The sequence below is a fragment of the Pristis pectinata genome, chromosome 9, assembly GCF_009764475.1.
Source record: "Pristis pectinata isolate sPriPec2 chromosome 9, sPriPec2.1.pri, whole genome shotgun sequence".
Classification (NCBI taxonomy): domain Eukaryota; kingdom Metazoa; phylum Chordata; class Chondrichthyes; order Rhinopristiformes; family Pristidae; genus Pristis; species Pristis pectinata.
The window spans coordinates 74,714,185-74,786,273 of record NC_067413.1 but is presented as its reverse complement, the minus strand read 5'-3'; the positions used below and the strand labels follow the sequence as shown (position 1 = coordinate 74,786,273).

Sequence of the window (72,089 nt, the reverse complement as noted above, 5' to 3'; positions counted from 1 at the left end):
CCCCTCTTATATTTACAACACAAGAATAAGATGTTTGCCTATCAAACTCACCACTCCTTTAATCTTGCACATGAAAATAAGTTGTATTTTGATCTTTGTGCTTTTACATTTTCTGAATTATTACATTTTTTAAAATATGTGATATGTTTAGGTTAGCGTAATCAGAATTTAGCACTGGGGAAAGCAGAACAGAACAGTCCAAGATGTTCTTATGGTATTAAACCCAACACTCATATATTGACCTCCATGGAAGTGACACTACATCTAAAAATTCATGAAAAATTACAATTAGCTTCCTCAAAGCTAGAGATAGGTCATTTCTGATTGGTGGGGAGAATTGTACCATTATAATAATAGTTTGTCCTTTGGCCATAATGAGCAAAGCTTACACTTTTACATGAAGTGGTTTAGAATAGTTCATTTTTAAGTACAGCAGGCTTGGATCAAAGATAGCATGAAGCAAAATAGACTTCCATTGATTTTGTTCTGTTTTGCATTGACTTTTTTTTGTAGTTGAAAAGCAAAAATGAGAAGAATATAGAGGGAAGTATAGCAGGGAGTTTTGGTACCGAGATTCTGCTGTTCAATCACTGTCAATTCTCCAAAATCTTTTAACTTCTGTCATTACAGCATTTTTGGGCCACATTCATTATAGGAGATGTAGCATTTCAAGACAAAGTTCCACCACCACCTTCCCAAGGAAACTAGTGATGGGCAATAGATATTGGGCTTATGAAAGGCACCCAAGAATGAAAAGTTGGAAGTTGAGTTTGATATAAACAACTTCCAAAAAACAGAGACAAGGTGGGTGTGATTGGTGTGGCTGTGTCCCCAATTTCAGCTGAGCTCCAGGCAGCATTTAGAATAAGTGTTGCTGCTCAAAAAAAAAGCCAGATAAGTGGACATCTAGTTGAATACAAAAATTCTAGTTAATTAATACTTGATGTCCTTTCTTGTCTTGTAATTTGCATGAGAAGTAAAATTACAATTTTGGCATTTTTAAGAAGTAAATTCTGCAATAAAAGTGAACTTATAGTACCAGAAAGAAAATATATTTTTTATTGTGATTGAATTGTCATCAAATTTGAAATGTGGGCTCGAGTTAGAGCTAATTTTTTTTATGAGGCAATATGGTTCAAATTTTCTGAATAAAGACCAGAATTAGGCAAACAGGTTTGCCGCTGAGTCACATCACAAACAATTCTTCATTTCTGTTTATTTTCTCATATGGTCAGATGGCGCTTAGGGTGCTCATTGCACAAACCACAATACTTGGAAAATTTGGCTTCTAAATGAAACCAAACATGGATATAATGAAACAAGCTTAAGCCAAGACTGTTTACTGTGTCTGGGACTAAAACAGAAGTGCTTTATTATAGAGCTCAACTGCTATTACTGAATCTTGTGTAAATTTATTAAAAGTGGTCATTGAAAACATCGATCTTCTTGTAAGAGTAGAAATCATAAGTACCACAGGAAATATGCCTATGGGGACAATAGCTATGCAGACTATACACCTTAAAGCTTTAATCTGGTATGGTAAGTCCTTTATAGGACATGTCCAAACACTCTCAGTCCACGTGGGAATTAATCATGTGATGCACTTCAGACACTATCTTTCACAAATAGTGCATTTAAAAGAGTATTATTCATTGATATGCCACTTTCATTGTTGTTTGTAAAAGGAGATTAATCGAAATATATCAGGAAAATTGTTCTATGTAAGAAAGGATGTGTATTAATTGAATGTATTATAACGACTCACAGAAACATTTAACTATTGTAATAATGTAATAATAAATAATTTCCACTTAAAGTGGAAAAGGCAACAAGCTTATGAACAGCAAAATCCTTCAAAACAATAATAAAACATATGGTCATTTAATCTCTCTTCAGATCTTCCTCACATTTAAAGGTACTTTATAGATGTATGTTGCTATTGTTTTGGTGGAATGGAATGTAGCCTGGAAGGTGACAGTATTTTTTGTTTGGCTTGAAGTGGTGCTGCATTTTAACACAAATGAGAGATTGGTTTAACACTTTATTTCAATCTTCTCGAAAATGAAACTCATCACCACATAGATGTATCGACATATCCAACTTGATAACTTGCTCAAGTTCTGGATTGGGCCCTGAACATACCAGGTAACAAAGTTGATAGTAAAACAGAAACACAGGAAGTTGGACCATATCTGTGGAAAGAGAAACAGAGCTGATGTTTCAGGTTAAAGACCCTATATCAGAACTGCAGGCTAGGTGAGGAAAGGGAGGTGTCTCTGAGAGGAACATACCCCCTCCCCTCCCCTCCTCTCCCCTCCCTGCAGAACAACCTTCTTTTGCCTCCTTCCCAGTTCTGACAAAGGGTCTTTGACCTAAATGTTAGCTTTGTTTCTCTTTCTGCAGATGTGCCCTGACCTGCTAAATGTTTCCAGTGTTTTCTGTTTTTGTCTCAGATTTCGAGCATATGCAGGTTTTTTGATTTTCGCAACGAAGTGCAGGGATTGCAAAGTGTGATGGTTTGCAATGTTGACAGCACATCAACTTAGTGCAAAGACAGCTTGTTGCCACATTTTTCTGCAAATTTCAGTACATAAATGGACTTATAGCATCTCGCAGCAATCCAGTTACACGTGCTCCAATAGGCTACTGAGATTGTTCAGACAGCACATGGGGAAGTGGCACTGGAGTATGAACTTGCTGTCCCCTCTCTGGAAGAGGGCAATTGTCCTCTCACTCTTACCATTATGCCAGTACCTTTGCTAATCTCAACTGCAATGACTTATGCTGAGATGGCACAGTGGGCAGCCGGACCTTCTAGGCACAGAACTGCTTTAAGTTTGCTCTCCATTGCATGCTGTGGCCATTAGGGGAGTATCATGAGGGTGCTCTAGGATAGTCAAAGGCATGTGTGAGACAGGCTGAGATTTATTAAGAGTGATTAATTGAATTTTTAAATGCAATTTGGTATAATTTCATTTATAAATGTATATTTTGTGGGGCCATCCTTCATGGTGAGCTAGCACAATGGGTAACAGACCATTCATTCACATTTGCTATAGTACAGGAGGTCACTTGGCCTATGACATCTTTACCATCCCGTAGCAGAGTGATCCCATCAGTCCCATTATCCCCATACTCTCCGCATTGCACTACAAATTATTTTCCCTCATGCCTATCCAATCCTCTTTTGAAAGTCCTGATTCACTCTGTTACCATCACCTTTACAGCATTGAACTCAGGATCATAACTGTTCTCTGCATAAAGTAGTTTTCTTCACATTCCCCTTCTGTCTTTTGCCAAAAACTTTAAATATGTGTCATCTGGTCCTTGAACCATCTGCTAATTGTTACAGCTTCTACTTACTTAACCCATCTAAGTTTGTTACAATTGTGTATGCCTTTTTCAAATCTCCTTCTAAACTTCTTTGTCCAAAGTGACCAACTTCAGCTCCTCTGATCTACCCCAAACTGAAATCCCTCATTACTCCTTGGATGTTTGCAGTATGTGCACCAATTCCCACATTATTGTGGTTTCTATGATGATTTGCTCCATGAATGGGTATCTACGCTGAGAATGCACTTTTGGAGATCTAAACCATAGAATGGGTGCTCAGGAGCCTAGTTTTCCACATTTCATGTATGATTGCATATGATCTGTTTTTTAAACACTTAATGTGCAAAAAAAGTGCTCTAAACTACCGTAAGTGATACTGTTATAAACAATTTGGATCAGATCAAAGCAGATATTTTATTTTGCTTTTCCAGATTGCATTATATAAGAAATATCATTTTTATGGTGAGTAGATTTCCACTAAAATGTGTTTTTCAAGCTTACTTAAAGTATCCAAAAGAATTTTTAAATAGTTTTGATTTTCCTCTTTCTGGTGTGTAAAATTATAATTCATGCTTTGTATCTGATATGTGTTAAATATTTAATTCAGCAGCCAAATTATAGAGTTTTGAACAACATAGAGCCTGAAAATCTGTGGAATTTACTGAAATGTATAGTGCTAAATCACAGCAACATCCCTTTGGTTCCCTCCAGATGGATTTTGCTGGGATTAACTTTGGTCATGGGAGAAAACTGCACACACCAGTCAATTGAATAGTTCCAGAGGCCCAAATGCTGACCAAATTCACCTCGTGTAAAACAAATAAGATTAAGATTGTAGCGGTTGCTACCGCGGAATAAAACAAGACTCTACTCGGAGGATTGCCAAACAGAACTGGTTTATTTTCCCGCCTTGTGTGGGCCCTTTAAGGGAGAAAAACTCCCGCCCAAAAAAACCGGCAATGACGTAAGTCCTACGTCATCAGGACTTTCCCGCGCGCGGGTTCTCCCCGTCGCTCGGAAAGACGAGGCCCGCCGCCATCTTGGGCCTCGTCGCTCCGACGCCGCGCGACCCGACTGCCGAGCCGGTTCGCCCGACTAGACGGTGAGTCGCCACAAGATCTTTATTAGTCACATGTACATCGAAACACACAGTGAAATACATGTTTTGTGTAGTGATTTTGGGGGGCAGCTCGCAAGTGTCGCCATGCTTCTGGAGCCAACATAGCATGCCCAAAACTTCCTAACCCGTATGTCTTTGGAATGTGGGAGGAAACCGGAGCACCCGGAAGAAACCCACGCAGACACAGGGAGAACATATAAACTCCTTACAGACAGCAGCCAGAATTGAACCCGGGTCACTGGCACTGTGAAGCGTTATGCCAACAGCTACACTACCTGGCCTTATTAAGTGGGCATTAATGCAATGCCAAGCATGTTCTCTTATTGCTAATCTTCCCTTCAACCAATTTATACCTCCAGTAATAAGCAAAGGAACATATGTAAGACCCTCACCATACTTAATTGCAAATAACTGTAAACTTAAGTGGTTCACAAATGTTAAAATAAAAGGTTATCCTTTATTTTTAAATGGAATTTTAAAAGTGGAGCACTAATGTGCTGACATCAACCTATGCCTTGGTCAATTTTAAGATATTTACTGCAATGATATGGGGTTCTGGTGAGACTGCACCATTAATTTTAGGTCAAGTCTCCCTACCCAAAGAAGGATATATTTACAAAAGGAGTGCTATGAAAGTTCAACAGATTTATTATTGGGATGTGTTGGGGCCATTGAAGAGAAATCAGGCAAATCAGGCCTATTATCTCTACCGTTTAGAAGAATGAGAAGTGGCCTCATTGCAATATACAACAATAATTAGGGGCTTGAGAGGATAGATGCAGGGATGATGTTTCCCTGCTTGGGGGGTCTCCGATTAAGGATCCAGTCTTAAATTAAGGGGTCAGCTATTCAGGACTGAGATAAGAATAAATTTCTTCAGCAGATGGTAGTGTTTTGGAATTTTCTATCAAGAGGGTAGTGGAGGTTCAGTTCAAATTCAAAGTCGAAAAGTCAAAGTCAAGTTTATTGTCATATGCACAAGAACATGTGTAATGAAAAACTTACTTGCAGCAGCATCACAGGCACATAGCATCATATAAGCAGTGTTTCACAAGAAAAACATTAACATGTTATACACAATTTTTACAAGAAAGACTACAAATAGAACAAAAAAAGGTCTATTCTAGTTCTAGGTATATGCAATTCAGAGCTTGAGAGGTTCTTGAATAATAAAGGAATTGAGGGTAGTACAGGAAAGTTATTCTGAGGTAAAAGATATACCATGAACTCATTGAATGGCTGATCAGGCTGAATTGTGTATTCCTGCTTCTATTTACTTCTGGTGTTTTGTTCTGAAACGATGATGTTACATTAAAATTCAAAATCATTCATTGATTTATTTCACTTCCATTGCTGCCGACCAATCATACTTGGATAATGAAACCTTTGTTGGAATTAAATAAGAATATTGTACTTTGAAATTGAAATTGGATTATGTAATTAATCGGTTAAACTGAATTTACAGTTGTGGAATTTGTATGGGAGATTTAAATCTTTTTTTGTCACAAATTATTATGTGCAGTTCATTTACGACTAGCTCATCTATGACTCTACTTGATAAAAGTCAGTAGTCTTTTGATTTGTAGAGAGATACACATATGTTATTTATGTATAATTAAAATAGGTAAACCAAATATAATAAGCATTGCCAATATTTCCAATATTCAAAATCATTGCACATTTTGGAAGCAGAATTTTGGGAGTCCTGATTGAAATGCCTTGCCTTAATGTTTGGGCGATTGTCCTTCAGCTCTTACAGCTGAATGTTATTCTTGTTACATAAGCAGAAGTTTACATTCGCATCCAAAATCTGGATACAATGGTGCCAGACAAGTTTCACGCTGCTTGCAAAATACAACTCCTACAGATATCTTCTGCCCTCTGGAGGTAACAAAAGAAGTCAACAGGATTTCCAGCTCGTTATGTTCGGAGCTACTTCCACAGAAACAATCAGTTGACTTTTCATAGATCACAAGTGAGTAATTCATCCATCTGGAAGGTCACTAAAGTCTCCATTCTGAGAAACTTAATTGATTTTTAAATGAGACCAAATCTTGCAACACCTCTGTACTGTGTCACCATCCATTCCAAGTACTGATAATTCATTTTTTGTGAAAGAATTTTCCTATTAGGTCTACTTTGTAAAAAAACAATGTCAATCCTCAAGCAATGCTGTTTTGACATCAGTTCTGTTAGACTGGGTTATGCATAGTTTTGACATCGGTTCTGTTAGATTGGGTTATACCAGGGAACCTGGTATTCAGCTCCTGGTAGACCCTCCCATCTCACCTGTGCTATTCAAAGTGATTATCAGTGAATTGAGGATCTATTGATGAATGAGTAGGAGGCCGGGGTGACTGATAGAACTTGGTGAAGCAAACATAGAACGTAGAGCACTACAGCAGAGGAACAGGCCCTTCGGCTCATCTTGTCTGCGCCAACCATGATGCCAATCTAAGTTGACCCCATCTGCCTGCACGTGGTCCATATTCCTCTATTTCCTGCCTATTCATGTATCTGTCTTAAACCTTCCTCACTCTCCACAGTTTCACAAATTTCATGTCATCTGCAAACTTACTAACCAGATCACCTACGTTTTCATCCAAATCACTAATATATTACATACCAACAGAGGTGCCAGCACTGATCCTTGCAAAATATTGTTGGTCACAGACCTCCAGTCAGAGAAACACCCCTCTAGCACTACCCTCTGTCTTTTATGACTAAGCCACTTTTGGAACCAATTTACCAACTCACCATGAATCCCATGTGATTTAATCTTCTGGACCAACCTACCGTGAGGGATCTTGTCAAATGCTTTACTGAAGTCATTGCAGACAACATCCAATGCTCTATTCTGATCAATCATCTTTGTCACTTCCTCAATTTGCACCTCTCAGATGAGCAATGCTTCAGCCACTCAGATTGCCCATATGTTTGGTGACTGGGCTGAGGGTGACTTACTCTTATTATGGCTCTCGATATTGTGCTTGGTCTTATTCAAGGCCAAACCCGCAGACCTTAATAAAAGTTCCCAGCAATTTGGCCATCCCTGGAACCATGAGGACACAAAGGCCCCCTGCTCAAGGAGAAGCAAATTTATTGGAAATCTTTGGGTAGAGAACTGCGAGCACATGGTCTCTTTGATAAGAAGTGCCCCAGTGGTGTAGGGGGTGATAGATTGCACTCACCTCACCTCATATTGAAGTGTCAATCAAATAATTCTGAACTTTACCACAATCGCAGAGGGTTTTCAAAAAGGTCTAAGCAATTGATTTATGTGGGACCAAATGATTCTAATGGTGAACGCGAAACCCAGGAAACCCATAGGATTCATTTCTATATGGCACTCAATTTGGCAGCCATATTCTAACCATTATGTGGCTGTTTAGGAACATTGAGGATCCCTTTATTATCATGTCCTCATTCCAGTTAGTGTAGGAAGAACAAGAGAGAATGCTCTTTTCATTTTAAAAATAAACTTTATTCATAATTTTATATTAGTGCAAAACTCTACATTCTTCATGTTATTTGGTCAATACATTCAGCAGCATTATCACATTTTTAAAAAATATAGCCCCATTGCCACTCATGCGGCAAAACTTGTCTTGCATATCAATCATACAGGTCAATTCATTACACAGTGCAGTTACATTGGGCTAGTGTTTAGATGCCTAGACCACTTTAGAGTGCAATATAGAAGTGAAGACAGGGCCTTTATATTTATGGTGACTTGCTGACAAATCAATGACTTTAATACTCTCCTGGTTGCTTCCTAATTATTGCAACTTCTCCAAATCTCTGTAGTCCAAGTGATAATGAAGTTGGTAATGAATTTCCTTGTTCCCCATCCACCACTAATGCCCATATTCATTCAACTTTACTGGCTTCTTATCAGTTGATTGGCTTCAAAAACATTTGGCTGAGTTCTAAGATTATGATAGGGTGGAACTGGCCAAGCATTGCCACTGGTAATATACAGGAAACCAAGTCAGTACTGCTTATCTGTCAGCCGTTTATTTTTTAATTCAGCCCTTCCATGCTTCTAGACCACTTGGTATCAGCGAGCTCCATGATGAGAAGCATAACTCAATTTCCAATATTTAAAGGAACTTACGTTTGCAGTTTGAACAGGTTCACACACTCATGGAGTGATTAAGGCTGGCACTGTGGTGCAGCAGGAAGTAGTAGTGCCTCACGGCTCCAGGGACCCAGGTTTTATCCTGATCTCAAGTGCTGTCAATGTGGAGTTTGTATGTTCTTCTTGTATCATGTGGGTTTCTGCTGGGTTCTCCAGTTTTCTCCATATCCCAAAGCATGTGGGTTAATTGACTACTGTATATTACTCAGTAGTGTGGGTACCAAAGGGGAGTTGATTGGGAACATGAGACAGAAAAAGGCTGTAGGGAAAGAAGCTAGAGGGTGGGGGGAGATGGGACTGCTGAGTATGGGCATGTCCCTGATAGGCTGAATGGCCTCCTTCTGCATAGAGGTAAGTGAATATTGTAATTAAGGCACCCAGATGTCACTCAGAGATTTTGTGAACAGCAAAGGCTTCTACACGATCACTGTGCAGCGGCGAACAACCACAAAAAGATGTTTGTGCAAATGTATACAAAATTCCCAGGCACCTATTTTCTGTTCTGCAGCAGTCTGCATTCTCAAACATTTATGCCTGGGAGTAGAATTGCTGGCTGACTGCTCAAAGATAATGTAACCGACTTAAAACATGGTGGATGGCGCCTTTCTGAAACCCGAACAATGAGGTACAGGAAAAATCCATGAGTACCACATGACCACCAGCCATGTCACTGAACAAGCCTTCAGCAGGCTGAAGGTCCACTTCAGATGCTTGGATAAATCGGCAAATGTCCTTCAGTACCAACAACTGGCATCTATAGATGGGTATCATCTGCAAAACAGTGAAATTAGACCTGTAGGAATAACAAGGCACTGTGCTTCCTCAGAGCAGAGGAATGACTGGGGAGACTACCTGGGAAGGTTGGGGGGAAGGTGTGGTTGGTGGGAAGTTGGTAATGTGGGCAGTACATCACCAGCTGTGTTATACCTTGATTCCCTCAATAGCACAACTATAAGTGACCCATTAACCAATTGTGATTGGCAATGCCTGAACTGCTCCAATTAAACATGGAACATCTGGAGCACTTATATTTTGCAAGGGTGACATCCAAAGTCAAGTACTCACCCTCATTACATTTTTCCCCTATGTTCACTCACAACCTCTTCATGGCCTCCTGTCTCTCCACCTCTACATTTCACTCAGCTTCAATGTTTTCCTGTAATTCTGAACCTCCTATCACTTACATCCATAGAACATAGAACAGTACAGCACAGAAACAGGCCCTTTGGCCCATAATGTCTGTGCCAAACAAGATGCCAAATTAAATGAAATCTCTTCAGCCTGCACAGGATCCATATCCCTCCATTTCTTGCATATTCATGTATCTATTTCAAAGCCTCTTAAATGCCACTATCCTATCTCCTTCCACCACTGCCCCTAGCAGGCCATTCTAGGCACCTCTGTGTAAAAAAAAACTTGCCCTGCACGTCCCCTTTGAACTTTCTCCCTCTCACCTTAAATACATGTCCTCTAGTACATAGAGCATAGAGAACATAGAACTTTACTTTCTGCACTACTTTTACCTGTAGAGCCTCTAACCATTTAAGTTCCATGCTTTGCAACATTTTCTGTCAAATACTTCAACTTACTACCTCTCCATCCCCTTCAAAACTCTGATTAAACTTACCCAGTCTGCTCATTTATGAGTATGATGTCAAGCGCCTCACTTAATTTCTCAATTATGAACATTTATATCCCTGGGTTCACCTTGAAATGCTATATTGATGACACCAGTAAATACAAGTTGTTGTTGTGAATGTTAGACAATCCACATTGGTCTCAGTCAGAAGGGACATAATGCTGTAATCAGCCTAATACAATGAGCAGGGTGGAAAATAGAGATGCTGACATAAAATTTTGGAAATGGAGGTGAAGGAAATTAAAAACAAAAGACCTTAGAGATGGAAAGTAAGTTAGTAAATGAAATTAATGATCTTTTTAAAGAATAGTCTTTCTGAGGTGTAGAAAGACCATGATTCCAATTTTGAAAGACTGAACAATAGACACTTTAACTTTGTTTGCAGGCACAATATAAATAAGTGGTGAGAGAGAGGAGAGGTAAATGCAAAACTGGATTTTGTGGAAGAAGGGAGATTAAGCATGATAGAAAGGATATGAAAAATAAAAGAAATTGTGATGGGGATTAGACGTGCGTTGAGGTTAATAGGGCATCAGGGGGCCCATTGACTGACGAGGTCATGAGTTTGCATTAACACAAATCTCCCATTTGTTCTAATTAATCCCCTCATGTTCCGCATATTACAGAGCTAAAATTCCCATGTTATGGGAAGGAATCTGGTATAATTCTTTTCTTTTTAACAGGCTGGTTTCCATGTGAATGGAAGAGTGGAACATTTTATAGGAGGCAGAGTAATGTGATGGTCTCTCACTGTGTTGTATGTATAATGCTTCTTCGGCCACCTTCTTCAGCTGTCATGTTTTTGACTTCAGACTTAACAACATTTGGATGCATTAAACAGAGGTGGAATTTTCCGCCACAGTAAAAAAAAGGAACAAAAAAAATGATACTTAAAATGCTCCTAGTTGCCACCTGGTGGCCAGATGTGGAAGAACATTCATAGGTACTGGATGCAAGATTAAATGAAAATTTCTGTATTGTTCATTATCATTTACTGGATGTTCTATTTCCAAACTTGAAGTGTATTTTTTATTCATATTCCATCCATTTTAAATTATATTGCATAATTATTGATTATTCAAACCCCTACTAGTTACAGGACTGCCGGATACATGAGTGCATTATGGCAGTAAGTTCAGTTTTTGCTCCTCACTGAGTTAATACCTTCACTAAGTTTCCCATGCAAGATGGTACAACTGACCACAAAACCTCGGCAGATGGGTGGGGAAGGGGAGCAATGGCTAAGAATGTTGATTGCTGTTTGTTGATGTTGTTGTGAGAAATCCACATGGCTGTCACGTGACAGTAACGACACTGACCCCCGCTGACTGGAGGACAGCATTGCTCCTCTGATCGGAAGTGATACTACTGTCAATCAAGGTGTGGCTCCACCCACCCCTCAGGTGTGAGAGTACCTTTTGCATCTGAACCTGCCTGACCATTGGCTGTGGCAGGAACCTTTGTCTTTGACTTCCACACCATTGGCTTGTTTAAATCATAACAGTGAGGCACCACCCAGCCTCCTAGCACCATAAAAAGGGCTGTGTCCACTAGCCCTTACTCTTTTGATGACCCCAGGAGTAGTGAGACAACGCCGCAGAGATCATTGGCAACAGTACATCACCACATGGTCAGGGAGCGTTTCACTCGGACTCAGGGAGCATTAAGGGCCAATGCTAGTGTGGGATGGGCATTGAAGTATTATATCCTGAAGTTGTACATTGTTACTGTGTATTAGTGTGTGTGTGTATGAGTGTATTTTACCCCAGTTGTGCTTCCCCTCTTGTGTTCGTGGTATCCTGTGCGTGAGTGAGCGTGTGTCTGTTCCCATCCATTCTGTCCTGTGTTTGCCTTTGTGATTAAACTAGTTTTGGTCTACAAAGCTCGAGTCCAGAGTCCTTGATCCTTAAGGCAGTTAAAAGAACGATTTCACACAACAGATGTCTACTGAATAAAGTGCAAAGAGCTTTCGACTTCATGTGTTGGATCTTCCAAGGGTATCATTATTGGTACCTTTCCTTGAGGTGTTGTTGGTAGGTCATCCAGAACTGTAATGTAGGATGACCTGCCCTTCTGTATGTCACGATCAGTGAAAATACACTGAGGCAGTTTCCCAAGCAAAGCACACTTACTCCTGTGCTAAAGCTCAACATTAGTACTTGGAGAAGTGTCAGAAGTACTCATGGTCCGTCTCTTGATGCTGATTTGAGGTCGGTCATATGCCAGGCTGGAGGGAGGATGATGGACCACCTTAGTTTTTCCTGAGTTAAGTAAGAATCATAAGCTACAATAAGTTTGTGCAAACAGAAATCGAATGCAGACTGGAGATGCACGAAGAAGACGCAGTCATCTGTATATTGAATATTGAATGGATGCCTTGGAGACCCTTGTCTTTGTGTGGGGTTGGGGAAAATCAAAGAGCTGTCCATTCAATGTGCACTGAATGTCAATCTCAGTCTCAGTGGAGAGGTGGTGTTTAGTGAGGGCATTAACTACTGGGAGGATGCAGACAGGATTGGGGCAATAAAACAATCTTTCTTAATAGTGCTTTTGGATGAAGAATGGCTCCAGGCTTTGCAGTGAACAGTGCTAGTCAACTGATTGTGGATAAGCCTAATGCTCTTAATAAATTTTCAAGGGCACTTGTATGTGGCCAGGACTTTCCATCAAATTTCACAATTGATGGAGTCAATCAATGGTAAATCAATGAAGGCTTTGTAAAGATTGTGGCTTTGTTCCCATCACCTCTCCTGGATTTGACAGGCAACCAATTGTCCCAAGTGATGGTCTGAAGCTGCACTGAGATTCCAGCAGGATTTCCTTGAAGAAGGAAAGTAATCTTTTCAGAGATTTCTCTTCCTGTACAGAGCAAGGCAATGTCTCAATAACTTCCACGCTTTGACTTACTTTCTTTTTAAACCATTGTAAAAATGTTGGCATTTCTCAAGTCCTCTGGAATCTTGTGGATTTGTGGGGGTTTGTGGAGCTTCTGACCTTAGGAATCTCTGCCCACTCATTGTCAGAGATCCCGTGGTGGTCAGAACAAATACTACAAGGACACACTGAAAGGGTAGCACAAGGAAACAGGTGCAGGCATCACAAACTGGGAGGAGAAAGCCATCAACAGGTTTCTATGGTGCCTATTCAACATCGGGCAATGGGCAAGTTCAAGGAGAAGTGCTCGTCCCCCAGCTGAAAAGAGGGAGAAAATAAAGGCAAGGGAAAAAATAGTCCTTTTGCAGGGTTTTGACCTAAAATGTCAACAATTCCTTTCCTCCCACAGATGCTGCTCAACCTGCTGAGTTCTTCCAGCAGATTATTTGTTGAAAGGGAAAGAATGTGCTGGCAGCAGATAGATAACCTACAAATAAATGCCTGTACCTTTTGTGAGCGTGCTTATGGTTTCATGATCAAAATCCTGAAGCACCTCAGAAACCAAAAGTAAATCTGTGGTACACATCATCCTGCAATTGAGGGACAGCTGATGATGATTCCAATAAATGTATGGGAACGTGACATCCTTTCTTCAGCACCAACCTCACCTTAAGTAGTAATCTGGCTGAAAACTAGATGTGAGAGCAGCATCTCAGAAGCTGTATAAAAAGTGACAAGGACCAATATGATTGAAAAAGAGAGGCCTAATGTCTCACCGCACCTTAGTTTCCCACTATTTTTATGTACTTTGTGCTGAATACATTGAAATCTACTGTGGAAGTCACTGGCCACAGCTCTTGTACTATATATTTAATGTGCATCAGTTTACTTCTGGAAAGAGATTTTCACTTTCATCTCATTCCATAACTTTTCCATCTTCACTCCTCTCTCTTGTCTCTTTCTCCTTCCATTCTGCCAGACACTGAGATGCCTCCAAATACTGCTTGAATTGAATACTCAATCCCAATATGCAAAATACTGCTAGAAATTGATGAAGGTAGTGCGGTGGATGTGGTATAAATTGATTTTAGCAAGGCATATAAGGTTCCCCATGGTAGGTTCATCCAGAAGTTCATGAGGTATGGGATCCATGGAAAATTGGCTGTGTGGATTTGGAATTGACTTGCCCACAGAAGGCGGAGGGTGGTTGTAGAAGGAGAGTATTCCACCTGGAGATTGGTGACTAATGGTGTTCCATAGGGATCTGTTCTGGGACCCCTGTTCTTTGTGATTTTTGTAATGAAGAATGTGAAGGGTGGGTTGGTAAGTTTGCAGATGACATGAAGGTTGGTGGTGTAGTAGATAGTGCAGAAGGTTGTTGTAGGTTGCAATGGGATATTGACAGGATGCAGTGCTGGGCAGAAAAGTGGCAGATGGAGTTCAATCTAGAGAAGTCTGAAGTGATACACTTTGGAAGATTGAACATGAAGGCAGAATACAAGGTTAATGGCAGGATTTTTAGCAGTGTGGAGGAACAGAGAGATCTTGGGGTCCAAGCCCATAGATCCCTCAAAGTTGCCATGCAAGTTGATAGGTTAAGAAGGTGTATGGTGTGCTGGCCTTCATTAGCCAGGGGATTGAGTTCAAGAGCTGAGATGTAATGTTGAGCTCCATAAGACTCCGGCTAGACCACACTTGGAGTATTGTGTTTAGTTCTGGTTGCCACATTATAGGAAGGATGTGGAAACTTTGGAGAGGCTGCAGAGGAGATTTACAAGGATGCTGCCTGGATTGGAGAGCTTGTCTTATGAGGAGAGGTTATGCGAGTTAGGGCTTTTCTCTTTGGAGCAACGGAGGATGAGAGGTGACTTGATAGAGGTATGTAAGATTATGAGAGGCATAGATAGAGTGGACAGCCAGCATCTTTTCCCCAGGGAGGTAATGGCTAATACCAGAGGTCACCAGTTTAAGGTGCGTGGAGGAAAGTTCGGGGAGATGTCAGAAATAGGTTTTTTTACACAGGGAGTGGTGGATGCCTGGAATGCACTGTCGGGGGTGGTGGTAGGGGCCGATTCAATAGGGTCATTTAAGAGACTATTAGATTGGCACATGGACGAAAGAAAAATAGAGGGTTATGGGAGGTGAAGTAGAGAGGGGGATAGATTGAATGTGGATAAGGTTTATACAGGGTGGCAAAATATCGTGGGCTGAAGGGCCCATACTGTGCTGTACTGTTCTATGTTCTAAATCCAAATTAAAAACAAACTGGTGTAACTACTCAGCAAGTCAGGCAGCAACTGTGAATAGGGAAATAGTGTTAATGTTTTAAGTCGATGACTTTTCATCAGAACTGGTGATCTGAAATGCTATCATTGTTTTCTCCTCTGGAGACACAAGAGACTGCAGATGTCCTGATGCAGGGTTGCAACCTGATATGTCGACCATCCCTCTGCCTCTCCAGATGCTGCCTGACCCACTGAGTTCCTCCAGCAGTTTGAGTTTTATTTTTTTCTCTGCCTAATTTGCTGAGCATTTCCAGTATTTTCTTTTTGTTTACAATCCTAATATTCCAAGTTCCCAAATTCCAGAGCCATTTCCAGTGCTGATTATAAATTAGCAATATTTGGGCTTGGTGGTAAATTTTGCTAGAACAGGAACGTTCTGATAAAATCTTTAATTATCTGAGTTTTGCTGATTCATTTGTAAAACTGACCATGAGGATGATAATGTTTGTTTTAAATAAACTTGTACAACAGGACTGTAATTTAAAACTTGCAAGAGTTTTAATTTGGGTAACAAAGAGCATTTTGTAGTTTGCCAGTATATTAGAACTATGGAGTTATGGAATGTGCAGAATGGAAATGCTCAATAAATTTACTTGCATTGAAACATCAGCATTAGAACAGGCCATTACCCCCATCTAGTTTAAATACATCAATAGGAACTATAAGAGTCCCTTCCCACTCTCAATTACCCCTTCAGCCTCTGAAATGCTGCTCTTACATCTCATTTTCAGCCAGATCACTACTTTAGGTGAGGGTGGTGCTGAAGAAAGGGTGCCTTGTTCCCATGCACTCATTAGAATCATCATTTAGCTGTTCCTTAATTGGAGAATGAAGTCTACCACTGGTTTCTGAGATGTTTCAGGAGCCCAATCCTGGAACCACACCTCTGTTCCTTCTGTCACTTATGTAAGATTTAAGACTTTCCTTAAATGTAGAATAAGTCATACATTATTATACTTATTGTGTCAAAGTAACTGTAATTACATAACCTTAGGAGGATGGCAGAAGTGATTGTTCCTGATCTTTTTAAAGACAGGGCATCGTCCTTTTGAAAAATGGTTTGTATTTCTTCTGTAATTGATCAGTGCTGGTGCAGTAGTTACGTTTTGTATTTTATGTTTGTCCAAGTTCCTGCTGGCTTGAAATTGGGAATTATGTCTGAAGTAAAAGATCAAAACTGACTAATGACTGGACCTTATCCAAATGTACAGAAAGCATTGTCATTTTATTGGATACTTTAACAAAGATTATTGAAAGCATTTTCTTTAAGTATTTGCTCTGTATTAAAGAACTTCAGAAAATATTTATCAAAAATCTCTGTCACAATGTGTTGGATCCAGTATGGTCATAACAGAGCAATTACTAAGAACCATAAAAGAAATCCCTTTGCTGTCCAGGACACCTCTGAAGTGTTGAATAAATGAATTAATGCATGATTGATCTTCACTGCTAATGCATAAATGATGAAGTTGTTCGTCATTAAGTTGATAAGGCCACAGCTGAAAAAAGCTTATGAAACAAAAGTTATTATTAAACATTCTATTCAGTTGTTAGTTCTGAGACATATAGATACAAAAGATGGGTTATTTAGTGAATATTTTACACCATTTTTGCTGAAATTCCATTTGATTGGAACTGCTGGAGCTAGGAAACAACAGTTATCTGTTTTATTTACTGGGTACTAAGATCATTCTTGGTAAAAGACCTCTAACCAGCCCCATGGCATCATTCAACGTGGTCTAATTGCACACTGAGAAATATACCAAATATAGAAACAAGTCTGTTGAATACAAATTGTTTGAATTGCAAAGCTTGTTATGGTATCGGATTATCTAATAAGATTTAATTAAAATGGTAAGTTGCTGGGTGCTAACTTTGTCTCATCCCAAGTAAGGCAAACACAATTAAACGAATAATACATTCAAATTCACTCATGGGCATTTTCCTTACTATGTGTAGTACTTTATCCATGTTCGGTCTGAACTTTAGCAGCCATTGGTCTGCCTACATGTAAGTTTTGAATGACCGTCATTTCTGAACCAATTCTTCTGATTTTACCAGCTCTCCTGGTTTAGTAAACTCAGTACTAAAGCTGAGCACTGTTGCACTGAGTTTCTGAATATTAGCAATGGTGTAACAAGAACAGTATTTGACCCAACACCAAATCCTGGGGCTCCACACTCATTTTATTTGGTTCCTTTTCAATAACTATATCTTTCTGGTCGTGTTTACATGAAACCAGATATCAGGCAGTTGTGTACTGCAGCAGAGGAGGCTGAAGGGAGACCTGTTAGAGGTTTACAAAATTGTGAGCGTGTAGATAGGGTAATTAATAGGAAACTTTTCCCCATAGCAGAGATGTATAAAACTAGATGGCATATGTTTAGGGTAACGGATAAAAAGTTTAGAGGGGATCTGCAGAAGAACTTTTTAACTCAGAGTGGTTGGAATCTGGAATGTGCTACCTGAATGGGTGTGGAGGCAGTACTCTCACATGTAAGAAGGATCTGGACAACCTCTTGAATTGTCAGCACATAGAAGGCTATGGACTAAGTTCTGGTAATTGGAATTAGTATAGATGAGCAGCATGGACAGAGGGGCCTGGTTCTCTGATACCCTGGCTCTAGATTGGCTTGAAGAAGTCCTCTGTTTCATAGAACATAGAACAGTACAGCACAGAACAGGCCCTTCGGTCCACAATGCTGTGCCGACATAGCTAATCCCTTCCACCTGCAGAAATCCCATATCCCTCCATCTTCCTCTCATTCATGTGCCCATCCAAGCCCCTCTTAAAAGCCCCCAATGTATTTGCCTCCACCACCCTATCAGGCAACGCATTCCAGGCATCCACCACACTCTGAATAAAAAACATACCCATTGTCTGTTCTGATCCTACCCTCTCACCTTAAATGCATGCCCTCTGGTATTGGATCACTCAATAACGGGAAAAAGATATTGCTTGTCCACCCTATCTATGCCCCTCATAGTTTTGTACACTTCCAACAGATCACCCCTCAGCCTCCTGCTCCAGAGAAGAGCCCAGATTTGTCCAGTCTCTCCTGATAGCACATGCCCTCTAATCCAGGCAGCATCTAGTAAACCTCCTCTGCACCCTCTCAAAAGCCTTGACATCCTTCCTGTAGTGAGGTGACCACTACCACTTCTCCCGGCTTATAAACAGTACTTCCATGTAGCAGTTCACCTTTCTTGTTAGCCTATGTTAAAGCTATGAGATTAAATCTGAGGCATACTGGAAATGGGTTGGTAGCTAACAACCAAAACACATCACCATGAACCACATCCTCCTTTACTGCCCCCTCACTTTACCTTACTGTTCCACCAGCTTTAAAACTGTAATTAGGTGGAACCAGTCAGACTGCACTCATTTTTGGGATTTTTAAAAAGTTTAGCAACCAGCCTAAACCAGAGACACCTGTTCTGATTAGGGCAGGGGCACAGTTTATTTCAGTGCTTTGCAGTACACATTAGTGTAAAATGTGATACAGGTCCTCCCCAGTTACGACAAGATTCCATTCATGTGAACTGTTCGTAACCTGGACAGTTCGCAAGTCAGAAACGCGGCTGCAAACCGAGGTCCCACCTGGCAGAAGATACCTGCAGCCCCGCCAGTCTCCCAAATGCTTGTTCGTATGTACGGGCTGTACATAAGTTGGGCATTTATAAGTTGGGGAGGGCCTGTGATGATCATTCTTGTTAGCTTCAATTAGCTCTATAAATTTGTCTGGCAGGAACCACACCTGATTTGTGACATCGTTCCCTGTGCAATATTCCACTGCAGGGGAAATAAGTACACTCTGTTCCCAAAGCAACCATCACTGGGCACTCCTCGGTTATTGTTTTTCACTGTGTCATGCTAGAATAGGATCCCACTGCAGTAAGTCCATACTTAACTTATACCTTTCTAGCACCCAGCCGAACTCCCAAACAATAGTACGGAAACTCGACATCCTCACCAATCTCATTCCCAAATTCCTCAAGGTCCTGGTGTTTCCCTCTCACGTGGTCCCCAACATGCTGCTGGAAACTCTGATTTTCATTGTCCATCCCCTGGATCCAATCCCAATTCCAAACCAACGCCCCTTTCCCACAGCCTCTGACTCCGATCTCTAACACCCCATCTCCTCAGGCCCCAGTCCTGATGAATACACCTCACATCCTTAACCTGGACCCTCACCTGATTATTGAGCTGACCCAAATCCTGACACTTCAGGCTCTATTCCCATCAACAACCACCGGCCCACTCTGTCCCAACCGTTTAGTCTTGGCTGTGGATTTCAGGTGTTCTTGAAATTGTTGTGCGCCTGAAAAGGTATACTATGCAATTGGCAATTGCTTGGTATACTTCTTAGAGCACACAACAATTTCTAGATGTTTATTAGTCTTTCTGTTGGGTTTTAAAAGAAATGTAGTGCTGCAGACTGGTTAACACTAGTTTATGCTCATAATTTAGAATGATGTTCCAGTGAAATTTTCCCATTATTGATCTACTATGTTTTACAAATTCCATTTAAAATGCAATTTTGCACTTTTTCTTTTCTCTCATGGTCTTAGAATTAAACTGCACTGTAATTTTTGGTAGTATGGAATTCTATCTTCTATTTTAATGGAGTTATTTACTTAATAACAGGCATATCCATGTAGTTCCCTAGCAACAGACTCTTATCAATCTCCATCTGGTGTACTGCTTGCTTAAAGTGGAAGTGTTGATCCAAGCTTTAATTGTAGTTTTTCCCCAATCTCGGGTACAGTTTATTATTTCTTTGGGATTCTTGTAGGCAGTAGAATTTTGGGTACATCAGGTGATCTCACTTCTCCTTTGAGGAACCACGATGGTCGGGAAAGCTGGTTAGAGAATCAGTGCTGGTGTCTAATCCACATTCTCTTTGTGCATGGCTTCCGGCTGATTGTGCAGGATCTACGAATTTACCCATTGTTTATTTCCTTTCATGACTGTGAACACGGAGCCTGGACTCTTCAGCTGCCTTGGATTCACCATTCACAAAAATGCATTGATTTACTTTCACCAAATATAAATCTGTCCCTCTTGTTCCATTGAGAAAAAATGTTGTATAAAATTTTAATTAAAAGATCAGGTGAATGCACGCAGTCTTTTCTCCAGGGTTGGGGAATCAAGAACCAGTGGGCATAGTTTAAGGTGAGAGAGGAAAAATTTAATAGGAATCTGATGGGCAACCTTTTCACCCAGAGGGTGGCCCATATACGAAATGAGCTGCCAGAGGAAGTGGTTGAGACAGGTACATTAACAATATTTAAAAGGCGCTTGGACATGTGCATGAATGGGAAAGGTTTAAAGGGATATGGGCCAAATGTGGGCCAATAGGATTAGCTTAGATGGGCATGGACCAATTGGGCTGAAAGGCCTGTTTCCATGCTCTATGACTGTATGATATTGTAAAAATCTACAAAGAAATCAATGTGTCTTTTACTGCCATGTCATTAACATAAGTGGGAATACGCATTTGATTATAAATCCATTTAGTTATTCTAACCTTGCACAGATCATTGGTATAATTTTCACACACTATTGTGAGGCAAAGGTTTTGAGGAAGGGTGACAAGTAGAGCCTATCTATCAGACCAGGGCCTTACAGAACCAGACTGTATTTGGTTCCGGTCAGGTGTCAAAAAATTTTTTCTTGGGGTGGCTTTTAATTTTATACCCATGCAGACTTCTGGTGTAGACAGGGCGGACTGCAGGAAACCTCTCTCTTTATCAGAGGTGAATAAAACTAGAGGATATTGATTTAAGCCAAGGGATAAGAGACTTAGAGGAGATCTGAGGGGGGCCTTTTTTTACTCAGAGAGTGGGTGGTACCTGGAATGCACTGCTGGAGAGTGGTAGAAGCACAATCGCTTACGGCATTTAGGAAGTGTCCAGATGAGCACAAATTGCCCAGGTTTAGAAGGCTATGAGCTAAGTGCCAGAAGAAAGGATTAATATGGATGGGTGCCCACTGTTTGGTGTGGATGTGTGGGCCAAATAGCCTGTCAACACGTTGTGTGATTCTGTTTCTCCGTCTTCCGAAAGAAAAAAAACTGAATGTTTTAAATGTAGGCTGCAATACACCTGTGTGAATCCCCACAGCATCTGGCGACCCTGTGATCTCTGTCTTGAAGGCCGACGTCAGAACATCCTTCAAGAGGGTGAACCCCCGCAAGGCGTCAGGCCCAGACGGTGTACCTGGCAGGGTACTGAAAACCTGTGCTAACCAACTGGCTGGAGTGTTCAAGGACACCTTCAACCTCTCACTGCTGTAGTCGGAGGTTCCACCTGCTTCAAAAAGGGATCAATCATACCGGTGCCCAAGAAGAGCAGGGTAAGGTGCCTCAACGACTATCACCCAGTAGCACTCACATCTACTGTGATGAAGTGCTTTGAGAGGTTGGTCATGGCTAGAATTAACTCCTGCCTGAGCAAGGACCTGGACCCGCTGCAATCTGCCTACCGCCACAACCGGTCTACAGTGGACACAATCTAGCTCTCCACTCGGCTTTGGAGCATCTAGACAACAGTAAAGCATATGTCACGCTGCTGTTTATTGATTACAGCTTGGTGTTCAACACCATCATCCCATCAGTACTAATCAACAAACTTCAAAGCCTGGGTCTCTGTACCTCCCTCTTCAATTGGATACTCTACTTCCTTATCAGGAGACCACAGTCAGTGTGGATCGGTAGTAACATCTCCTGCTCACTGACAATCAACACAGGCGCACCTCAAGGATGCGTGCTGAGCTCACTGCTCTATTCTCTCTACACTCATGACTGCGTGGCTAGGCACAGCTCAAACACCATCTATAAATTCTCTCTCTTCTCCCCACTGCCCCCTCCTCTCCCCCCTTCCCTCCCCACTGCCCCCTTCCCTCCCCACTGCCCCCTCCTTTCCTCTCTCCCTACCCACTCTTCTCCCCCCTGCCCCCTCTCCCACCTCCTCTCCTCCCCTCTGCCCCTCTACTCTCCCCACTGCCCCTCCCCTCCCCACTGCCCCCTCCCCATCCTCTCCCCCTCCCCACTGCCCCCTCTCCCTATCCCTCCCCCTCCCCTCCCCACTGCCCCCTCTCCCCCATCCTCTCCCCTCCCCACTGCCCCCTCTCCCCCATCCTCTCCCCTCCCCTCCCCACTGCCCCCTCCTCTCCCCCTCTCCCCACTGCCCCCTCTCCCCCCTCTGCCCCCTCTCCTCCCCTCTGCCCCCTCCTCTCCCCCTCCCATCCCCCCTGCCCCCTCTCCTCCCCTCTGCCCCCTCCCCTCCTTTCCTCTCCCCTCCCCCCTTTCTTTCCTCTCCCCCTCCCCCCTTTTTTTCCTCTCCCCCTCCCCCTTTCTTTCCTCTCCCCCTCCTCCTCCCTTTCTTTCCTCTCCCCCTCCCCTCCTCTTCCCCCTCCTCTCCCCTCCCTCCTCCCCTCCTCTCCCTCCCCCCCTCCTCTCCCTCCCCTCCCCCCCCTCTCCCTCCTCCCCTCCCTCCCCTCCCCCCCCCTCCCCTCCCCCCCCCTCCCCTCCCTCCCCCTCCCTCCCCTCCCCCCCCCCCCCCCTCCCCTCCCCCTCCCCTCCTCCTCCCCTCCCCCCCCTTCCTCTCCCCTCCCCTCTCCCCTCCCCTTCCTCTCCCTCCCTCTCTCCCTCCCCTCCCCTCCCTCCCCCTCCCCTTCCTCCCCCTCCCTCCCCTCTCTTCTCCCCTCCCCCTCCCCTCCCCCTCCCCTCCCCCTCCCCTCTCCCCTCTTCCTCTCCCCTCCCCTCTCTTCTCCCCTCCCCCTCCTCTCCCCACTACCTCCTCCCCTTCCTCAACCCACTGCCCCCTCCTCCCCACTGCCCCCTCCCCACTCCTCTCCTCACCGCCCCTCCTCTTCCTCCTCCTCCCTCCCCTCTCCTCCTCCCCTCTCCTCCTCCCTCCTCCTCCCTCCCTCCCCTCCTCTCTCCTCCTCCCTCCCTCCCCCTCCTCTCTCCTCCTCCCTCCCTCCCCCTCCTCTCTCCTCCTCCCTCCTCCTCCTCCTCCCTCCCTCTCCTCCTCCTCCCTCCCGCCCCTCCTCCCTCCCTCCCTCTCCTCCTCCCTCTCCTCCCTCCCTCCCCTCCTCCCTCACCCCCCTCCTCCCTCCCCTCCTCCCTCTCCTCCTCCCTTCCTCCCTCTCCTCCTCCCACTCTCTCCCCTCCTCCCTCTCCCCCTCCCCTCCTCCCTCTCCCCCCTCCCTCTCTCCCCCTCCTCCCACTCTCCCCCCCTCTCCTCCTCCCTCCCTCCCTCTCCTCCTCCCTCCCCCCTCTCCTCCTCCCTCCCCCCTCTCCTCCTCCCTCCCCCCCTCTCCTCCTCCTCCCCCCTCTCCTCTCCCCACCCCCTTACCCTCCTCTTTTGGGTAAAAATTGCACGTATTAAAAAATGTAGGCAAAAGTGTGTAGGTACGCCTCAAATCGCCCATTAAAAAATACATTAGCTCAAATTGAGGCATACCCTTAATTAAAAGCATGCTCCATTTACTCAGTACTGCAAGGAATATCACCCCCAACAACAAACGTTAGGAACCAGCTCCATTGTGGATTCCATCCACCCCAAAATTAGGCCTTAATCCACTTTCCCTTCGCACCCTCTCCCCCAGATAAAAAACCTATTTAAACACATCCAAGGGATCATGAGCTGCAGCTCCTGCCTCCAAAGTCGAGCGATTTTAATGACCCAGAAGCGGTTGCATTACCTTTCCCCTCTGACCTGCAGAGGACGTGGCCAGGAACGGCAGCGGCGCGGCGGGGTGGAGTTGCTGACCGACACTGGCGGCGCCTCGGTCGGTGCAGCCCGGAGCCCGCTCACTGGAATCCCGGCCCGGGAGGGCAGAACCCCGCCGTCAGCCCCGTCAATCAACGGCCGCTAGCTCCCGGGGCGCTCTGTCTGCACGGCAGCGGCTCCTTGGTGGCCATGGCTCCGATGGGCATACGGCTCTCCCCGCTCGGCGTGGCCGTGTTCGCATTGCTGGCTGTCGGCGTGCTCTATCACTTCTACTCGGGCTTTCTGGCTGGCAGGATCGCCATCTTCAGGAAGCTGCCCGGGACGGACAGAATCGATCTGAGAGAGCTGCTGGCGTTGTCGGTGGAAGCCGCCGTCCGGGGAGGAGAAGAAGTGAAGCGAGTAATGGAAGAGGGCAAGCTCCACGGCAAAAGCAAAGGGAAAACTAAGGAAGGGGCCGACGAGATGCTCACCAATGGAGACTTACTGTCACATCAGAAGATGTATCATTTAATTAAAAATACATTTCCATCCATACAGGTGAGCTTAGGGGCGCCAGCAAGGCAATGCGGCAGGAGCAACGAAATCTGGGACGTTTGTGTTTTGGGGAGTGCAGTGAATTTGGATTTCATGTTGAAATCTTTATGTTGAGTGATACAGTGGCTTCCTTTTATTAAGGTGTAAATATTCTATTTCTTGGAGGAGGTGAATAAGCATGACCTTAAACTGTTTTCAGTAGTAATGCCAATCACCAATGGAATTTCGTAACCTCAGAATTTCAAACGACATTTCTGATTTAAACTAACGTCACACTAAACAAGTTGGATAGTTGGGAAAAAGGTGGCTTGTTCTTTCCGGAATGGCCAAAAATTGCACAGTTAGTTACTGTGTAAATTTTTACTTGGTGTTCCATAGATTTAATTTTTGGTTTATACGGTGCATCCCAGAGTTTATGCACCTCTGGTCATGCATGCTAATTAGGAATAGGAGTTGCTCCTTCAGTCCCTCAAAGCTGCTCTGCTATTTAACAAAATCCTGGCTGATTTGATAGTAAATTCAACATTTCCATTCCTTTCACAACCTTTCCTGCCCCCATGATCAAATATCCCTCCCTTCCTTCCTTCCTTAAAAGTTCAAAAATTGCCCCATAGACCTTTGAGCAAGAGAGGTTGAAGGTTAATGACCCTTGGAATGACAAAGAAAAGCTTCTCCTCATCTGTCTTAAAGGGGGCAACACCTTATTCTTAATCAATGGCCCTGAGTTCTAGATTCACTTGCATGCATCCTTTGAACATATTCCACGTTTCGGGATCTCGTGTGTTTCTTTCAAATCTTCCCTTCTACTTCTAAACTCCAGCAGGCAAGCCCACGGCACCCCACTTGTTACATCTTGCCAACCAGCAAAGGACCACTTTACTCCTATTCTCTTACCTGGTTCTATCAACGCCAATATATTATTATTTTCGCTGTGAACATTTATTTTCCATAATAACCTTTGATGCCTTAACAAATGCCTTCTGAAAATCTAAGTATAATATATGCACTGGTTCCCCATTATTCTCAGCTCATATTATGTCTTCATAGAACTCCAATAAATTTGTCAAACATAGCTTCCCTTTCACCAAACCATGTTGGCTTGCCATGATTACCATGACTTTTTTTCTAAGTAGCATGCTATATGGTCTTTAATTTATAATATTTCCCTATGACAGATATTAAGCTAGTTGGCCTGTAGTTTTCTGTGCCATTTTGAATAAGTGATTTACAATTGCTGCTTTCTAGTTGAATGGAACCTTCCTCAAATCTAGAGAATTTTTGAAAAATTAAAATCAATGCATCAACTATCTCATCAGCAGGTTTTATTACGTTAAGATTAAGTCGATCAGGACCTGGGGACATGTTAGCTCACAGGAGAATTCCAAGGCATTTATGTGTATATTAAGAGCAAGAGAGTAGCTTAGGAAAAGGTTGGTCCATTCAAGTACAAAGAAGGGAATTCATGTGTGGAACCAGAGGAAGTTGGCAAAGTCCTAAATGAGTACTTCACGTTGGTATTCATGAAGGAGAAGGACATGGATGATGATGATATTAGGGAGGGGTATGTTGATATTAAAGAGAAAGATGTATTGGGTGTATTGAAAAGCATTAAGGTGGATAAGTCCCCAGGGCCTAATGGAATCTATCCTAGGATACCGAAGGAGGCAAGAGAAAAGATTGCTGGGGTCTTGGCAGAGATCGTTGAATCCTCTTTAGCCACAGGTGAGGTTCCAGAAGACTGGAGAATTGCCAATATTGTTCCTTTGTTTAAGAAGGGCAATGGGGATAATCCAGGAAATTATAGGCTGGAGAGGCCTACAGCAGTGCTAGGGGGACTGTTGGAGAAGATTCTTAGGTAATGGATTTACTTGCATTTGGGAAAAACATGGACTCATTAGGGATAGTCGGCATGGCTTTGTGTGGGGCAGGTCCTCTCTCTCAAATTTGATTGAGTTTTTTGAGGAAGTAATGAAGATGAGGATAGTGGATGTTGGCTGCATGGACCTTAGTAAAGCATTAGAGAAGGTCCTTCACGGTATGCTGGTCTAGGAGATTAAGTCACATGGGATCCATGGTAAGTTGGATGCAAAATTGGCTTGGTCGTAGAAAACAGAGGGTAGCAGTGGAGGGGTGTTATTTTGACTGGAGATCTGACACCAGTGGTGTTCCACAGGGATCAGCGCTGGGACCTCTTTTGTTTGAAGTATATAAATGATTTGGATAAAAATGTAGGTGGTCTAATTAGTAAGTTTGAAGACAACACAAATGTTGGTGAAGCTGTAGAAGGATGTCAGAGCGTAGAGCAGGATATAAATCAGTTGAAGATTTGGGCAGGGAAATGGCATATGGAGTTTAATCCTGACAAGTATGGGGTGAGGTATTTTGGGAGGTCAAATGCAAGAGGAAAGTATTCAGCAAATGGCAGGACCTTCAGGAGCATTGATATACAGAGGGATTTTGGGGTGCCAGTCTGTAGCTCCCTGAAAGTGGCAACCCAAGTGGATAGTGTGGTTAAAAAAGGCAAATGGTATGCTTGCCTTCGTTGGTCAGGTATTGTGTAGAAAAGTCAGCAAGTCATATGGCAGCTATGTAAAAGTTTGGTCAGGAGTATTTTACTTTGAGTATAGTGTGCAGTTCTAGTTTTCCTCATGACAGGAAGGATGTGAAGGCTTTGGAGAGGGTGCAGAAGATGTTTACTGGGATGTTGCCCAAATTGAAGTATATTAACAATAGATAGAGGTTGGAGTATCAGAGGCTCAGATGTGATCAGACAGAAGTATATAAAATTATGACAGATAGGTAGGGAGGGTAGTCAGAGTTTTTTTTTCCCAGGTTGGAAATATCTAATACTAGAGGGCATAGTTTGAAGGTGAGCGGAGGGAAAGATGAAAGCAGATTTGTGAGGCAAGCTTTTTGCACAAGAGTGGATGGTGTCTGGAATGCGTTGCCAGGGGAGGTAGTAGAAACCGATTGGGTAGCTCTATTTAAGTCACCTTAGACAGATATATGAACGGACAGGGAATAGAGGGATATGGATTATGTGGGCAGATGGGAAAAGTTTAGGTTGGCCTCCTGATGGGCCAGAGAGCCCGTTCCTATGCTGCACTGTTCTATATTCCAGATCCAACAATTTACTCAGTACCACTTCCCTGATGATTGTAACTTTCTTGAGTTCTTTCTTCCCTATGCTGTTTCTGGATGTTATTTGTATCCTCTACAGCGAATGCTGTTGGAAATTGTCAGCCTAAGTTATTTGCCAACACTTTGTTTTCCAGTATCATCAAACTCGCTTTCTGTAGGACCAGTACTCACTTTGTTAACTCTTTTCTCTTTTAAATAGCTATAGAAACTCTTGCTATCTGCTTTTATATTACTAGCTACTTTTATTTTGTATTCTAATTTTTTGCTTCGTTATTAACTTTCTAGTCATTCATTGCTGTCTTTTATAATCTGTCCACTCTTGCCCTGCTGCCTAATTTTGCATAATTCTGTTCTTTTTCTTTAAGTTTGATGTTGTCTTTGACTTTTTTTAATTAACTGTGGATGGTGAGACCTCCCCTGGATTGGTAACATCGCCACTGACTGAGTCCAAAAGGACATAGCTGCCAGACTAGATCTGCAGCAAGTGGAGAGCAACCAGCTCAATGGTTGAACCTACTTGATCTTGTCCTTCCCAATCTAACTATGAAAGATCCACCTGTCTATGATAGCATTGGTGAAAATGACTGCTGCACAGTTCTGTCTTCACAGCAAGGTCACTCTCCTTCATCATGTACAGCACTACAATCATACTAAACTGATCTAGCTGCTCAAAACCGAGTATCCATGTTTTTCCTTTGTTTAAGGACAATAGGGTTAATCCAGGAAACTATAGGCCTGTGAGCCTCACATCAATGGTAGGGAATCTATTGGATAGGATTCTTAGAGATGAGATTTACTCACAGTTGGAAAAGCATTGGCTTATTAGGGATCACCAGCAGGGCAGGTCATTCTTACAAACAACAGTTTTTTTTTGAGGTGGTGACAAAGACAATTGTTGAGGATAGGGCAGTGGATGTTGTCTATATGGACTTAAAGTAAAAGCAAAAAAAATCCAGAAGATTAAAATGCATGGGATCCACAGTGACTTGTTAGTTGGGATTCAGAATTAGTTTGCCTATAGAAAACAGGGAACATTTTATGTTCTTGCCACCTTCAGTGCTTCTTCCAAAAGTTGTTTAATGTGGAGGAGCACGTTTCCTTGCCCATTTTTGAGCTGGTGCAATGAGCCTTCAATGTGTCAGGTGTCACTGCTGAGTTCTCCCTCCCACCCTTGTACTACTGTGTGTACCGCAACAGTAGTCTGTTGTGTTATTTGAAGGAAAGCAAATTTACTTAAAGTTAGATAAAAGATCAATTATTTAATTCTCTTAAGACTTTTCTGTGAGAAAATTATCTGCTGAGTTTGGTTATCACAGTGCCACAATTCATGGATTGCATTGGAATATCCAGAAGCTAGCTAATAAGGTACTATTTGTATATATTCTTCTTTTCATTACAGTTGCAAATGGTCTCTTTACACAGATGCTCAAGTCTGTTACTATTAATCATCATTGATCCTCAAATTGTTTTCCTGGAAAGTACTTCTGCCAGCTTTCAGCTTCAATGCAGTTTGTGACACGAGGAGGCTATTTGACCCATTAAGTCCATGCTGGCTCCCATGGAGCAATCACATCAGTCCCATTATCACCCTTCAGTGAAAATCTAAAACACTGTGGGAAGAGAAACAGAGATAATGTTTCAGGTTGAAGACCTTTCATCAGAACTGTTCTGATTAAAGGGTTTTCAACCCGAAGCGTTCGCTCTGATTCTTTTTCCACAGGTGTGGCCTGACCTGCTGAGTGTTTCCAGCATTTTCTGTTTTTATTTTCCATTATCATACTACTAATTTCTGGTAGCCCTGCATCTTATTCACTCTTGCATGCTCACCAACCACCTTTTGATTCTTTTGCCACTTACCTACACCAAGGGGTAATTTTCAGTAGCCAGCAAACTGACTGGTACGTTGCTGAGATGTGGGAGAAAACTGGAGCACCCTGTAGAAGCCAGTGGTCATGGGGAGAATGTGCAAACACCACACAGACAGCACCTAAGGTCTGATCCAATACAGGTTGCTGAAGCTGAGAGGCAGAAGAACTAACTTCTGCACCACTGTACTACCCTTGGTTAGTGAAAATTAATGATATTCTACTCAGAAAACTACTTCAATTTGTTAAAATATTAGACTGCATTCTAATTTCCCACTAGGGGATCATTGCAGTTATATAATTATATTTTAGTAAGATCAGACTATCCGGAAGTACTTTTCATTTCAGTAATCAGTTAGCATTAGTTGCTGATGTAATGCAGGAAGATGCAGTAGCCATTTTGCGCACAAAATATTTTATCAAATGGCTATAGGATAATGATGAGATCAGTTTTGGGTGTCGATTGAGAGATTATTATTGGCCGAACACCAGCAAAAATTACCTGTACCGTAGGAGCATTTACTCCACTTCTTGATTGACTCCAGCCAGGACAAAGTCTAAGCGGCATCAGGTCAGCAGTGACCTGCACATCACCATTCATGACCCCCCTCTCAGCTGATGAATAAGTACTCTTCCACATTGAATACTACGGAAGCAAAGCTAAGACTAGCAAGGGCTCTGAATGGGCAACGTTAATAACCGTAACTATGATGAGTGCCAAGGATGAACCCACCTGACTGTGTCTGCAGCAGCAGGTGGTGGGTGTCTCGGCATGAAGGATAAACTTCTTCTCATTCAGAAGGTTCCAGATTCAGGTGCCAGTTCAGAGACTTAATCACAAAAATGTAGGCTGGCATTCTAATATGACACTGTGGAAATGGTGTACTGCTGGGAGTGTTATCCTTTGGATGTGATGTTAAAGTTGATCACAGATTGCTAAGAAAATCCCATGGCATCTTCTTGAAGAGCAGCAGCATAGGTTCCTGGTCTGTCCTTGTCTTTCAAATCAACTGCACTAAAAAAAACTAGTTAATGTATTGCTTTTGTGGAAACATTCTGTGCTTAAATCAGCTGCTGAACTTTGTACATTTTTAACTGACTGGCATTCAGAAGTATTTCATTGGCTGCAAGGGATGAGATAGGTGTGATATAAATGAAAATCTTTGTTTTTATTCACCACCTTCCTCTCTACCTCCTAATCATAGCACATGTATCTATCCATAGTAGTATCTGTAGGAGTAGACATCTCCCAGTCCTTGTAGAAATGAGACAATGCTGATGTTGCACACCAAAATGGAAGGTTTCCCGCATTGACATGCTCGATCTCACTACTATTTGTCTATACTAGATAAATTCAGAATAGACTTGGCTGCTGAAAACTGGGTGTTAGCAGCATCATAATTGTATACTATCACAATGTGTAACTTTGTACTTGACATTTCCCTCACTTTTCTAACCATCAAACCAGAGGACCAATGAGTGTAGAAGAACGTGGTGGATATTGCAGCAGGTGTACCTTAAAAATGAAGTGTTAATCGGGTGAAAACACAACACGTGTGTATGTTCCCAGCCATTTCCTGATAGTACATGGAATGGATCATCTTGGTTAAAGGCTGACTACTGGGATTGGGGAGGTTGAAGTTAACAATCCATTTGACATTTTTGACCATAGTGGGTTGCAAATTCTTCACTCTTGTCACTTGTACTTGCATAATTGGTTTACCCATCATTGAGGATGGATGTTCCTTCAACAACTTCCTTCTCTTATCAGCAGTTTAATAGTCCACCAACATTCGCAACAGGGTGTGGCAGCACTGCAGAGCTTTGACTGATCTCCAGGCATGGGATAGTGGCTCTGTACACAGCATCCACAGGATACAGCAGAGGCTATGGGACCTGTTGTTTCTGAAAATCAATCATCTCAGCCCAGAATAGCATTGTGGAGGCTTCTTGAGGCAATGTCTGAGACAGAACCATTTTCAGCTATCTCATCCTCCATTATAAGGTCAAAAATGGAGATGTTTGATTGATGCACATTGTTCAATTCCTCAGATAATGAAGCTGTCTGTCTACATGCAGAATACTTGGACAACCTTTAGGTGTGAACTGAGAGAGGCCAGTAACATTTGTCATAAATTTCACTGACCATGTCCAATCGGATATCTAGCTAGCTCCTTTTAACAGTCAGTGGCATTACCATTGTTAAATCCTCCACTATCAATATCTTTTTGATAATTATTGACAGTGCTTTAAATGAGCTTCAAATGCTCTGGCTCTAAGAGCAGCTAGAAGCTACATATCCCACTACAAGCAATTTCCTGGAAGCCTTTCCACCATCTACAAGGCATGTCAGGAATGTGATAGAATAGTCTCCAGTTTCCTGGATGAAGTACCCTGACATATGTTTTCTGATATTATTATGTATCAAAGCACTTTAGGTCATTAACTGAATTAAAAGCCCAGGACACTTTTATCAATACGCAGTAAATGTGCGATCTTGTTGACCTGCTGGGAACGGATAAATGATAGATCGTACTTCATAGCAGTAGGTTTGCACAGCAAGATCCCACAAATAGCTCTGTGATAATGACTGGCTTTGTGTGCTTATTGACACTGAGAGATAAGTGTTGGTCAATGTATAGAGCATGATATCCTGCTCGTTGAAATATTACTTGAGGTATTTTGTACCTAGCTTAGAGGGCTTCATTTCAATATCTCATCCAAGAGATGGCATCTTAAACATTGCACAGCTCCTTGGTACTGTACTAGTGTATCTTTGTGCCCAAGTCTCTGGAGTGGGTATTGAACCTTCCACCTGCTGAGCCACAATTAACTGTTGGGTAAAAGTATTTTTTTCTCTGCATGGGTGCCTTTCTATATTTAAGTCAGTTTTAAAGATGGAAATTATAAGTTACCATTATTTGATTTTGTGCAGGTTAAATTTTGAATCAAAATTCATTTTAAACTAATTTGTAACAGGAAAGCAGACCTCCATAAAATAAGCAAGTTGTGCAAGGAAAAACAGCAAAAGTGGAAAATGAGTTTCTTTCCTCTTTTCAAATGTATTTTCCTTGGCTTAAATGGTGAATGAAATGAAGCAGTTTTCTTCAAATGAGCTTTATCTTGTTTCTTGTCACGTGGTCTTGAGTTTGTTTTTGGGATAAACCTCAAATTTCCATAGGTATCTCTTTGACATGATGCCAGAACTGCTGAATATTGAAAGCTATGCCCATATTGTTCTATGTTTTTTTAGGGCTACATTGTCAATCAGTTGTGACCAAAGGAATAAACTTGGAAATTAGGAGCAAGCCTCTCAATCCCGCTCTGCTATTTAATAAGATTGTAACATCAACTCTGCATTCCTGTCTACATGCCTTTCAACACCTTGCTTCTGAAGTATCTATCTATTACTGCCTTCAAAGTTTTCAAGGACTTCCACCACTCTTTGAGGAAGGGAATTTCAAACACCATCCATGAGAGAGGGAAAAAAAGCCTCATTTGTCTTAAACGGGTGACCCCTTATTTTTAAATCATAATCCCCATTTCTGTTTTCTCCCACAAGAGAAAACACTCTCTCGACATTCATCCTATCAAGAGCTCTCGGAATCTTAAAATCTGCTGCATCACCCAGAATCGGAATCAGTTTTATTATCACTGACATATGACGTGACATTTGTTGTTTTGCAGCAGCAGTACAGTGCAAAGACATAAACATCTAGAAGTTACTCAGATAAATAAATTGGGCAAAAACAAAAGGAATAACGAGGTAATGTTCATGGATCATTCAGAGGTCTGATGGCAGAGGGGATTCATTGAGTGTGGGTCTTCGGGCTCCTGTACCACCTCCCTGATGGTAGTAATGAAAAGAGGGCATGGCCCGGATGGTGAAGGTCCTTAATGATAGATGCTGCCTCCTTGAGATGCCACCTCTTGAATTTTCAATCACAGTGATAGTTCCACAGAAAGCAAATGAGAAGTTTAGAAATTGCCTAGCATCTAAATTCCCAATCCCTTTCATAACTCTTGTAAGTTAACTTGGGCAATTATGCCTACTGTGTGTTGATAAATGTCCTGTGCCCTTACATTATTGATTGTTGCAAGGTATTGTGGCGGCTAAGTGTAAATTGATTCTATTTATTTCAAACATTAAAATGGTATCTGTGAAATTAAAGTTCTAATATTAATTTGCCTCCAGCACCATCAACAGATTGTGCTTTTTGGAAGAAAGAGAATGTATGCGGAAGGAATGGATAATTTAAAAATTTCCATCTGCAGATGTATTTGCAGCAAGGCAAATGTTTTACTGCAGTGCAAGCAAAGCACCTAAGCATGCATAGGGTAAGCACTCATTGAATATATGTGTGAGCTGGAATTAGACAAGCACGGCATGTAGGAATGTCTGCTAGAGGTTTACTCCTTCCTATTTTTGTCCCATTCCTTCAACACTTCCATGCCAGGGGAAAAAAAAGTCACAGGAGAATAAATTAATGGTGTGGTATTGTTTGGGAAAGCATGTTTGTTAGTTATTCTAATGGTACACTTAAATATTTGTTTGCATTCTTTGTAAATTGGGTGAGTAGCTTCTTTGATAATAGGAGGCAGAGGGTAGTGGTAGATGGGTGTTCTTCTGACTGGAAGTCAATAACAAGTGGTGTACTACAGGGATCAGTGCTGGGACCTTTGTTTGTAACATACATAAATGACTTGAATGAGAATGTAGGTGGTCTGGTTAGCAAGCTTGCAATCAACACGAGAATTGGTGGAGTTACAGTTATCGAAGAAGGTTGTCTAAGAATACAGTGGGGAATAGATCAGCTGGAAAGTTGGGTGAAATGGAGGCAGCTTAAGCCAGAAAAGTGTAAGGTAATGTACCTCGGGAAGTCAAATTCTGGTAGGACGTACAGAGTAAATGGCAGGGGCCTTGGGAATGTTGATATACAGAGGGACTTTGGGATGCAAGTCTATAGCTTCAAAAAATGTGACACAGGTGGATAGGGTAGTGAAGAAGGCATTTGGCATGAGGCTGGGGTATTAAGTATAACAGTTGGGACATCATGTTGCAGCTGTACAAAACATTAGTCAGAGTGCATTTGGATTATTGTGTACAGTTCTGGTTGCCACAGTATCCTATCTGGATGTATGACGGCTTGGTACAGCAACTGCTCTGCCCAGGATTGCAAGAAACTGCAGAGTTGTGGACACAGGCCAGCGCATCACAGACACCACCTCTCGTTGTCTTGGTGAAGCAGCCAGCATAATCAAAGACCCCACCCACCCGGGACATTCTCTCCTCTCTCCTCTTCCATCGGGTAGAAGATACAGGTGCCTGAGGGCACATACCACCAGACTTAAGGACAGCTTCTACCCCACTGTGATAAGACTATTGAATGGTTCCTTTATACAATGAGATGGACTATGACCTCACGATCTACCTTGTTGTGACCTTGCACCTTATTGCACTGCACTTCTCTGTAGCTGTGACACTTTACTCTGTACTGTTACTGTTTTTACCTGTACTACATCAATGCACTCTGTACTAACTCAATGTAACTACACTATGTAATGAATTGACCTGTACGATCGGTTTGTAAGACAAGCTTTTCACTGTACCTCGGTACAAGTGACAATAATAAACCAATACCAATATTGAAAGGATGTGGTAGAAATAGAGAGGGTGCAGAAGAGAGTCATCAGGATGCTGCCTAGTATAGTTAAAAAGGGAGATTGGATAGGCTGGGTTTATTCTCATTGGAGCATAGGAGGCTGAAAGGTGACCTAATAGATGTTTATGAGATTATGAGGGGCATTGACATGGTAGATAGTAAGAGTCTTTTTTCCAGGGTAGAGGACTCTAAAACTAGGCATAGAATTAAGAGGGGAGAAATTTTAAAGGAGATCTGAGGGGCAAGTTTTTCCACACAGCGGGTGATGCTTATCTGGAACAAACTGCCAGAAAAGGTGGTAGAGGCAGATACACTTACAGCATTTGGATAGGAAAAGCATAGAGGGTTATGGAGCTAATGTGGGTAAATGGGATCAGCATAGATAGGCATCATGGTTGGCATGGAGGAAGTTGGCCAAAAGGGCCTGTCTTATGCTATTTGATTCTTTGTTCGAATGCAAACAATAGAGGTGTGGAGTGTGGGATCTGTTATGTGTCATCATGGTTTCCCTAAGATCCAATACAGTCTTTATTTTGGAAACTACTAACTAGCAAATTTCATAGGAGGGCACTTTTGCTCTCAATTTATAAAGTATTTTCAAGTTTAAAGTTAATGTGACCAATCATTGCTGATCAACAGATTTCATTATCTCACATTCTTTCACCCATAAAGAATATCATTAATATTGAAGAACTTCCTTTCCAAAATTCTCACTTTCTTGAATAAAACATTTTTCTTAATCTGTTGTTCAGATTTTTGAACATTTCTGATTTTCCTTTTTTTGTTTGGAACGAAAATCAAAAATCTGGTTGAGAGTATTTTGAATCAACCTTTTCATTTTGTTTTGGCTTTTTTCTCCCTGGTGGCCACATAGTTGGCCGTGTTTCATTGCACTTGCTTTGAAATAAATGTTCATATTCCAAAGATTTTGTACATTGCTTGAGTGTATATGATCCAAAAGTGATGAATGTCCATATTGGAAAAGTGGAGGGAACTTGGAATAGTCTTTCTTTACATGGAGGCTTTTACCTCTGTTTTGGTTCTCTTTGGATCTCCATTTTTTTTCTGTTGTCTTCATCTTCTTTAATAAACGTATTAAAGATGAATTCCAGTCCTGCTGCACCCCTGTACAAAGGGGAGACACTATTAACACACACACAAACCTGTTTTTTGATGAACTTCCACAGAGGTTGTCGTGGCATCCAGGAGAAACCTTGAAGATTGCTCATCATATTGTCCCTTGATGACACTGAAGTGTGTGTGTCCAATTTTTTTTTTGTTGGTTGCTTTTCCATTTTACTTTTCAAAAATTGGTGTTTAATTTTTTTTGTAGCTTTTACCAAAAATGGAAAAAGGGAGTTGCAGTGGTGAAGTCTTATAATCTTTCCAAAGTAATGTAGACACATTGTTAGTAAATTTACATTAAAAACTACCATTTATATTAAGAGGTTATAGCCTTTTCCTTCTGATGAAGGATCTTTGACCTGAAATGTTAACTTCTTCGTTCTACAGATGCTGCCTGATCCACTTTGTTTCCAGCATTTTCTGTTTTTATTAAGTCTTTCTCAATCTAATTTAATTATTACTTCAGGTAAATGATGACAGAAAAACAAAAAACTGAAATAAAACAAATGTTGGGAAGATGTTGGAGACGTCTGTGGTGAGAGAGAAACGGTTAACATTTCAGGTCAATGAACTTTCATCAGGAGTAGAAGCTGTCAAGGATTTAGGGCTGAAACGGTTGGGGGGGGCTGGGGGAGACAAACAAAGAAGGAGCAAAAGCAACGTTAAGCACTCGTGGAGGCAGACTGTAATCTTAAGAAATTTTAAAAAAAATCAAACTGCTGTGAAAATCATATTAGACAGAAGTTGGGAGACACTATAATAGAATGGTAATTCAGTTACATAGTGTTTGCATCCATGATCATGCACTGTCATTTCATTGGGAAACTGACCGCATCTTCTGGAATAAGTACAGTTCACAGTCAATCATTGAGACAACTGTCTTTGAATTCCTTTCATTGTTGAGTTACTAATTTTTATATTATGCTTCATTATTGAGGTCTTCATCCTTGTAAACCTTTTCTCCAGATTAACATTATGAAACTCCTTCATAAGGAAAATTCTATTACATAATCTAAATATTTCCTTCTCTCCTAACATGAACAACATTAATCTTTCTGTGGAACTCAGATTCCCAAAATTGATAGCCTCTGACTAAAGAATATCAACCTGAAATATTAATTCTGTTTCTCTGTCCACATGCTGCCTAACCCACTGAATATTTTCATTATTTCCTGTTTTATTTCACATTTCCAGCATCTGCAGTATTTTCCATTAGGATATCTTTTGGATCACACAATTTATAATATGGTGTAGTGACCAATGACCTAGGTAGTTGTTTATAGTAACACATCATATCAGCATTGAGATTCTAAGAGCAAGCACCAGGTTTACCTGACTAAAAAATATAAAAATTAATGATTTGTCAGAGACCAGTATGGCAAGCCCTTTTTGTTTTTGTTGAGAATGTACCTAGATGTGATTGACTTCTCAATGTGTCTGTCATTTCCTTCCTTCTGACATCATTTGTCTGGAACCCATTTTTGTAATTTGCTTTGTTGCCTTTGAATGACTAGTCACATCAAATTTCCCTTAAAATCATGGAATTACTACACTGCATGAAGAGTCCATTTGGATAATCTAGTGCATGGTGACTTTTTGTAAGAACAATCCAGTTGATTCTGTTCTTTGACATTTTCCCTGTAGTCCTGCAATTATTTTTCTGTCAGTTATGTATCAAGTTCCTTTTTGAAAGCCACAACTTAATTTGCTTACATCACTCTTTTTAGAGGTTTAATCTCCTGCCTTGCCTAATTCTTTTGCTAATATCTTAACTTTGTGTCCCCTGATTTGCAACTCTTCCACTAATACTGAAAGTTTCTCTTTATTTACTTTTCTAGATGTTTCATGTTTTTGAAAAATTCTTTCAACTTGTGCTGCTCTAAAGACAAACATTTTCATCCGTTTATTCACTTAACTTCACTTAAGTTCATTCCATGGAAGCATTCTAGTACATCTTTTCTGAACCATGTAGAACCTTTGCATCCTTCCCAAAATCCAGAATCCTGAATTGGGCATGGTAATCCAAATTTGTTGAGCTTAATTGAAGTTCAGCATGACCTACTTGTGTTGAAAGGTTGCCAACTTTATGTTACATCCCACTGTGGTGGAAGTAAAATAGGTTCAATAGTAATTGGCAGTCACATATTTTACTGGAGTATTCAGATTTGGAAATGAGAACCATTCAAGTTCTTTGTTTTTCTTAAATCCCTAGACAATCTATTTTATTCACTTGAATCAGGGTTTAATAATCTCTCATTATCTACAGAATCAATACAACCCTTAATCATTCTAATGCTAGCTTTATTGTTTGCTCTATTTCTACAAAATAATCCAAATTGTTATTCTTATGTGGACATTACATGTTAGCTAGGCCACCCATGATTTGAGGCATTTGGTTCCTTCTATTACTGTCAGAGAACTTGATTTAAAAAAAAATGACATCATTATACACCCTAGAATTCTTGAACTTAAACCTTCTAGCGCTTCCCCTTATACTCAGATCCTTCTCAGCAACCTTAGCTGATATATCATTAAGCATCAGTGGCTACAATGTCACCTTATTTGATTTCTACCACCTTTTACCCTATAATTAACAGTAGACCCATCAGCTTCTGCAACTTTGCTCTTTTTCTTTTATCTTAGACCACTTCCTACCCTAACAGCAGTGAGATTTGGAATCAATTTAGACTGAAGAACAGAAGTAGTAACATACTGATACTAGTAGAATTCATGTCATTAGAGCTTCCAATGCAATCACTCTTGCCTAATTAATTTTATCAGAATCCTGATGATTAGCGGCTACTATGATTACTAGTTTAATATTTTGCAGAGTTTATCAGTTTGACTGTTCTATGCACATTCTTTTCTGCGACTATCTGATGTAACCGTAGAGGAACAATAATAATTTTACACTTGGTTATTGAAGTCAGATGATTGCAGCTGGGATGGTCAATTTAATGAATCGGATTTTCATCTAAATCCAGTTGCAAAAAATTTGCTTGGACCAATAATTTCAAGTTCACCCTAGAGCATAAACTCTAAATATTATTGAATATTAATATAAAATATGAAAGAAAGGATGCTGCCTTCGCCACCCTATCTACCTGTATTGACACTTACGGTGAACTATGGATCTAACCTCCAGGTCCCTCTGTTCATCAACATTCCTCAGCACCTTACTATTTATTGTATATGCCCTACCCCTATTTGATTTCCCAAAATGCATCACCTCACACCTGTTGGGTTTAATTTCCATCTGCCAACACTCCGCCCATCTTTCCATCTGATCTACGTCCTGCTGTAGCCTTAGACAACCTTCCTTGCTACCTACGCCACCAACTTTCCTGTCATCCGCAGACTTGCTAATCATACCTCCAACGTTCACATCCAAATCATTAATATATATCACAAACAGCAAGGGTCCCAGCACTGATCCCACCACTGGTCACAGACTTCCAGTCAGCAAAGCATCATTCCACCACTACCCTCTGTCTCCTATCATTAAGCTAACTTTGGATCCAGTTAGCTAGGTCGCTTTGAATCCTATGTGCCTTAAACTTCTGGATCAGCTCCCATTTGAGACCTTGTCAAATTCCTTAGTAAAGTCCATGTGGACAATGTTTATTGCGGTGCCTTCATCGGTCTTCCTAGGTACCTTCTCAAAAAAAACTCAACCAAATTCGTGAGGCAGGATTTCCCCTTCACAGAGCCATTCCAACTATCCCTGTTCAGCCCTTGCCTTTCCAAATGTGCATAACTTCTATCCCTTAAGATTTTCTCCAATAATTTCCCTACCATTGATGGAAGGCCCACTGGCCTTTAGTTACAGAACATCAACATCTATGACTGTCATCGCTGATCTTATCTTTTCAAAAAAAAACTATTAAGTTAGTTTAATGCTGTTTTTTTCTTTTAACAGATCCCTTCTGGTCTTCTGTTATTTATCCAAATTTGTCCAATTATTTTGCTTCAGTTCTTGTTTTAAGCTGAATTTATTCTTGAACTTTCCACTTTGTATTCTTTGTGCTAAATAATCCTAATCTTTGACTTTCCATTGCATACCACGCTTTTCCAGTATTTTGCAATTGAAAATAGACTTCATTTTACCTTCCAAACTGAAAATTGTAATGGCCTTTACTGACTTGTTTTGTGTCATTTCAGGAATATGACTGGGCACTTGTAGATATGAGTCATATTTTTGGGCCACTGATGCAATTTCCACATCAGGAGCATATAGAATTGCATAATTTCCCTGTACAATGTATGGGAAACTTGGATCTCATACTACTGGAACAAGTAGATTCACCCAATGATAGATTGTACTGGAACACCTATCTGGTAATTCCCTACTACCTTTAAATTATACCAGGAAGTCCACACACTGCATCCCCTTCCATCACCTCCACCTGACTCCATGATCTGTTGAGATTCTTGCTGGAACCTTTGAACGCCACACTGACTGCTTCCTCACCACTTGCCATATCCCTGCCTCTGATCCTGGCCACCCTTGGCCCAATTATTCTCTTTCCTTCCTCTTTCCCCCGTTCACTGCCTAAAACCACTGCTTCTTCCACACCCCCCTCCAAACTCCCTGACCACAACATAAACCCAATTGGTCACCTGCAAAGCCAGTTTTCCCATTTCCTGCTTTGGATCAGACTACAGAGGTATCAGCATCCTCCTGAGTTGTCCACCCAGTGCCCTCGTATGGTAGCAGTAGTATTTCTAGGCTTTATGTGTGTAGATGACATCATAGTCCATTTACTCTGCACTTACAATATTTTCAAACTTTTAACCTGTTGTGTACAGTTTATATATTCCTCTGAATTCTGTGCAACCAAGTCCCTACTGATTGCCTTTTGCAGTTGAATTTATGAATACTGTTCATTTATTTTTCTAATATTTTCCCTTGCTCAAGTTTTCTTTCATTTCCTCCCCTGAAGTTGCTGGATCATGTTAATTGAATTTGTGGCAATGCATCAAACCATTGCAGCTGTTCTTCATGCAACAGATTGGTTGGAAGCTAATTATGATCCTATCTAAATGTAGAATCATAAAAATTTGCAGCACAGAAGGGAGTCACTTAGCTCTGATCTTGACAGGCAGGTGGCAACAACAGGGAATGGAGCATCAATCAGTAAACCTGGCGTTCCTCTGGAGTGCACATACGTTGTCTTATTTCTGTAGAAGCTGGAGTCAGCACCCCTTACTGTGGGTGACGCAGAAGAGAGTCGGAATACTGACCTTGTGACCAGGAATGTGTAGTGGGGGGGGGGGGGGGGGGGGTGGAGGTGCAGTGGGCTAACAACTCCAACTCCTCCTGGCCTACAAGCTTTAAAAGACACTCGCTTCTCCTGCTTTACAATTAGACCTGCTCCTTCATCCAAGCAGTCCAGTTCAGTCCAGTGCATTGTTTTTGTATGATTATTAATTGCACACTTTTTGCTTCTGTTATCCTTCATTCTTTTCAGCCTTTCCAAACATCCTGATCTCCTCCCTTATTTTCATTAAAATTTTAACTGTAATTTTATGTTTTTGTTTGTTTGCTTTTAATTCCTCTCTGTCCACAATACAGAGTTCACAATACAGAACCTTCAGTGTTTCTCAACTCCACCTAGTGTGGGTAAAATTATTTTGCATTTAATTCCTCTCTCAGCTTTTCCACAGGCAAACTTGTTTACTAACTTTTTCATCCAATTATTTTAAATCGGATAATTATTTTAAACTCACTAAACTTTGTCTTTATTTGTCTAGCACTTTCTTTAATCTATAGTTTTTCATTATCTTTTCTATTCTTCCATTGAACCTAACTATTTTATAGTTACCATTATCAATTCTCTTAATCTGATTAGTTCCTTGTTCTACTAAATTAAATGGCAATTTTTATTTTCCCTTGCTAGACCAGAAAGCTTTATGGATCTTGGAATCTGGATAAATCTTTAAACACTTATCAATTTGACTGAATGCATAGGTTTATTCCAGTTGTTTCTAGTGTAATAAAAATATCTAGAATCTATTGACCTGTTGTTCTTTCATATCCTTTTGACTGGTCATCAAGTTATCTCTGTCTATCCCCTACCTACTGGCTTGTAATGAGAATTCCTACTTCTTAGCTTTACAAATTTATTTCTGTGGTAGGAAAGTTGGCGATTATTGTTCATCCCAACTTGCCCTGAGAAACTGGTAGTGGACCTTCAATTACTATAAGTGGTTTGAAACAACTGAGTGTCTCACTAAGTCACATCAGCGGGCTCTTGAGTCAGTCACGTTATGGGAACCAAGTCGCATCTGGGCCAGATCAGTTAAGGAGTACAAGTTTCCCCGCCTAAAGAACATTGATTATGTTTTACAGAAATTCAGCAGCCTCCTGATAACTTTTTAACCAACATTTCACCTTCAGATGTTTAAAACTGAATTCAAATTCTCCAGCTGCCATTGTGCAACCTGAACTCATTCTCTGGATTATTAGTTTTGGGCCTCTGGGTTGCTGACCCATTGACATCTATTTCTTGAAACTAATCTATATTGATTCAACTAATGCAACCTTTTAAGAAATGTTCTTGTATTCCAGCCTTATAACTGACACCTTTACTAATATTCTGCACATCCCCATCCCATTTTTGTCCCTTGCTATATAAAGGATTTTGAATATGAATGTTAAATTCCCTGTCCTGATCAAAATTAACCCACGTTTTTGTTACTACTATTATATGTATAGTTCCAATTCTCCAGCTTTTATACCTCAGATAAGTGACTGAGTTCTGAGTCTAATCTTTTGGAACTTAAACTGCTGATTGTGGTTGATTGCTGTTGAGCACAGAAATTGTTTGTTTCAGAGACTGAAATTTATTGAACCTAGTGTAAGTGTGCTGACCGATGAGAATGCATATTGGTACATATATCATTATAGAAATCATTCCTTGCGTGGCTTTTCCTCCATAAAAATGAAGACCACTTGAGTTTCTACCAATGCCAGACTCCCTTGAAATATATTCATTTTCAGTACTTTTTGTGATGACTAATTAGAAAAACAAATCCAACACAACCACATCTTTGTGTTGAAATTGTATATTGGTTAAAGTACAACTTCTCTGGTCTCCCTGAAGGAGAATCTTGTGGCCTACAATTACTTATAGCAGTAAGCGCTCGGCATAGGTTATGGGAGGCAAATTTAATTGATTCCTCTAACCCAGATCACCAGCATAGAATGGATCTTCATTGTTTTGCTGAACAAAATAAGCTAACCAACCATAGACCGGAGATTAAGTCTCTGTCCTTCTACTATGTAGTGCAACATTGTGTCAGATTGCTTGTTCAGCCAAAGGGGAGCCCTTTACCTTTTTTAAAAAAAAATTGCATTTATTTAAGTGAATTTGAGCTTTTGCAACATAGATATGAAATGTGATGATAATTAAATTTTACTTTGTTGCATGTTCTAACAGAATAAACTGGTAAATGGGATTAGTGTAGATGTGTAAAATGGATGCATTGTGTATGGTGGTCTGAAGGGCCTGTTTCTATTCTAAGACTTTAATAACAAATGTCGCAAGGCATTGGAAATTGACTGGGTTCAATCTGATTGAAGTTCCTTTTGCATTAGGTGTACTCTGAAGAACATGATACCAGTGTCGTACCAGAAATTCCTTCATGGGATCATGTAATTCCAAAGGAAATCCTGGACAAAACGACCACAACTGAAGAAGTCTCCTCTGACAGCATTACAGTATGGATTGATCCTCTTGATGCTACCCAGGAATATACAGGTATGACATTTATTATTAAGTTTGATGTATCTGAAATTACTGTGTCTGGAAATGAAGTGCAATAATAAAGTTATAATTTTTGATTTTAATTATTTACTGTCACTGTACATGAAAATCAATCCTTGTAATGTGTAACTGGTGCATTGCTTGTGACATTAATCATAGTAAATCAGAGAATATGTTCTGTTGCTTCCGCCTTTACTATTGTGATATTGCCTTTCTGTGTGTTTGTGTCTGTGTCCCTCTCTCCCTCTTTCCCTACATCTGTATATTTTTTACCTTATTGTCTATTTCAAGTGATTCTGTAGATGGCTTATTGTCCTTGGAAGGTAGAAGATATTAGGATATATTGGACACCACAGTGGCACAGCTAGTGGATCTGCTGCCTCAGCTTCAGCAACCCAGGTTCGATCCTAACCTTGGGTGCTGCCTGTGCAGAGTTTGCACATTCATCTTGTGATCGCGTGCATTTTCTCCCAGATGCTCCAGTTTCCTTTCATATCCTAAAGATGTTCTAGTTGGCTAATGTAAATTACACTTGGTGCATAGGTGAATAGTAGCGACTGGGGAGAATCCATGGGAATGTAGGGAGGATGGTTTAAGGGGAAGATTGGAGGAGCAATGGGATTGGTCTGTGAGCCAACTTAGATTCGATGGGACAAAATGGCCACCTTGGTCATAAGGAAAGAGAAAATTTTGATTATAGGATATTGGCTGGGTTGGGTTCTTTTGAAGTTATGGTAAGCTGGTAGTTTGGCATTTAGGTAGGAATCAAGAACGCAGCATGGATATTTCATATCCATGTGAAATAATGGTTGGAAATCAATTCTCCTGGAGGAAAGAAACAGGCATTTAGATGGGAATTAGTAAGCAAGAAAGAATGAAGGGATGGGATTGAGTTTTGAGGTATTGCATGGATTGTGGGATAGGGTCTAGTAACTTTGGTGACCAGAGCCTGATATTGTTGTAGATAGCAGTTCACCTGCAAAATGACCATTATGACACAATTTTTTGCATTGTGCAGATCAATTTTAATTCTAGATCTCCCACAAAGCTATTCATGTAAATTAAAAGATGTACAGTTTTAAAGGAATATGAATTTTGAGAACAATTCTTTTAAAAATTCTTTTTAGCCTGTTTTATATCTTTATGAAGCAGAATGGGATTTTTAAAAAGGAGTAGAGGGGGAAGAAAAGTCACATGGAAATCATTGGAGAATAGTTATTAAAAATGAAAGAAACGTTAGGGGAAAATAAAGAAAATCCAGAATTGAGGCTATTAACCACAGAGAGATTGTACTCTGACTGACTTCTTGCACAGAATGCAAAATATATTTTATATGTAAATTTGCCAGCTTGCTGAACTAGATTAGTATTAGGTGAAGGCCTGCTGTGTATAATTTATCATCCCCCAGCTTGTTGTGCTTCTGGTTCCTGTCAAATGTTCTCTCACTGCATATAATTTGCCCTTGTTAGTGAAAACACTCTTAAATTATGAAAAATATTAGAACTGAAGAGTGGAACAGGCAGGTGGGGAGGGGGAAGATGTGGTCAGAATAAGTTTCTTAATTGGCTGAAAGACACTGAAAACAGTTGGGGGCGGAAGACAATACTGTTTTGAAGAACTATTGTGACTGAAGCAAAAATATTAGAGAACCCAGAGAAGATTTAAAAAAAAAACATTGATGTCTTGGTTTGTTTCCTTGTGATGTTGAGCTTTTTGGATCCAAACTAACAGTGTGTGATTTATTGGCAATTGTCTCGTGCGCTTGGTTGTTGCATCACTTGCCTTACCATGGAGCTTGTTTCTTGAAGGTTGGCTATACCACTGGATCTTTTGGAAGTTTGGCAGTGGTGTGATTTCACTTCTTTAGAGTATGTTTTATTCAGTTTGAATGTCAGTTATTTTGCTTTCCAGCTATTTAACAAATGCAGATGTTAATTAAATGAGACGGGTGTGGGATAGTATTTGATGAGACCTGAATATAATAGGTCTGATCTTGACTCAAATAAAATAAAATGGAAAGAAATTAAAGAATATTACCAGATCATGAGTGTTTTCTTGCAAAACATAAGTAAATGATGACAGATGTAATGAAAATAATAAAAACTGCATGAAATAGAAACAGTGCTGGAAATAGATAAGATTTCTTAGTCATATATACATTGAAACACACAGTGAAATGCATCTTTGCGTAGAATGTTCTGGGGACAGCCCGCGGGTGTCACCACGCTTCCGGTGCCAACATATCATGCCCACAACCCCTAACCCATACGTCTTTGGGATGTGGGAAGAAACTGGAGCACACAGGAAACCCACGCAGGTATGGGGAGAACGTACAAACTCCTTACAGACAGTGGCCGGAATTGAACCTGGGTTGCTGGCGCTGTAATAGCGTTATGCTAACTGCTACACTACTGTGCCTGCCCTGTCCAATATTCAACTGGTCAGGCTACATCTGTGGAGAGAGAGAGAAAAAAACAGACCCCTCAATGGGGGGGGGGGTGAGAAAACCGGTGTGTTTTAAATTGGAGAAAGGGAGAGAAGTGGAAAGAACAAAGGGAATGGGTGGAGACCAAGGGACCAAGGTTATCCAGGTGCTTTTGGTACTGTCTGGTTAGTAAAGTGGAGTGGGGGAGAGGGTTTGCAAAAGAACATGCAAGAACTGTGAGATGCAGACCACAGCAGTTGCTGGAAATCTGAAACTAAAAGGAATGCTGGAAATGTCCACCAGATCAAGCAGCAAATGTGGGGAGAGAGAAATTGCATTAATGTTACAGGTGTCTAAACTTAACAGGGAATGGGAAAAGCTGGTTACGTAAAATTGTGGAATTGAGTCCTGAGAGCTGCAGAGTGCCAAGATGGAAGATGAGGTGCTGCTTCTCAAGCTTATGTTGGGATGATGGAGTTCTTTTGAGTTTGATTATGGGCAGAAGGGCTTTGAAGGACCAGGTTTATGGAGAGGAAAATGAGGAAGGCCAGCAATCATTGCACTGGGATAGATGAGTCTAGAGATTACAGGGATGTGGATGAAAGCATATGAGACGAACCATGAATGAGGACACATATTGAAGTAGGTGTTCTTAGTGATGGCATGGAAATGAGATCCAGAGTAAGCTTGGTCAAATATGCTACAAACGTTTCCGTTAGTTGTCTGAGAGCAAGGTAGAGTTGGTAGCTGGGGAACTGACTATTATGATGAGCTTTTGTCACCTCAGTGTTCTTAAGAAGGAGACTTTCTGTAGATCCTGCATTGAATATCAAACAAGCACCTGACAATTTAATGAAGGTAGAAAGGTCGACAAAGGTGGTAGTAAGGTGAAGCTCCATGCCATCAGCATTCATGTGAAAACTGACACCATTTTCAGATGATGTTGTCAAGAGACAGTACATGTAATATGTGAAGTAAAAGATAAATCAGTTATAGTGCAGGCAGAGGAATAGAAGGATTGTTGGTGACTTGTTGACATCATCTGGATAGTTAAGAACAGAACCACCTGAGTGTAGACTCATGAAGGTGGATAGTAGTGGATGTGTGTGGGCAAGGGTAATATGGCCAGTTGTTAAAAGGCTACAGTCAGATACAGGGCATGGAGGGATAGATTGCCTTTGCCACGATCACAGAATGTTGTTAGTGATTTTGAGTAGGGCTGTTTTGGTACTGTGGAAGGAACAGAAATTTTACTAATCAGGTCTTCCTGGTAAGCTGGGCAGAAATTTGGGAGGCCTCAGCACATCCAAAGACTTTTGAGAAGAAGGCAAGGTTGACGAGCATGATAGCTTAAAAGGAAAGAGGATTAAGGATTTTGAGGGGGATAGTGATTTCGAGGAGATAATACCTGAGGAGAAGGGGCTTGTCACAATCTCAACTAACGTGGGCTAAGAAGGGAAGATAGGCAGAGGCCATTTTGATGGAAATAGGATCAAGGAAGCAGGAGCTGACTCTGTTGATGGCATTGTGTTAGCAGACAGCATATGGAAAAATAGAAGGAGTAAAGAAAGACCTGCGTTTGGAACAAGGGCTCGGGAAGCATTAGGAGTTTGTTTGGGTGAGAGGAAGGGAAGTGACACAGGTAGTACATTGGAGCTCCTTGCATTTGTTATTGGAGGTGAGGGTAGAGGAGACAAGGAGACTGAAGGCCAGAGCAGCTATATAAGCAGATTAGGGAGCTGGAATCAATAGAACTTTGTGGTTTAGCCACATCTGACACAAACTTCTGTCCTGCAGAATATTAAGTTCTATTACCTGACTGAAGCAAAACATCTGTCCTGGACTTTGAACAGTTTTCATAGTCAAACACAATTCCCTATCCAACAACCACCTGAGTCTGCTAATTGCATGAGACTTTGTCTGCTGATACTTAAATTAGTGAAATGTTTCTACTGTCTCGTTATGTTACAGCATAAGAGCATTAGAAATTAAAAGGAGCAGTCCATTTTTCTCCTAATTTGAGTATGTTCAGGGTTGCCTTTAAAAGAAATCTGTAAATTTAACAGGCAGTTACATGCTATTGCAGAATAATATTGAAAAGTTTAATATGTTACAGCAAATTGCATATTAATAAATTACTTCTTTCATCTTTTATGTAGAAAAACTTTTGCATTATGTTACCACAATGGTGTGTGTAGCCGTGAATGGAAAACCGGTTATTGGAGTAATACACAAGCCATTTGGTGATTTTACAGGTATGAAAACCAATTGCGTCTCAAAAACCAGTCTTGAAAAGTTTTTACCTTATTATTTAACATCTTTCTTTTGCTGCCTTTCTAATATTTTCTTATTTTCCGACCATATTTTCTCCAAATTAGTCTAATTTTAATGTTCTTAGTTCAACTATTTATTATGCTCTCACAATTCCCTTCAATAATAGAAACATGCTTGAAATTACAGATGGTTAAGCAATAATTAGGAAAATAACTTTTATCTTAATCAGACAGTCTCCATTTTTTTCTTCTTTTATGCTCTCCTGATTGAATTTACTACAGATTATTTTAAATTATATTTTCATTTTTAATTTTAATCCTTTTTGTAGAGTTCCAAACATAATTTGCAGTTTACAAACATTTAGAACAAATCCTCACAGTAGATAGTTGTTTTAATCATGACATGGGATGCTCTTATGTGCAATCAAGTTACCATTTTTTTAAAAAAGCATTCTGCACAAACTAGATCTACTTGTTTGTTTTAATGATGATTCTCTCTCTATCAGCATGGGCAATGGTGCGTGGAGGATCAAATGTGAGCATGCGCAAATCATACAATGAGAATAATCCCAAAATTATAATATCCCGGTCACATACAGGCACCGGTAAAGCATTTGCTCGGAAGGCATTTGGGAATGACAGTGAAATTAAAGAAGCTGGAGGAGCAGGTAAACGACAGAATTTTTAAGAAGTTTTTATTTTGCACATTTTACTGAATTTGGAAAAGTAGTCTGAAACTTAAACTCCTTTATTACATAAGGGGCTGGTTACAATTCACTTAGTGGAAACTTGATAATGAGACCAATAGAAAGTGAGATTGCATCATAAAATGGTATTGAAATCAACAAATCTGAACAAACTGTGCAGATGTGGTAAGTTCAGTCTGGTCACACTGCAGGCTGTTAGTTAGCAGTGATCATCAGCAACTTCTGACAAAAGTTCCTGATGTTTTCTTCAAATGTTTGACCTAACACTTGAAGTGATGCCGATAGCAACTGATATTGGCAGAGATGAAATTCAAACTGCAGAGGTTACTAGTTCTTTGTGGGCAGTGTTCTTGAAACACTACTGTTTCACAATTGATTACCAATTCCAAACCAATATTATATAAGTGTTATGTACCAGCAACTATAGAAACACAACGAGCCATGTATAAATGTCAGAATCTATTTATTAATAACTACTTGTAATAATAAGAGAAATAAAAACATTAGATATTAAACATTTACCCCAAAATAAACTCAAAGTGTGTGTGTGTGTGTGTGTGTGTGTGGCAAGTTCCCAAACCCCAAGACTAGGAACAGTTTTCAAAGTTCAGTTCAGCATGTCATGAAGCAAAACGATGAGCAAAGGCTTCTGAAAACCACAGTAGAATGTAGAGAGAATATAGAGAGCAGTTTATGAACTTCACAAGTTCCACGATGGAACCCATACGACACCTCAATCGCTGAAGAACTCTGTTGCTTTTAATCAGAGATATCTGCCACTTTGAGAGCACTCAATACAAGGCCGCCCACAGATATACCTGATTCCTGGTACAGGTTAATGACAGAGTGGACTGCACAGTTTGCTCCATAAATCCATGTTTGGATGTATAGTGACAGTCACAGCGATTGTGCTTCACTTGTAGATACAGAGACTGTCTGTCTCTGTCTGTCATTATTCCAGTTATAGAAGCTTTTTCCGCTCCCACTCTTAGTAGTCAGATAAAGCCACACACACTACTGCACTACCATACAGGTGCCTTGAAGGGACACTCACCAAGTAGCAACCTGGCTTGTAACATAAGTAATGTAGATAATATGGAGAGCATATGGAGCAAATATTCAAAAACACTTGCCTGATTAAAAATGAAAGAATCCAAGCTCTTGAGAATTAGGATCTTTGTTAGATTTATTTGGATTGAATTTGACTTTTGTTAATGAATATTTACTTGTGTGTTTTTTGTAGGTTATAAAGTGCTGTCCCTGCTGAATATACCTGATGATAAACAACCAGACCATGCTGATGTGTACCTGCACGTAACCAATATCAAGAAGTGGGACATCTGTGCTGGCAATGCCCTTTTGGAAGCACTTGGTGGTCAAATGACCACTCTTCAAGGAAAGGCTATTGACTATACTGATAGTGAGTTGAATGAAGGTGGAATTTTCGCCAGTATTGGTGTCTCTCACAAAACATTGCTTGAAAAATTGCCAGATTTGAAATCTATTAAAACCCAGTAGAAATTCCCAACTAGTTATTTCAATGTAAAAGCAAAAAAAGTGCTCATAATTGGTCTGATTTAACCTTTATCCTCTTGCTCTTGGAATCATTAAGCAAATTTCTGTGAATGAAGGTGAGAGTTTAAACTTGGGTGGCTTTGCAGAGCAAGAAATGGGTTTCAATTGGACCAATCCTGATTGTAAGATCGCAAATTCGGGCAGGTGAGCAGTGTTGCTGGGTTTGTATAAATGGTAGCCAAATTTAATGTATTAATGTGAATGTTTATATGTTTAAGTTAATAAGTTATGGGTGGTAGAATTATGAACTTGTGATTTTAGATTCAATTATATTCAAACAATAGTTTAAACTACTGTTTAAAAGCTAGATTTTTTTTCTTTCACCTAATGCAGTTTGGATGAAGCATTAAGATAGAAAACTGGATTTTTTAAAATAACCTTTATACAAATAGAAATTGAAAGTATCCAAAATGAAGAAAACACTTTCTTTCATGATTTTTCAAGGTACCCTTAACCTACAGTAAATAAGTAAAAGCCAATGTAATCATTCCATTGTTTTCTAAATTTAAAGAAAAGTCATTGTCATATTTGAATTGAACCTGGCTTGTGCATTTTGGCACAATTGCTTGGTTAAATGATCACAACGTTATAGCTTGGCAATAATGAATGATTAGACATGCAAACCTATATTAAGTAGGATGATAGCGCACTGGAATTTCTGTGTTTTTTGCATCCTTATCCCTCTGTATTTCTCCCATAGACACTGTCTTATATGTTATAATTAAGCCTTGGGTACCCTGAATATAGGACCAATTATTCTGGGTATACTTCGATAGTGATGGTGATTCAGCTTTTCTAGCATTCTCTGCCGCATAGTGGATAGGAACTGGAATGCTACTTGAAACTAGCTGGAGAACCATCCCTTACTCTCCCAACTGAAATTGGTCAGCCTAGTATGGATTGAGGCTTGAAACTTGTGCACCATGTTATGTACATATAGCTGGGTACTATTATAGGCAATATATTGCTAATTAAGCCAGGATTAACTAGGATTGTGCTAAATCGAAACCCCCACATTCATCAGGATTGTGCCAAATCGAAATTTAGAGTTAAATCAAAATAATCCAATATACATATATCTTGCAGTCAAACACAATCTGCTTTTTACTTGTTGAAGGTAAACTTCAAAGTAACAATTGCAAAGACTGGCGCAAAGATGGAATAATCAAATTTGAGTCAAAAATTTCTTGGTACGTATTTCAGATCTTTAATAACAGATCGGAACATTGTTATTATTCTTCCAATAATTGAATAGCCTTCCAGCCAAATAGAGCAAATCTTGTGTTTTGACTTCTATTAGTGCTTTGATTACATCCTGTCCTTGCTCACTGTTTGTCTATCTGTCCAACTGCTATTCGTGTTTTCAGACAGAGCCACACAGTTATTTAGTGGGTTGGTCTTTCTATGTAAAGAGAAGTATTTGTGAAACTAAAGTAGTTCTTTAATTTTGTGTGCATTTACTGTCAAGTATAATCTAAGGGAGATCCAGTTATTTTTAAAATTTCTTGCATCATGTTGATTTTAGAAAGCTCTGGCTTTGCATTCTTACACAGCTTGAAGTAGAAAATATTTCAATTTGCAGCTTTCCTATTGCAATGGCATTGTCTTATTTTTATTAATAACTTAGGTTGTCTATATTTTGAAAATAGTGCTTCATCTCTAGATTACATTACAAACTTTAATATATCATGGTTCTGAGTATGTCATTGATAAAAGCTATCCACACACAAGCCTCTTGGATGACTCAAAATTTATTTAGTGTGATTCTTAGACCAGAAGTCCCTGGTTTGTTCTCCAGGGTTTTCTGAAATAAGGAGTCTGATTTCATCTTGGCATTGCAATGAGCCTTGATGGCTCTGATTGGGAGGAGATGTAGTTTGGTTTCAGGCTGCCCCATTACCATCCTTCTGTTCTCTTCTGGAAATGTGCATTTTTGATACTCATGAGGCTCTACTGCTGAGCACCATTTCTGCCTTTGGACACTGTAAAGGCAGCTGTGAATAATAAGCCATTCGAGGAAGATACTGTGGACCTGTAGCCCGGGGAAGAACCCAATGGCAGGGTGGTGTGGGAGAGAAAAAAGCATGTAATGAAATTGGAACAGAGGTTATTTTCCTCTGTGCCAAAGTAGCAATTTCCTATGTGTTTTTATATATATACTAAAAAAAATTAATGACTGTGTAATTTCTAACAGCTATTATAATTTGCCAATGTAGACTGAATTCTGAATGCAAGTATACTGGTCTTGTTTGACACTACTCTGCAGAGCACTGATCTGTTACAAAGTTCTTGGTCCTGGGAAAAATATTTTTACAAAAAAATTAGAAAACAAAATAAAAGAATAAAATTGTGAAAGCTTATCAGGTTGTGGAATGCTTCCAGACAGTTTGCTGAATGTGGCCATGTTGTTTGTTTGCTTGGTTGAGCTTGCCAATGAGTGTACAGTATGTGAGGACCCCATTTAATGCTGACTCATTTTGTTTTCTTGTTCCTGGGAATACATTGTGTGTGCTGAGTGAAGGACTTGTTGAATTTTGCTGAACTCGGAAATAGCTATTACAAATATAAATTTGGTTTTGTTTTTGATGCTGAGAAATTCAAGAAACACTTTCAACAACACATGTTAGTTTTTGAAAGGATATTATTTGCATTTCTTCAATTAACCTGATAAATATATACTTATGATTGGATGAATTTGAATTAGACATGTCCTGGCCAATATTTATCCCTCAGCCAACATCACATAAACAGATTATATGGTCATTATATTATATGGTCATTATCAATTTTACTTGTGGGATCTTGCACTGTGCAAATTTGCTGTCATGTTCTTTTCATTACAAGAGTGACTGTCCTTCAAAATTAATTCATTGTCTTTAAATCACTTGGGAATATCATAAAAATAGAGAGGAGGGGAGGGGGGCAGTGAAATGCACTATATAAATTCAAGTCTTTCATTTACATGTTAACTATTTATAGCTTGATTAGACGACATTTATTTAGCTACACCCCTCTATCTGAAATCAGTCTCTTTGTTATTACTTGGAAGCTTACCTTCATTGCTTAATATTTGGTCATAATGTATGTTTTGCAATGCAAACTGAATAATATTACCTCACATGAGTTCCTAAATAAATTTGTGTGCAGGGAGATGTAATGATTCAAGCCAGTGAGATAACTGCCAATTATAAATGAACAGGCTAACTTATCTAAGGGAATATTGGAGTCTGAATTTGAATATTTAAATACTACACAAGAAAAAATCCTGTGGCTATTTTAGTTGTGTTAACTACATTTCACTGATCAGAAGTATTTTGGTAACTAAGTAATACTAAACAACTAGGTCTTTTCCTCTCCCCCCACACTCCACAAGCAAAAGGTTTAACTGCTGATGGTGCTCCATATCTCATTCAGAGGCAGGTTAGTCAACTTGCTGTTATCCTTCTGGATCACCGTTCCTGGAAGTGAAAGCCCTGTGGTGGTCCTTGAAGAATTGTGCTGGAATCCAATTCTGCTCCTACCGATGGTCTGCAGTGGTTCAATTATGCCAGATTTGAACTGCTGGTCCTGTTTCTGTCCGATTTAGCATGATGTCTGGGCCACACACTTCCATCAAGCATATCCTCGGTGTGAAGATGGGGTTCTACAAGGTCTGTATAGTAACTCCCATCAACACTGTCATGGGCCTTTGTCACAGGTATATTGGAGAGGACAAAGTAAAGTATGTTTTTTCTCTTACTATCTTCTTCAAGTTAATCTGGCAGATACATTCTTCAGGACTTGGCCAGCTTGGTCAGTACTGGTGCTTCCAAGGCAATTTTCTACTAAGAGTACATTATCTGTTCTTAGTGCATCTTCCCAGTGGCATTCAAAATGAAAGAGTACTGATTCATCAGTTAAAGGTGGATGATAATTAGTAGGAGGTTTACTTACCCATGTTTGATTTACTGTAATGAGACTTTGGGTTCAAAGTCAATGTTGAGAATTCTCAGGGCCTCCTACCTGTCCGAATGGCCTGGTCCTCCCAGTCAATGTAGGTCTCCCTTGCCAATGGACACAACGTGCTCAGAGTTGGTGATGGAGGATTCTGGGCAGTTGAATGGAAGTTAGGACTCTTGAGTATTTATTTTTACATGTGGGTTAGCTGTTCTAACTTTGGTATGTCCACAGGTTGGGAGGACTTGTGGCTGAGGATACTTGGGCTGAATTTGTCTTTGTTGCATCTGATGTATTGGTCAATGCTAAGTGATGTATCTGCTGTATTCCTTGTTATTTGGTGTCGCAGTTTGCAGCTATTCAGAGGTTTGCTAAGCTGTTTGTAGGTGAGATGGGAGTCAAGCATGTTGTTGGTAAGCTGTGGATGCATACAGGCTAGATCAGGCACAATTGACAGATTTCCTTCCCTAAAATGCATCAGTAAATCAGGTGGGATTTTGGAACCAACTGATACTAGTACATGCTTTTTATTCCAGGTTTTTAATTGAATTAAATGTTTTATTGGGTTGTGATGCGATTTGAACTTTGTCTCCAGGTCATTAGTGTAGGCCCCTGAATTATTAGTCAAGTAATGCATTCACATGCTAAATATGCATCAAGTATTCAAAGAGGCAATAAACAATTAGGTTACTCTTGGTCTACTCCTCCTGGGATACCACTAGTAATGATGAGGTGTTTCAATTTGCTAAGGCAAAATTCTTTCCCAAATTCCACCACCTCAACAGATGTAATTTAGCACCACTGGCTTTCATTTCAAATGGGGGTGCGATCAGCAAGAGAGCAGCAAGCAGTTTGGATTTCCTTGCTGAAAGTGAGAAGGTTTGTTTCCATGAATTACTTGTGTTTACATGGATTTTAAAAATATCTTGCTGCTAGTGAAGAAAATACTTAATAAGCATTGAGAGAACACTGGAAGGTTGATCATGCATGTATATATACAGTTGAACAAGATGGAGTACATTGAAATCTAAATTTCAGTTTCTGAATCAAAGCTGATTAACTGCCTCTGGAATCTCTCCTCTGTAATCCACACAAAGAACCACATTTGAGTGACAATGATAGAAGTGACTTTCACCAGTTCCATGGATTATATCTGTTTCACTTGAATATACTTTGGTCTTGGAGCCTTGCGTTTCTGTAATAAATATCACCATAACACTCTTTCCATTGCAATAAATATCAAACAAACAAAAAACACTTAAAGCTGCTGTAGTAACTAAATTTGTTTAACATTTATTCAGTAATTTGCCAGTGCTTCCTTGTCACAAGAATAAAGTACTGAAACAATAAATTTGTTTAACAAATTATAAATTAAACACCCAATGTGCTGTGCATTGTATAGTTTTAGTGAGTAATAAAAACAGTACTTTTTCAATACCCATCTCTGTATAGAGAATGTAACTTCCAGCTGAATCATTAGCAGCTCTGTTTCTTATATTTGTATAGAATCTAAGGAAAGTTTAAAACAAATCTGAGTTATGGAATTTAAACTTGGTACAAGTAGAATATAAACTGCACATTTAATAAATTTAATTTTCTCGATATAGGATTTTAATAATAAAACTATTATGCTGCTGTTCTTTTCTGTTCTGTGCTGGGTGTGGGACCAGATGTATCCTGATTAAGTGTTATAAAAGACTATGGACATTATTCATTGACAAATGTTTTATTATTTGTGAAGAATTGTGTTTAGAGGTGATTTGTTGCCTGAGAAGGTGCAGAGAACTTCTGTTTCACAAATTCAGCATTGCATGGTTAGGTGCTGCAATTATAGATGTTGTCTAAATCACTTCTCCATTTATTGCAAAATAATAAAGTTGTCGATTTTTTTTTTAGTTAAGCTATTTGAAAAATACATTATTTATCCAATTGTGTTAAGTTAGGGTTGCTATTTGCATTTTACTTCTAAGATTTGCAAGCAGTTTTGATAGAAATTTTCAACTCACTGTGAATGAATACACTGCTTGCATCTGTTAAAATCAACAATAGCTAATTTTAGAATTGAAGACACATGCAACCTGTGGAATTAGTATATTCAATGTTTTTGTAACAAAATTTATAATAAAAGAGCCAAATAGATTATTTAAATAGCAATTTTGACTCTTTTGCATTTGTGCTGCATTGTTTTAACTTGATTTGGAATCTTTTGCATTAAATGTGTCCAAGTACATTGCATTGGTCTTACAGAATTAATATATTATGCCATGTATTATTATAACCAGAATAATGTCCAAAAGCAGTTAATTGCCTTACACATGATGTGAAGAATTCCAAAGAGTTTGCTTTTAATAAGCGACCTTAAAGGATATGGAAAGGTCATCAGATTCAAAAAGGAATTCTAGAAGGTCTTGTGGAGGCAGCTGGAGGTATAGACGTTCTGGTGGATGAAGAGAGAGTCGTAAATTTGGAGTGGGGTGAAATAGGGAGAAATGACGTGATGGATGAAGTTTGCACAAGATGATAAATTTCAGTTTTGAGACACAGCGATACACAAGTCAGTGGGGCAGGTGATGGGATATGAAACGCAGATTTCCGGATGGAATGTACAAATTTTATTTGGGAAGGCACTGGATGGCAAATGTGAAGGCAGTAGCTCGAGAGGCCCTCTCCTGCAGTGAAATTTGGTGTCCCTTGCTGTCTGACTGGTCTCTCCTGCTGTTGGTCTGGACGATCCTGCAATTGGATTGGCCTTTGCCAATGCCAAGCTATTCTCTTCCATTCTTGGACTCCCCTCTCGTGCTACTGGACTGGTCCCTCTTCTTCTTGTCTGCTACTTACCTCTCCCATCTTGGGCTGTCCTCCCCCACTGTCAGAGTGGACTTTTCTCTCCCACTGTGGATTGGTCACTGCTTTCCTGGTATCGGAGGGGTTTCTCTGAATCTCAGACTGACCTGTATTGTTCTTGAACTCTCCAACCGCCGCACTGCCCTCTGCTGTCCTGATGATTCTCCATCTAAAGGTGCAGGTATGGGAACACCTTTTAGATGGGGCCACACTATGTGCATCTCTTTGTGGATTATGTGGGATGGTCCATGTTTTAGTCCTCCTTCAGTCCCCATCCTTGCTTCCTTTTCATTTACACTGATGAAATGTAATCAAAACCAAAAAGGTTTGATGAGCTATTGAATCTTTATTGCTACTTTCTGCTCTCATATGGAATTTGAACATTTGATCATCCTTTCTGCCAATTTTCATACTCCTCTCACTTTCACGTAATCTGTCTCTTACTCCTCCCTTCTCAGGAGACGGATAAGTTACTATTACAAGCCTACAGACTCCCATAACTTGATTACGTCTACTCTACTGTCACCGCTTCCTTCATTCCATTACCCCAGTTACTCCATTACATCTGTTCTGATGCTTACACTCTCCACACCATTGTTTCCAAGATCAAAAAACAAACTGCTGAAGGAATTCTGTCAAGGGTGGGAGGGGAAGGAATTGTCGATGTTTCAGGTTGAGCCCCTGCATCAGGACTGCATCGTTATTTTGAAGATGGCTCCCTACTTTTTTTCTTAACTATGGCTTTCCCTCTTTTTTTTCCTTAACTAAGTCTTCCATCTTAGACGACAGGGCTGTCGACTGCACTCGTTCCATTTCCTGCACTTTGGCTCTCTCAATCCCTTCTTTCCCACCAAAGGTGACAATTGGGTTTCCTTTGTCCTTGCCTTTTACACCAGCTTACTCTGTCCCCGTCGCGTGCGCTCTGATATTTTGGAACTCTGCAAAAGTGGACCAAGAGATTGATGATAGAGGATAACACGGTCTGGGAGTGGGAGGATATCATTGATGGCAGGAGAAACCCATCTGGTTGCAGGTTAAAATCAATAGTTCATCAAATCTTTTTGGCTTTGAGTAAAGCCCATGTTACTATCTTGTATCTTTCTTGCGTTTAAAATGTGCTCAAAACATATTGTTAGCTGCATTAGTGTTACTGTGTGTCTCATTACACAGTTAAATAGAATAACTATGATTTCCAAACTTGAATTCTGTTTCATTGTTGACCCAATTGGTTTTGGGGGTAAAATATGTTAAGCACAAGTGAAGTCTTCTCCTAAAATTGAAACCCCACAAAGGTGAGCAGTTTTTGGGTGGGATGGAGGCTGGGTGGTGGTGAGGAGAGGCAGAGGGTGATGATGGGGTGAGGGCAGCATTGATATACAAGTGCGACTTGCACACCAGATTTTATGCATGCCCCAGATGATTCTGTATCCTTATAAAAAGGGCAATCCAGTGTTGCTGGAAATCAATTAAAAGGGACAAGAAATTTTAAAGAACCACAATAGGTAATGTAAAAAATCTATTGATTTTTTTCCTGCTTTTCACCTTACATGCATGTCTTCTGGGGCTCAGCTTGTTCAGCTCATTTCAGCGGCTACAGTGAAATTTTCATTGCAAGTATTCATGCAAATTTTCATTGCAATGGTTCATCTTGGACGGAAGCATTACCCATCTAATTGTTACTGTACTTTAAAATGTAGAGTCCAAGCGGTTCCTCACAAGGTTAATGCAGTAGTGCTGTTTGCCAAGGCTGCCTTAACGAGTGAAATTATCAGTGACTAACCAGACATAGTGGCACTTAACCTCCGGTGGCTAAATTATTATAAAATTCCCTTCTGGAAACAATGGTAGTCTTCATCAATCAGCAAATCTATCCCTCATCTTTGAGCAACTGCATTATTACTAAGTAGCAGAACTCACTACAGTGTAATGTGACCTAATTTACCCCATAATTGAGCAGTTTAATAATCTGCATACACAAGAAAAGATTCCACTTGTTCAGTATCGATTTTAGACTAGTGTCCACCTGCAAGTATGTGGTCAGAATCGGGTTTATTATAACTAACTTGTATGTCGTGAAATTTGTTGTTTCGCAGCAGCAGTACAGTGCAAAGACATAAAATTAATATAAATTACGAAATAAGTAAATAGTGCAAAAAAAAAAGGAATAAAGTAGTGTTCATGGTCCGTTCAGAAATCTGATGGTGGAGTTGAAGAAGCTGTTCCTAAATCGTTGAGTGTGGATCTTCAGGCTCCTGTACCTCCTCCCTGACAGTAGTAATGAGAAGAGGGCATCTTTGCTTTCCTGCCAACTGATACAATTCCTTCACTATAAACCCATTCTTAAACCAAGCACTGAAACCCAGCACAAATATATTCAATAGAAAAGAGACAATATGCATGGCTGATATTAGTGAGGAAAGCAAATAGGCACCATATAACTGGTGGGGGGGGGGGGTGGGTGGCATTTATTGTTAGACTATGACATTGAAATTCTGATGATATGTAAATGCAAAGCCTGGTTTGGGTGGGATCTACAATAAAAAGTTGTGAGGATCGTGCTGTGCTGCAAGCTCACAAATTGCAAAGAGTCACAGAGGAGAAACTCATCTGGGGCAGGAGAAGGATCAGCCATAGAAGCAGAGTAACAAGTAGAAGAAAACCATTAACCCTGTGTCAGAGGCCAAATTTAGACCTTTATATGTGGGTAATGAGATACACTGGAACTTGAAAGTAAGCTCAATATCAAATGAAGTTTGTACCATGTGAAATTTGGCAAATCACATTGCCTTTGTTTGAATACATTACACAGTGATAAAACCTGTCAAAATACATCGGTGCCATTTGCACATGTTTGTAGCCTCATCACAGGATAGATTCAGGTAGCAAAGGGCATTCAATCTTTACTATAAAAATACCGTATTATAAGGCCCTTTTATCTATTGGGTTGGTGTTTCTGAGCTTTAACCCTACAGCATGAATTTTCCCAGGTTCCCTGTCTGGAAGTCAGTCTGACAGAATTGTCAGACAAAGATGACTCGAAATGGCTGCAAATGGGGAGCAGGTAGGTTCAGAATGCGTGGGGCAGGTAATTTGTACAGTTGGACAGGTAGGGGTTTGCTGATGTGGCCGAGGGGTTTGCTGGGATTGGAGTTAGGATGGACGTGGAGGAGAGGGGTTCAGAAACTGACCAAATTTAATAGGAATGGGGCTGTTGGGAGGAGATGATTTGTAGATTAAATATTTTGGGACTGGAAGAAGCAATTCTGTCTCTTGTGGTTCCTGACCAGTACCTATGAATCCAACCCATCTCACCTCCTTTCATTAGACAGGTTTCTCAAAGTCCAGGAAACCTGATCAACATGGGTTAAAAGTAGAAAGCACCTAGACAACAGCAAAACATACAACAGGCTGCTGTTTATTGGTTACAGCTCGGCATTCAACACCATCATCCCCTCAGTATTAAGCTTCAAAATCTGGGCCTCTGTATCTCCCTCTGCAACTGAATCCTCGACTTCCTCATCAGGAGAACACAGTCAGTGAGGAATGGTAATAACATCTCCTTCTTGCTGACAACACAGGCACACCCGCATGGGAGGCTGCTCCAGAAGGTTAAGTCACTTGGCATTGAGGATGAAGTAGTCAATTGGATTCAACGTTGGCTTAGCGGGAAAAGCCAGAGAGTGGTAGTAGATGGTTGTCTCTCTGGTTGGAGGCTCGTGACTAATGGTGTGCTGCAGGGATCAGTGCTGGGTCCGTTGTTGTTTATCATCTATATTAATGATTTAGATGATGTGGTAAACTAGATCAGCAAATTTGTGGATGCGAGGAAGGCTATCAAAGCTTGCAAAGTGATCTGGACCAGCAGGGAAAACGGGCTGAAAAATGGCAGGTGGAATTTAATTCAGACAAGTGTGAGGTGATGCACTTTAAGAGGACAAACCAGGGTAAGACTCCTACAGTGAATGGTAGGGTTCTGAGGTGTGCAGTAGAACAAAGAGACCTGGGAATACAGATCCATAATTCCTTGAAAGTGGCATTGCAGGTAGATAGGGTCGTAAATAGATCTTTTGGCACATTGACCTTCATTAATCAGGGCATTGAGTCCAAGAGTTGGGATGTTACGTTGAAGTTGTATAAGATGTTGGTGAGGCCAAATTTAGAGTATTGTGTGCAGTTCTGGTCACCTACCTACAGGAAAGATGTCAATAAGCTTGAAAGAATGCAGAGAAAATTTACATGGATGTTGCTGGGACTTGAGGACCTGAGTTACAAGGATAGGTTGAATAGGTGAGGACTTTATTCCCTGGAGTACAGGAGAATGAGAGGAGATCTTCTAGAAGTATACAAAATTATGAGGGATATAGATAGGGTGAATGCATGCAGGCTTTTTCCCCTCAGGTTGGGTGAGACTAGAACTAGAGGTCATAGGCTGAAGATGAAAGGTGAAATATTTAAGGGGAACCTGAGGGGGAACTACTTCACTCAGAGGGTGGTGTGAGTGTGGAATGAGCTGCCAACAGAAGTGGTGGATGCAGGTTCAACTGTAACATTTAAGAGAAGTTTGGATAGGTACATGAATGAGAGGGGTATGGAGGGCTATGGTCCAGGTGCAGGTATATGGGACTAGGTAAAAAAACAGGCTGGCATAGACTAAATGGGCTGGAGGGCCTGTCTCTGTGCTGTAGTGCTCTATGACTATCTGACTCAAGGATGTGTGTTTAGCCCACTGCTCTACTCTCTCTGCACTCATGACTATGTGGCTAAGCACAGCTCAAACACCATGTATAAATTTGTGGCTGACACCACTGTTGTTGGCAAAATCTCAGATGCCAATGAGGAGGCATACAGGAGTGAGATAATTTGACTGGTTGAGTGGTGTCACAATAGCAACCTTGCGCTCAACATCAGCAAGACCAAGGAATGGATTGTGGACTTCAGGAAGGGGAAGTCAGGAGAACACACACCAGTCCTCATTGTGGGGTCAGCAGTGGAAAGGGTGAGCAGCTTCAAGTTACTGTGCGTCAACATCTCAGAGGATCTATCCTGGGCCCAACACATTGATGCAATCATGAAGAAGGCATACCATGGCTCTACTTTGTTAGGAGTTTGAGGTGATTTGGTATGTCACCAAAGACTCTGGCAAATTTCCATAGATGTACGACAGGGATTATTCTGACTGGTTGCAGCACAGCCTGGTATGGAGGCTCCAATGCACAGGATCGTATTGGATCGTAAGAGGCCAAGGAGGGTTATAGACTCAACCAGCTCCATCGTGGGCACCACCCTCCGCACTATTGAGGACATCTTCAAGAGGCAGTGCCTCAAGAAGGTGGCATCCATTACTAAGGACCCTCACCATCGGAACATGCCCTCCTCTCATTGCTACCATCGGGAAGGAGGTACGAGAGCCTGAAGGCCCAAATCAACGTTTCAGGAACAGCTTCTTCCCCTCCGCCATCAGATTTCTGAATGGTCCATGAACACTACTTCATTATTTTTTTTGCATGATTTATTTTGTAATTTATAGTAATCTTATGTCCTTGCACTGTACTGCTGCCACAAAACAACAAATTTCACAACATACAAGTCAGTGATAATAAACCTGATTTTGACTCTGAAAACTGAGACATGCATCCTCCTTGAAAAGTTTAAATGACTGACAGACCAGGGAGTGCTTGCCGATGAAACAAGAAGGAAATCTGTGGCAGTTGGGTTTTTGTTTGGAATTTTTAACCTTTATATTTTTCAGTTTGACTTAAAACCATTTGATTTGTGAGATTAAAATGACCCTGTAAAAGTTTTCTTTGCTGTCTTTATACTGGGATTAGTATCACCATCCAGACTTCTGCAGCCCATAAATTGAAATTAAAAGTATTGCAAATGCTAATGGTAGTGAAAATCTGATGATGGTGCTGGCTGCATGAGGGCTGATCCTTGAGTTAGAGTCACTAGTAAGTCCAGAATAAACGCAAATTCAAATCATTCTGGTGTTTTTACTTCGATTAAACAATGCACAAATTTGTTTTGTGTGAAAATAAGCATTGCAGATATAAAAGGAAGGGAAACACTAACATTTAAATAGTGCCTTTCAATGAAAGATCCTTCAATCTGTAACAGCTGAAGAAATATTTGTTAAAATGAATCACAATTTACACACAGCAGACTGTGTAATATTATTGTTATGTATGCATATTCCCTTTAAATGAATGCTCTTTGTATTTCCTTTTTAAGATGTTATTTAATTCTGAGCCCGGTCAGTACATTGGTTGTGCCAATAAAGTCATTAGCATTGAGTCTTGAGTAGTTAATCGCAAATACAAGGACTGAAGTGGTGCAGTTTACACTGGCAATGTGAAGGAAGCACTTGGGAGTGCAGTTGCTGTTAGTTTGAACATATTATGTGAGGACCATCCAAAGTAAACTTTTGCTAGTTATTTGCTATCCATTGCATCGGATTTCCTATGACTGTGTCTGGAACTGTAATTGTTTAACCATCTGCATGCCAAGAAAACGATAAGTTCTCACATTTAATCTAATAAAATAGAATTTGTGCAAACCATTCATCGTTGGAAATACACATTTCGATAAATAGTAATACTCAGTACGCTTAAACTGTATTCACTTGCTGTTCAGATTGTGAAAGCCAAGCTTACTTTAGGCCACTTGACATGTATTCTGAGCCAATCACGGTTCTGTTAACCTGAAAAAAAGTTGCTTGACAGGTTTGAAATGCATTGCCGGGGTTTGGAGAACCTGATGACATGAGAAATAGAGCACTTTGGTAGTGAAGAATTATAGGATAGTTATGAAATTATGTGAACAGAAAGTGCACTGACTGTATATTTTACTCAGTAAAAGGTGATATATGAGACAACTGTTTTGGTAACACAAAGCAAGAACCACGTGAAACAATTGACCAATATTGTGTGTGTCTGAGACAACTGGCTGCAAAATGTGAATTTTCTGATCTTGGGGTGAGAGCTGAAACCATATCACTGAAGTTTGCATATCAAAGCAACTTCAATGGAAGCCCCTTGAAGAGGATGTCAAACTGTCTGAGCTGCTTGAATTAACAAGTTCATTGTCACCTTAAGAGACCAAAACAGTTGATGTAGAAATATCACTGTTATGATTAGGATTAGAGGAGAAAATAGACAACAAGGCATAATTTTTACTCAATATTTCCATTCCAGCATTAGTAAGGTAAGTAGAACCAAAAATAGTACTATTATTGTGTTGGCTCCTACCCAAACAAAGCAGAATGTCCTGCTAGAGGAAAACAGTCCAACTCATGTGAAAAACTCAGCAGTAAGTGAAAATAAAACACAACCTGCTGAAATCTGTACTAGAAATAGAAAATGCTGGAAACAGTATCTGTGGAAAGAAACAGGATTGATGTTTCAGGTCACTAAGAGTCTCTGTGGCCTGAAACACTGGACTCTGTTTCTGTTCCCACAGATGCTGTCTGACCCGCTGAATGTTTGCTGCATTTTCTGTTTTTATTATGGAACCTCGGCCAACTGTGAAAGCTGCGATTCAGTAAAACCAGTGCATCAATGTACGTAGGAAGTTCTGAAACCTTTGCAGTGGTCAACAACACCTCTGATGATCCTGAGTACATATTTGTCATTGTGTATCCAGCATCCAGCCACAGGTAGAAATGGACATTTGTGACTTGTGAATCAATGTATTGGTTGACGGGGGTGGATTCGAAGTCAAAGTCAAAGTCGCGTTTATTGTAATATCGCAGGTGCAATGAAAAACTTGCTTGCCGCAGCATCACAAGCACATAGCATCATATAAGCAGCATTCATAACACAAACATAAATTAACCAAAAATTATACACCAGTTTTACAAGAAATAACACAATTAGAACAAAAAAACAAAGTTAATTTTAGTGCAAAGTGATCAAAGTGGTCATAGTGTTGCTAAACTGTAGTGAGTAGGGTGTTGTTGGTTGGTTCAAGAACCAAATGGTTGAAGGGAAGTAGCTGTTCCTGAACCTGGTGATGTGGGACTTCAGGCTTCTGTACCTCCTGCCCGATGGTGGCTGCGAAAAGATGGCATGGACTGGATGATGGGGATCTTTGATGATAGATGTTGCCTTCTTGAGGCAGTGCCTCCTGTAGATACTACTGATGGTGGGGAGGGATGTGCCCATGACAATATTGGGCAGAGTCCACTACCCTCTGCAGCTTCTTGTATTCCTGTGCATTTGAATTGTCGTACCAGACCATGATGCAGCAAGTCAGGATACTTTCAACAGTACATCTGTAGAAGTCTGTTTAAGTGTTTGGTGACAAGCCAAACCTCCTTAACCTCCTGCGTAAGTAAAGACACTGGCGTGCTTTCCATATGATCGCCTCTATGTGCTGGGCCCAGGACAGGTCATCCGATATCTTAGTGCCCAGGAACTTAAAGCTGCTGACCCTCTCCACTGCCAAACCCCCAATGTGGGCTGATACATTTTCGCTCTCCTTCCCCTGTCTGAAGTCAACAATCAACTCTTTAGTTTTGCTGACGTTAAGCAAGAGGTTGTTGTTGTGGCACCACTCAACCAGGTGTCTTATCTCGGTCCAGTAAGCTGAGTTGTCATCACCTGTGATTTGTCCAACAACAGTGATGTCATTGGTGAATTTGAAGATGTCATTGGAGCACTGCTTAGCCACACAGTCATCTGTGTACAGGGAGTAGAGCAGAGGGCTAACCATGCAGCCTTGAGGTGCACCTGTACTGATGATCAGCGAGGAGGGGATGTTGTTACAGATCGTCACTGATTGAGGTCTGCCGATGAGGAAGCTGAGTATTCAGTTGCAGAGAGAGGTACAGAGGCCCAGGTCCTGAAGCTTGATGATGAGTTTGGATGGAATGATTGTGTTGAAAGCCGAGATGTTGTCGATGAACAGCAGACTGACGTAGGAGTTCCCGTTGTCCAGATGCTCCAGAGCAGAGTGAAGGGCTGGAGAAATCTCAGCTGCTTTTGACCTGTTGTGGAGTAGGCAAACTGGAGCGGATCCAGGTCATCTCTGAGGCAGGAGTTGATTCGTGCCATAACCAACCTCTCGAAGCACTTCATTACGGTTGATGTAAGCACTACTGGACAGTAGTCATGGAGGGAGGTCACCACGCTCTTCTTGGGCACTGGTACAATAGATGCCTTTTTGAAGCAGGTGGGAACCTCAGACCACAGAATTGAGAGGTTGAATGTGTCTGTAAATATTCCAGCTAGTTGGTCTGCACAGATCTTTAGTACTCGGCCAGGTACGCTGTCTGGACCAGACACCTTTCATGGATTCACCCTCTTGAAGGATTCCTGGATGTCAGCCTCAGAGACTGAAATTACAGAGTCATCCGGAGATGTGGGGGCTCATGTGGGTGTGTCATAGTTCTCCCTATCAAAGCTTGAATAAAAGGCATTGAGCTCATCTGGGAGTGATGGGTTGTTGCCACTTAAGTTACCCGAGCCCTGCCACAGCTGTTGAGTGTTCATCTGTGATTTCAGTTTAGTCCAAAATTGCCTCTTTGTGCTCACAATGGCCTTTCAGAGGTTGTACCCAGACTCCTTATATGACTCTGGGTAGTCAGCCCTAAAGACCACAGATCTAGCCCTCAGCAGATTACGAATCTCCTGGTTCATCCAGGGCTTCTGGTTGGGGAAGACTCAGAATGTTTCTGTAGGTACACACTCATCACACTCATCCACGCATGCTCGCATGAAGTCGGTGACGATTGTGGCATATTCATTTAGGTTTGCTGATGAATCCCTGAACATGGTCCAGTCCACCGACTCAAAGCGATCCCAAATTCACTCCTCTGCTTCTGTTGTCCAGCTCTTTGTAGTTCTGTTCACTGGTGCTGTGACCTTCAGTCTCTGTCTGTACGCAGGCAGAAGCACGGTCAGGTGGTCATATTTACCAAAGTGCAGGCGAGGGATGGAGTGGTAGGTGTTCTTTATGGTGGTATAGCAGTGGTTCAGTGTGTCTACGCCAACCACAATAGCAATATAAACTAATCCCATCTCCCTGCATATGGTCCATACACATCTATTCTCTGCATTTTTTTGTGCCTGAGTAAATGCCTCTGAAACGTTGTTATCATACCTGCTTCCACCACTCCCCTAGCCGTGCATTCCATAAATCTCCCTTAAACCCTGCCCCCCTCCACGACCCCCCCCCACCCCCACCCACGCACACACACACACACACACACACACACACCCTAAAGCTACGCCCTTGGGGAAAAAGACTAAATATCTGCCCCATCTACTCCTCTCAATTTTATATATGCCTGTCGTCACCTCTCAGCCTCTGATGCTCCAGAGAAAACAATCAAAGTTTGTCCAGTGTCTCCTTATAGCTAATACTCTCCAATCCAGCCAGCATCCTGATGAACCTCTCCTGCACCCTCTCCAAAGCCTCCACATCCTTCCTATAGTGTGATGACCAGAACTGCACATAATACTACAAATGCCGCCTAACCAAATTTTATACAGCTGCAATATGAATTTCTGACTTTTATTGTCAATACCCCATATGCCATCTTTACCACCCTTTCTACTTGTGTCGCCACTTTCGGGGAGCTATGGACTCGCACCCCAAGATCCCTCTGTACAACAATGCTCCTGAGGGTCCTGCCATTTACTGTACACTTTCCCCTTACATTTGACCTCCCAAAGTGCAACACCTCACACTTGTCCAGATTAAACTCCATCTGCCATTTCTTCAGCCATATCTGTAACTGGTCTATATCCTGCTGAATCCTTTGACAACCATCCTCACTATCCGCAACTCTGCCAATTTTCATTTCATCTGCAAACTTGCTAATCAGCCCACCTAGGTTTGTGTTCTAATCACTAACGTATATCACAAACAGAGGTCTCAGCACTGATCCTTGCAGAACACCACTGGTCACAGACCTCCGGTCAGAATAATACCCCTCCATTACTGACCTGTCTCCTTTGGCCAAGCCAATTTTGAACCCAATCTACCATGTCTCCACATGCCTTAATCTTCTGGATCAATCTACCGTGAGGGACCTTGTCAAATGCCTTACTAAAGTCCATGTAGACAATATTGACTGCCCTACTCTCATCAATCATCTTCATTACCTCCTCAAAAAGAGTAATCAAGTTTGTAAGACATGACCCCCCCCCCCTACATAAAGCCATGCTAACTATCCCTAATAAATCTATGCTTTTCCAGATGCTAATAGATCCCATCCCTAAAAATTTTCTCCAATGATTTCCTACCACTGATGTATGGCTTGCTGGCCTATAATTAAGGAGAGGCAGGATAGGCTGGGTTTGTTTTCCGTGGGGTGGAAGAGGCTGAAGGGGAAACCTAATGGAGATTTACAAAATTATGAGGGGCATAAATAGGGTTGGTTGCAGGAAACATTTCCCCATAATAGAGGGGTCTAAAGCTAAAGCGTATAGGTTTAGGGTAAGAGGTTTACAGGGGATCTGAGGAAGAACTTTAACCTCCAAAGGATGGTGGGTATCTGGATCGCACTGCCTGAGTGGATGGTGGAGGTAGGTATGCTCACAACATTTAAGAACTAGCTAGACAAACTTTGAATTACCAATGAATGGAAGGCTATGGATCAAGAGTTAGTAAATGGGATTAGTATAGATATGCACTTGAAGGTCAGCATGGATATAGTGGGCTGAAGGCCCTGTATCTGTTCTGTATGACTGTATTCTGTATGATCTGCAGTTGAATTGTAGATTCATTAGTCAGGGCATTGAACATAGAAGTTGGGAGGTCATGGTGTGGTTGTACAAGATGCTGGTGAGGCCACACTTGGCGTATTGTGTTCAGTTTTGGTCACCGTGCTATGGGAAATATGTCATTAAACTGGAAAGAGTGCAGAAAAGATTTACAAGGATGTTGCCAGGGCTTGAGGGACTGAGTTATAGGGAGAGGTTGGACATGCTAGGACTTTATTCCTTAGCGCATAGGAGACTGAGAGGTGATCTTACAGAAGTGTATAAAATCATGAGGGGCATAGATAGGGTGAATGCACTCAGTCTTTTTCCCAGGGTTGGGGAATCAAGAACTAGAGGGCATAGGTTTAAGGTGAGAGGGGAAAGATTTACTAGGAACTTAAGGGGCAACTTTTTTTACACAGAGGGTCATATATATGTGTAATGAGCTGCCAGAGGAAGTGGTTGAGGCAGGTACAATAACAACTTCTAAAAGACAGTTGGACAGGTACATGGATAGGAACGGTTTATAAGGTTATGGGCCAAAGGCTGGCAAATGGGACTAGCTTGGATGGGCATCTTGGTTGGTATGGACCAGTTGGGCCGAAGGGCCTGTTTCTATGCTGTAAGACTCTATGAATTTTGATTGTAATTCAATGTTGGTGAATTTTATGTTGTGAAAATGCAGTCATAATATGTATGATTCAATGGCTTAAATTGAATATGATGTTTTCTTCAATTAATTGTAAATAAATATTAATGGAATATTCACTTTTGGATAAATATTGGATCATAACCTACATAATTGAAATAAGATGTTTGGAAAAAAAAAGGTTTCATGAATAGCTTTTGATGGCAGCTGAAAAAAGGTTTTCTCAGTTCTTGTGATTTTCTATTTATGAAATATTTGACCAGCATGACTCACTGCTGCAGTTCCAAATAAAGTCATGGAGAGGCAGCAAGCTTTCATAAAGCATTGATGAAGAAGAGATTTGACAAGTAGCCTTCATGAAACATTAGATCGTTTGTTCTCTAATTTCATTTCTAAGGAATGAGAGAAAAGGAAGCTCTTTTCTTGATGGTGAAACTAAATGAATTAAATAGCTTTTAATAAATAGGTTTCTTTTAATGACATGAATTTTTGAGATGTTAATTTGGTTTAGTTTGAAAAGTTAAATTGCTTAACTGGCAACAAACAGAATCATAAAATAACTGATTTTTTTGACGTTTGAGATCATTTACTGCGTAGAAAATACAAGATGAGTTTAATGATATTGACAACCATAACAGACCATTCACACAGATATAAACCAGACGTTTTATGTTTGTCCTTGATTTATAATATCAAATGATCTGTCATGCATCAACTAAAGTGAACAATAAAGCTGGTCTCCTGTTACAGTAGAAATTAAAAAGTTCAAACACCACACTGAAGGAGCTAGTTTATTGTTAACACCAACTCTGTCTCTTTATTTTTCTTGAGCTTTTCACCAACCTGTGGCATTAAATGAGCTGCGTTCTCCTCCAATTAACCACTGAGAAACCGAACAATTATCTGGGTATTCAGCTCGAATACCCCAGACACCATCTCGGGCTGAATCAGAGCATATGCAACCTTATCATCCTAGATGAACATAAGTTAATTTACTGACCTTATTATCATTTCTAACAAAAGACTCATTTTTTCCCCTCTTAATATTTCCCTCTTCTTTCTCCATCATATCTAATCTGATGCAGAAAATCTCATCCATACCTTTGTCACCTCACCTCCAGTTACAATGCTCTAGTCTTCTTACTTAGGCAGATCTTGGGATTTAGGATGACTTGCTTCCACTCTGGTTTGCGAGGTGACAAATGAGCCAATGAGGTAACCCTGGTAACTGAAGGGACAAGAAGACCCTGATGAGTCGGCAGGTGTATGGGTACTTCGTGAGGTGGTGGTCTCTTTCCACAATTTATCAGGGCTTTTCTATGCTCCCAGTGGACGTAATTAAAGTTCTCAATGCCATCCAGAATGATCCTTCTCTACTTTGAGTAGTCGTGAACCAGAGATTCCCAAGAGTTAAGTAGATATTGCAATTTTCAAGCAAGTTTTGAGCACATCCTTGAATCTCTTCCTCTGTTTGCCTGTTAATCTCTTCTTGTGACAGAGCTCGGAACAGAGTGTCTGTTTTGGGATTCTGGTGTTGGATGTGTGAACAACATGGTTTGCCCAGAGGATCTGATTAAACATAAGGAGTGCTAGGTATATTGACCTAGGTGGGGTTGATTTGCTTATCCTGGGAGGGAATTTGCAGCATTTTGTAGTGACAGCACTGATGGTATCCTTCTAATGCCTTGCGGTACCTGCTGTAGGTAGTTGAGTTTTCAGAAGCATGCAGGAGAGCTTCTTC

At 40.8% G+C, this 72,089-nt stretch overlaps 1 protein-coding gene across 1 annotated transcript; it reads left to right on the top strand.

Annotated features, from left to right (window-relative positions):
- Positions 1-24,055: 24,055 nt before the first annotated feature.
- On the top strand, positions 24,056-53,569 carry bpnt2 (3'(2'), 5'-bisphosphate nucleotidase 2). Its single transcript, XM_052023422.1, has 5 exons — positions 24,056-24,671; positions 44,063-44,225; positions 48,816-48,911; positions 49,436-49,597; positions 50,880-53,569. Exons 1-5 carry the CDS (start codon positions 24,324-24,326, stop codon positions 51,152-51,154), a joined length of 1,044 nt encoding a protein of 347 aa, XP_051879382.1. The 5' UTR covers positions 24,056-24,323; the 3' UTR covers positions 51,155-53,569.
- The last annotated feature ends 18,520 nt before the right edge of the window (positions 53,570-72,089 follow it).

Coding starts and splice junctions, on each gene's coding strand:
- bpnt2 (XM_052023422.1), top strand. CDS start 24,324: ATGGCTCCGATGGGCATACGGCTCTCCCCGCTCGGCGTGGCCGTGTTC. Junction 24,672..44,062: donor ATACATTTCCATCCATACAG/GTGAGCTTAGGG, acceptor CTTTTGCATTAG/GTGTACTCTGAAGAACATGA. Junction 44,226..48,815: donor TGCTACCCAGGAATATACAG/GTATGACATTTA, acceptor TCTTTTATGTAG/AAAAACTTTTGCATTATGTT.